General features: G+C 45.6%; 1 protein-coding gene across 3 annotated transcripts; it reads left to right on the top strand.

Moving 5' to 3' along the window:
- Positions 1-35,919: 35,919 nt before the first annotated feature.
- On the top strand, positions 35,920-63,650 carry EMP1 (epithelial membrane protein 1). Of its 3 annotated transcripts, XR_004351787.1 has the most exons (6): positions 35,920-36,078; positions 50,745-50,857; positions 52,822-52,921; positions 53,036-53,176; positions 53,861-54,594; positions 63,640-63,650. XR_004351787.1 is itself a non-coding variant. In XM_032645816.1 (5 exons), the coding sequence occupies exons 2-5, from the start codon at positions 50,780-50,782 to the stop codon at positions 54,025-54,027; spliced, it is 486 nt and encodes a 161-aa protein (XP_032501707.1). In that variant the 5' UTR covers positions 35,920-36,078; positions 50,745-50,779; the 3' UTR covers positions 54,028-56,125. The 3 variants fall into 3 exon arrangements, 2 of the variants coding, with proteins under 2 accessions (XP_032501707.1, XP_032501708.1); XM_032645816.1 differs by lacking the exon at positions 63,640-63,650 and having other exon boundaries at positions 53,861-56,125; XM_032645817.1 differs by lacking the exons at positions 35,920-36,078; positions 63,640-63,650 and having other exon boundaries at positions 49,370-50,857; positions 53,861-56,125.
- Positions 63,651-71,552: the final 7,902 nt, after the last annotated feature.

Genomic DNA, 71,552 nt, shown 5'->3' with positions numbered 1-71,552 from the left:
AAAGACTTTGTACAATTCATTTTCCAGATTCTGTTGATTTTATGGAAGAGATTTTTTTTCCATTAAGTTTTCCAATTGTTTATTCCTTACAGACATCTTTTGACTTTTTAGCAGCTTTACTGAGACGTAATTCATGTATCATACAATTCCTCCACTTAAAGTATACAATTTAATGTTTTTTAGACTATTCAAAGATACGGGCAACCATCACAGCAGTCAATTTTAGAAGGTTTTCATGACCTTAGCAAGAAGCCCAGCAACTTTTAGCTAGCCTTCTACTTTTCCATCCCTCCTCCACCCTCCCACAGGGGGGTTTGGACATGTCTTCAGGATGAAACAAACATCCATCTAAGAGAATGAAGGAAATTAATAAGGGAAAGAGAATAAATAGAATAGCAGAGGCCCTGAGAACAAATGTCCATATTAGGAGGCAGTAAAAGGAAGAGGAGTTGACTAGGGAGACATGGGATCCGGCAGAGAAACAGAGATGAAGGTCGTTCAGAGGAGCCATGGGGCAAATGAATCCCACTGAGTGGAACATCAACATTGCAGAGGAAGACCGAGGCCTGAAAATCAGTCACTGACCTTTAGACAACTCCTTGGCGACCTTTGGGAGAAAAGCTTCTAGGGGCATGAGGTGCAGCAAAATTTCAGGAAAAGAAGACACTGCTCCTAAAGGTCACTGATTCAAGAAGTGTGGCAATGGAAGGAAAATAAGAATAGGATTGAAAATAATGGAGGAAGCATCGAGGAACATTTCTCAAGTTATTAGAAGCCTGAATACGCTCAGAGGCAGAGGGGAAAAAGTCTGTGGAAAGGAGACATTGAAGGTGGGGTCTGCTATGCTCATTGAGTGACGAAATGAGCATTGTGACGAAACAGGTGTTGTGGTTAACTTGTATAAAAGAGGATGCTCTTTAAAAATTTTTAATTTAATTTTTATTTTATATTGGAGTATAGTTGACTTACAATGTTGTGTTAGTTTCAGGTGTACAGCAAAGTGATTCAGTTATACATGCATCTATACCTTTTCAGATTCTTTTTCCATATAGGTTATTACAGAGTACTGAGTAGAGTTCCCTGTGCTGTACAGTAGGTCCTTGTTGGTTGTTTTATATATAGTAGTGTGTGTATGTTAATCCCAAACTCCTAATTTATCCCTCCCCCACCTTTCCCCTTTGGTAAAAAAAGGCTGCTCTGAACCCCCATCATGGTCATGGGTAAATCTATACCATTGCTTCCAAGTTAAAAAAAAAAAAAAAAAGCGATGCTCCTTTTCTTGAAGGAACAAAGTCTTTGGAGATGAAGAAGGGCGGTGAGACATTCATGTTAGTTAGGTAGGAGACTTTTCTGTCAAGACTGCTGAAGACGGTGGAGTGGGAGGGAGAAACTCACTGCTTGAAGGACATGAAGTAAGAGGGAAGAGGCGTCCACATCCCTGATATTCTCCACTTGCACAAGCTCAGGCTGGGAAAAAAAGTGAGCTGTTGCCTTAGAGCAAGCTGCCTGTCTGCCAGGCCAGCAGTGACACAGCCTCTTTAAAATACTCCAGAAGCCGTGAGAACCACACACACACACACACACACACACACAGCAGCTTCAGGGGCAGACAGGAGAGCAGCCCCACTGCATTCTGGGTTCCAGCCACCCTGTGTCCCTGCCACGTCCCCTCTGAGGACGGTGGGAAGCAGCTCCTTCCTGGGTACACAGGTGGGAGAGACCACATTCCCAATCTCCAGGCCAGCCTCTGGCCCAGCCCAGCTAGGCTGTGAACTCTACTCACGTGACCAGGCTGCGGACAGCTTGGAGGCAGTGATGATAATCCCTTACACTCCCTCTCATAACCATTTCAAAAGGGCTTTCCCAAAATATGATGTCATCGCATTGTCACGGCACCTGGCATTGCTGTTGCCAGTTTAAAACGCCAATCATGAAATGTCTTGAGTGAGGCCATGCAGCTGATACTAGTATCTAGGCCTTTTGATTTGAAAACCCCGGCTCTTTCAACCACCCTCATTGTCTACAGCCAGCTGATCCACTTGAGTGCTGAGGCGGTGGGTTCTGGGAATTGGGAGGCAAGAATGAAAAAAAAAAGGTGAATGACAAGACTGATGACACGAAACCTGCCACCCAGCCTGAGCTTTGCTGAGGGTGGCCCCTCCCTCTGTGCTCAGGAAGTCATTCCCATTTCTGCTGGAAGGAAACAATGGTGTCTATATATTTTAAATCTCCTGGAATTGAAAGACTCAGTGATTTCTTAGAAGCAGTAGGGCAGGCAACGTAGGTGTGTGTGTCTGGTGATGGTGGTGGTGTTTGGGACACGGACAGGTGAAGGGTACAGTGTTACTTGAAACACAAGGGCCAGATGTGTGACCTGGGCGAATTCCTCCATCTCTCCTGGGTTGGGCTTCTTTTCCTGGAAAACGAGATTGGGCTAGATGATTCCTAAGGTCTGACTAAACCTAAATTGTCCCCGAGTCCATCATTCGTAGCAAAACAGAAATCATAGAGCAGGAGAAAATGTTCTTCAGGTGGACTTCCTGTTCAAGGCCTTTTCTGATTTCCCCCAGGAGCAGTGAAATCATGAACGAGTCTGTGAAACAATATCATTTTCTTGGAGGTGGTTTGTGCCCTTTACAAAATGAACAAACTAACCAATCAATTAACCAACTAACTACACGACTAAATCAACTGACTGACCAACACACACCTGAACAGGTAGGAATGGAAACATCCTCTCCTGTGAAAAACAGTGAATGACGCTGCAGCGGGGAGTGGTGCTGAGCTCTCCCCAGCAATCCCGGGTCTGCGGGGTCCAGCAGACCCCAAATGTGAACGACAGGAAAGGACGTGACTGACTAGACTGGTCTTGCAGCCAGGCCAGTGTGCCTTGGGATGAAGTATTTCCAAGGATGGTTTTTCTCTGAAGCTCCGATGGCTGGATGGCAGCCCCGGGGTGTTTCCTGACATGAACCTGTAAGTGTCTGGTACTCCCTGGCTCGCAGGGCACCGGCTACTTTGGTTTCATGTGGCCCTGCCAGCCGTGGAGAGGCACCGTGTGTACTTTCAGTCACGTGAGCCGGTGACTCAGGCCCTTTCTAGTTCATGCTTGTTGGAGTTTGGGAACCAGGGAGGAAGGGTGAAAAGCTCCCGCACCAGCTCTCTGGGAGGGTCTGGGCTTGAGTAATAGTTTATTACGTGGCTCACCCTGAACCCTTTTTATGCCAGTGTAATAAAGTTATCTTATAGTTTCAGAATTGCCATTTTCAGATGAGGTTGCCAGAGCTCATGTATCCTAGCTCCTGTCGCCAAACGGAGTAAGCCAAAATCATCCGAGGGGGAAAAAAAAGTCTACATTTCACCACTTCCTTTAATGAAATGGTTTGGTATTTAACCACCTCATCACCAGAAATATCTCTGTGCTCTTGACCTAAATTCACCCTGCCACGTTTCAGCGTGATTCCAGTTACTCAGGGAGACAGACTGGAAAATTCATTTCACAGCAGTAGGAGGTGTCTAAGTAACCTTAAGGGAAGGTGCTTAGTCCAACTTTATTTTCTCTTCCCTGCCGATCTATAGCCCCCTTTCAAACTAGATTTCAAAGTTTGACCCCCTTTCCGAATCTTTCGCTGCTGAACCCCTCTCATCCAGAGAGACCAGAACACACAAGCTTGGGGTTTATTTTTTCATGCACTTGTGCTTGTTGACAAGCTCTTTTGCAAATATTCTGAATCTATTTCAGGTCACAGTGCTCTGTATTTGCAAGTAGGATGGATTCTCTTTAATGCAACTCTGGTGCTGTGAAAAATGCCTGGGCTTGGAGTCAGAAGTCCTGGACTTGTCACTCACCAGCTGTTATTTGAGGCACATTCCTCAGCCTCAGAGAGGTTCCGTTTACTCGTCTGGAAAACAGAGAAAATGGGGCTTCAACTGCTGGGGTCATTGTGAAGATAAATCAAGGAAAATGTATGCAAGTGCTGAGGATAACGGCTCACATTTAACGGGTGACCCGCAGGCAGTAATTCACATTTTTTTAAGGGCAGCGCCTATAACTTCTGTTTCTATAGTTTTCCTTGTTAAGGGCTCAGGGTGCTGCTTTGCCCACTGGAGAAGCTTCATGAGGACTGCTGACTGGCCAGCTTATTTGGTAGCTGAGGACACACAATCGGAAAAGGATTTAGGGTCATTTTGTGGTCTGAAGTCTGGTGAAGTCCCAGATTGAGGGTGCCCACACCAGGTGGGTTGCAGGAGATGGAACGATGGGGCAGTACGTGTCTGCCGGGAAACCAGGTGAGGCAAGAGCCATAGAATAGGAATCTAGGGGAAACATAACTGAGGATTTGCTCTGAAAGAGAAGTCTGATGCAGGCATATGGGCAAGAAACGGTCCCATAAACAACTCTGTCTCTTGTAACTTCTCCAGCTCTTAGAGTTCACCTTCGTGCTGCCTTTCTGTATTACTGCGTCACTTCAGCAAGTCCGTTCTGATCCTTATCTGTGAGAGGTGGGGCTTCTGTATCCTGGTGCTCAGGTTGATTGCCTAGGAAGTTGCAGAAGTAATTGCTGCGAAAACAACTTATTTTCCCCAGAAAACACAGGATCTGTCCTCCATCTAGTTCCTTAGGGTTTCTTCTGCACCAGGGTCCGAGACCCCATGATATGGCTGCAGCGAGGCTGCGGGGGACAAATGGGGACACTGCTCTGATGTGACTCCAGGTGAAGTGGGCAGGGTTCCTCAGGGGTTGAGCAACCCATTCCACAAATGTTCTAAGGAAGGAAATGAGATTTGGGTGGGAAATCCAAAGCCTGGAGATTCCTGAGGCCTGGGGAGGGGTTTGTTTGTAGAGGGTGAGGCCAGCTGAATGGATGGGGGGAGGGAGACTGTTGGAAGGTCAAGGCAAGGGTAGGTCACGTCCATTGCACAGCTCACCTATTTGGTCAAAGCAAATGAAGAAGTCAGGTGGCAGCTACTCATTTATTTTTCTACCACAAGTCCCTTGACCCATGATTCCTATTCCTCAGGTGCAGAGTTGAACACATTCCTCAGTTCATTAACAGGCTGTGCAAGGTCACAGTCTGGTTTTACCTTGGTTGCCTTTCCCTTTTATCCCTGATTATCATTCCTATTTCTCTTCTGCCCCCTCCCTCATTTCCCACTCCCCCCAGCTGCCAATCACTGACTCACATAGGACAGTCTCTAATGATAGGACAAGTACCCTTGGACCTGTGTTCCTACAACTTCTGCAAAAGCCTCCCCGGGCACATACCCAGCATGGGGGATTGCTGGGCATAAGGTATATGAATACTTCATCCTCACTAAATAATACTCAGTTGCTTTCCAGAATGGTTGTGCCTGTTTAATGCTGCTCCCGAAATGCACAGACAAGTCTATTTCCCTGAGTCTTCTCCATCACTTGGTATTACCCAGCTTTCTAATCTTTGTATATCGTGTAAGTGTATAAAGTAGTATATTGATGTTTAAAAGTTTGCGTTTTGCTGATTTCTAGGCCTTCCTAGAAATGCATATCTCATCTCATCCTTGGCATCCATTCTCTAAGTTGTGTATTGCAAGTTTTGCTCATTTTTCTTTTGGGTTTCTTATCTTTTTCACGTTGATTTGCAAGAGTTTCTTGTATGTGTTAGATATATAATTATCTATGTATGTAGATACTATAATTTGTGATGTTCTTATTCAGTTTTGGAATCAAGGTTATATATATTATTAGCCTCATAAAATGATTGACGTTTTAACTTCTGTAACGGTTATTTATCTATGCAAGTTTTAAATTTATTCTTTGCCAACTTGTCTCTTTATTTTAGTTTTTAAGGGCTATTTGTTTATTTTTAAATTTTTAATTAGTTTTTAGTTGTCATGTAAAATGCCATTGATTAAATTGTATTTTTTCACATTCTTCTTTTTAAACAATTTTTTAATTGAAATATAGTTGATTTACAATGTTGTGCTAGTTTCAGGTATATAGCAAAGTGATTCAGTTATACATATACATGTATATCTATTCGTTTTTAGATTCTTTTACATTATAGGTTATTACAAGACACTGAGTATAGTTCTCTATGGTATACAGTAGGTCCTTGTTGTTTATCTATTTTATATATAGTAGAGAGTCTATTTTAATCCCAAAGTCCTAATTTATCCCTCCCCCCCTTTTCCCCTTTGGTAACCATAAGTTTGTTTTCTATGTCTGTGAGTCCCTTTCTGTTTTGTAAATAAGTTCATTTGTATCATTTCTTGTTTTTTTTTAGATTCCACATACAATTTAGCACTTTTTAAATTCACTATAATGTATGTAGGTATGGATCCCCCTGCTTATCTATGTTTTATAAAAACACTCCGTAAGTTTTTTTCAATTCTATTTCTCTGCTCCATATCTTAACTTTCATTTTCTTTGCTTCTTTTTTTTTAGAAAAAAATAAAAATTTATATGGTGTTTATTTGTTTATTCTTAATTAACATAAGTCTCATAGTGTCCTCTTGTATTAATTCTCTTCTTAGTGGAGTACTTCTTCCAAGAGAATATTAAGAGAAGTTTTATGTATGCCTGATATATCATTAATTTAGTCCCAAATTTTAAGCAGTTTAATTGGTGTTAAAATTCTAGGTTGAAGGTTCTTGTCTTTCAATGCTGAAAACGTTATTTTCTTGGCCAGCATTTATTATAGATATTAAGAATTCCCATTTCTTTTCAGGGGATCTATACCTTCTCTCTGGAAGCTTTTAGAATTGTCATTTTTGTTTTTGGTTTCCTGGAACATATTTATTTTCTTTACTTTCTGAGCCCCATGACATGACAGCAAAGGAATAAAAACTGGTATAAACTTCCAATAATGTAGAGAACATGGAAAGAGTCTTCAGAAGATAGGCAATTATGTGATGTGTGGATTATAAGAAGTAGGACGGTCACCAAATGGAACCTGGGTCCACTCATCCAATGTGCAGCAAAGCCAATCCGCTGACACAGGGCTGTGGCGAAGGAAAGTGTAGCATTTATTACAGGGCACCAAGCAAGGAGATAGCTCCTCCTTAAGGGATATATTGATACATAACAATCTGATACAAATCTTTGAGTTCTTCTATAGGAACTAAGGTCCTCACCCAGGTAACTTCAGGCTGAGCACAAGATTCCTGGAGCACTGCCTTGTTACCTCACCACTAACCAATCAGAAGAAAGTCATGCACCCCACAGCCCTCACCCCAAATTTTGCTTTTAAAAACTCTCCTCTGAAAACCAGCAGGGAGTTTGGGTCTTTTGAGCATGACCTGCCTGTTCTCCCTGCTTGGCCTTTGGAATAAACCTTTCTCTGCTCCAAACTGTGACGTTTGCATTTGTTTGGCCTTACTGTGAGTAGGGCACATGAACTTGGGTTCAACACAGTTCCGTTCTTGTCTAAAGAAATCAAACAACCTGTTTTTAGTGTGGGCAGTAATGCCACATCTGGGATCCATTTCTATTCACCCTGAAATGGAGCCCAATAGTCAACAGTGGCACAATGAGTTCACAGTCAGCTTTAATAATCCCACCAGTGACTATGTACTTGAGGGAATTGTGATACATGAAAAAGAAACGTCATGGAATAGAGAAATAATCTCATAGGGATACAAGAGATAATTCAGGGTAAATAAGGAGCTTGAGAGAAACTAATTTGTATCCCCAGAGACATTTATGAAGACACCATGTCAATTAAACAAGAAGAAGAGGCTATGAAAAGGCTAATTAAAAAGCTGGAAGATAAAATAGAGAAAATTAAAAGACAAAGAGTATAAAATGATCAACAACAACAATAAAAACATTTAGAATAACCCAGGGGCTCAACATCCAGCTGACAGGAGATTTAAAAAAAAAAAAAAGTGAGAAGGAATTACGAAAAAATATTACAAGAAAATTTCCCAGAGTGTAAGGATACAAAAGTTAAGAAAGAAGTGTTCACCTACTCTCCACCATAATGAATAAAAGACAGCAAATGCAACATTTAAGAATTCAGAACACTAATATTAAAAGAGAGATCTTAAATCTTTCCAGAGAGAGAGAGAGGAATGAAGAAAAAATAATGATAACCCACAAATAAATGGGCACCAATGTCTTGAAAAAGCAACTCTAGATGATAGACTGTAATGAAATACTTCAAATTATGATAGAAAACTACTTTTCACTAGACTTCTATGTCCAGCAAAAAATTGTGAATTTTGAAGGCAGAAGAAGAGACATTTTCAGACAGTGAAGTGTTGAAAAAGCTTCATTCCACACATCTTTTGAAGGAAGTCCTTTGAGGACACACTCCCACAAAAAAATGAGGGACTAAAGCAAGCCAGGAGGAGACATAGGATTCTGGAAGCAGTACGTGCAACCCTGGACAGGAGTGATGAGAAATGCATAATGACAGTTTTGCTGCAGGTCTAAGGAGAGATCAGTACAGATTTTATAGCTGAAGGAAACATGAATGTGTATCTTCTGCCATTTACAAAGACATCATAACCACAGAAAGTTAAGTCAGCTGAAGTTAGTGATCTGGACCCAGTTAGACTAACTTCAGAGCCTGAACTCTTAATTTTTATCTTACATTGTTTCTTCTTGTAACTTAAAGTGATTTATGGTTTCCATCAGGAAGATAAAAATTTCAGTATGTTTCATGTGTGCTCAACATGCATTTATTAGAGTCAGAATGCAAAAAAAAAAAAAAAAAGCGATGCAAAATTGCTAAATTAAGAAATAATTTTCTAGGGCTTCCCCGGTGGCACAGTGGTTGAGAATCTGCCTGCCAATGCAGGGGACACGGGTTCGAGCCCTGGTCTGGGAAGATCCCACATGCCGCGGTGCAACTAGGCCCGTGAGCCACAACTACTGAGCTTGCACGTCTGGAGCCTGTGCTCCGCAGCAAGAGAGGCCACGACAGTAAGAGGCCCGTGCACCGCGATGAAGAGTGGCCCCCGCTTGCCGCAACTAGAGAAAGCCCTCGCACAGAAACGAAGACCCACACAGCCAAAAATAAATAAATATTTAAAAAAAAAGAAATAACTTTCTAGAAAGAGCTCCTAGAGAAATGAATGTACCATGAGGAGATACAATTTTAAAAAGAGCGAAAGGGGTTTAAATTGAGGGAGAGGTCATGGGCAGGGGGAAGAGGGGGGCAAGAGATCTTTCTTTACATTTTAAGTCTTCTGCACCTGAAGAAATTAAATTGCATGCCCGTATTCCTTTGCAAATTTAAAATTTTATTTCTGTGTATTTTAAAAAGGGTAAATAGGGCCTCTTTGGACGATAAGCCAAATGAGGAATTACGGCAACACGCAAAGGCGTGGAAGAGCAAAACGTTCATGGCTTTGGGGACAATGGTATATGGTTTAAGTGACTGGACTGGAGGGTCGTTGGGGGCTGGTAGGAGAAGATGGAGATGACTCTGGAAAAGTAGACCAGGGTAAGGCAGTGGAAAGCATCGAATGCCCATGCTAAGTAGATTGGAATTTCCTTTGTTGGCAACGGAATGTTGAAAAGTTTTAAGAAGCATGATTCCATCTGGGTTCTAGGGGGCTCATACTTATTGCAATGTGAAGCGGGCTCTGAGTGTGGGAAGGCAGGAAGCCGGAGGACCAGAGCAGGGATGGTTATAACCATCCACGACTTAACGGGTCTGAACTAAGGCTTTCAACCTGGGAGGAAACTGAAGCTCCATACCTGTGACTGGAATCAAAAATCCTCCTGCCACTCTAGCTGCCGCCCTGGCCTGCAGTCTGCCATCCAGCACCCTCTCTCTGGCTTGGTAGCCCCCGCCCAGCAATGCGCTGATGGGCGGCGTGTTGGGGGGCAGTGGGTGGGCCTCGTGGAATTGCAGCCCCTCCTCGCCTGGGAGCTGCTAGAAGCCTACGCCTGGACGGCATCTCAGTGCAGCTTTTTAGACCTTCCTAGAAACTATTTTATGGCCCCCTTTTAAGCCGTGGTTTAGTTTTTAGGATGGGACTTCTACCAGCTTCTCCCCACACCCCCCATACCCTTTAATGGTTTCCTTGGTTTTTACAAGCAGTTTTTCAGTTTTTTCCTCCTGCCTTGCTAACTCATCTAAGAAGTAGGATTTTTTTCCCCTTTTTCTTTTATTATTAATATCTTTAAAATAATAAAATGGAAAGAATGAGTGTTTGTAAACTTCTGGTCTCCTGCTTTCTACGTTCACACTCAGGGTGCCCTCCCTCTGAGGCTAATTAACATTCCACATGCTGGGTGTGGGTGTCTGTGTGACTAGAAGCCCTCAGATGGCTTCAGCCCTGTCTCTCCAGGTACCGTGATTCCCTCCCTGCCCTCTTATCAACCCACATCCCTGCTTTTCTCCTGCCCTCTCGTTGCCAGGCAATGTAGCTCAGGGGCAATAGAGTCTGGATGGAAGTGCCCAGCTGAAGGAGCTCTGGTGTTTCTCCTTGTGGCAGCCTGGCTGGGAGTTGGACAACTTGCTGAAGGTCAAAGGCAGCCATCCATAGCTGTGGCATTCTCTCCACTGGATGTGAACCTGACTCAGGAGGGGAAGTATTCGAAGGCAGGGAGTGGGGTAAAGTAGTTGGTTTTCCCTTCACATTCAAGAGGCCACATGGCTCCTCCCTTCCGGGCCGGAGCGGATCCAAGTCAAGCTGAACAGGTCTTTGTGCATTTCAGGAATGTGGAGTTCATTTCCCTTCAGACCTCACCTGCCACTGACTCTGCCTGACACTGCAAAAGTGACAGATTCATTTGTGAGCAGAGGTTGAATTTGAGGGTTAGGGATCCGCCTCCATAGTACCACGTCACTCAGAATACGATCTGGAGACTGCCAGCATAGGCATCACCTGGGAGCGTGTTAGGAATGCAGACCTCAGCCGAGCCCCAGACGTGTGAACCAGAATCAGCATTTTGTCCGAATGGCTGGGTTATTTGAACACACGTCAAGTTTGAGACTCTGATCAGATACTCTACTGTCAATTTGGTTAGAATGAGGGTACGTGGCTCACAGCGGGACTCGAGTTCCAGAGAATTCTACCTTTTCCTGCTCAGCAGAGCGTCACAGAGCCATAGCCTTGGGGTACTCCATGGATTTACAGAGAATGGGGTGTGCAAATGCACAGACCATCTCTCCTGATGGGAGCCCTCCCTTTCTCCCTCCACCATGATCTTACCCAGGTTCCCATGGCAACGCACTCTCAGATTCATGATCCCAACTCGTCCTCACAGAATCCTGGGAGTTAACAAAGCGGGGTTATTAATCCCATGTGAAACAAGGACCCCCAATTTTATCTATGAGGAAGTGACTATCTTGTTCAAGGTCACAGAGCTACGAACTGGACTTACTCTTGTGATTCCCACCTTCCTTCTGCATGTGACCTAGACTAGATTTCCAGCCCTTTTCAACACAAAGCTCAGAAAAGTAATTATGGAGGAAAAAAAGCAGTCAGAAGCTTTTTTGACTGCTTTTTTATGACCATGTCATAAATTCTACCACGTAGGGCTGAACCTGAAGACTTCTTCCTGAGACTCTGCAAATGATTCCAGTAGTTCAGAGGCCCTTTGAACAAGAGGTTACATGGATTGAGTTTCAAAGAAAAGAATGTCGAAAGAAATCTCCCAGATGAGGATGGCCTCCAGATGTGAACATGGCTCTTCCAGATGTGTGGGAGAGTGGGGCGGGGGAGTGAGAGGCCTCACATGTCTGCAAGATGAAATGGAAAAACTGCTCGCAGCCACGGGGGCAAGGAGGACAAGCGGAAGAGGAATGAGACGGGAGGAACAGAACCCAAGTTCAATTCTTCAGTGCGGGGGCCAGACGAACTCGAAGCACTCATTCCCAGGCGGGCTGACATTTAAAATCTGTGGTCCACGGGGAAGCCACACCTCAGACTGTGCTGCTGAAGAGAAAACTGAGAAGGGATTGTGCCTGCAGGCCTCTGAACAGATCTGATCCAGCCCCATCAAGGAGTTTCCCAGGCGCGGCTGCAGGGCAGCCCGGGCGCCTGGAGTCTTACTCAGGGCAGCAGGGAACCGAGGCTGGAATGCGGAAGAAGGAGCCGGAAACTGCCCAGTCCTTCCTTCCTTCAGCTTCTGAATCAGCAGCTCATTCCCTCGGGCCTCACCTGGTTTGTTCTTTCACCAGGGCTGGGAAGTCCCGTGTTTCTCAGGTGAGTAAATCTGCATAGAAAACGGAGGCCTTGTGGCCAAGTCATCGTGGTTGGTCACATCTCTGAAAGTCAGAGCTATTGTCCAACTCCTGGCTGCAGGGAATAAAACACCTTTATTTGCCTCAGCCAACATCTTCCCTGTCTCCGGGAAGACCTGCCAAACCCTTGCTCCTGGTGTACGTGTCTCTCCACTTCCCCACTTTCCCAAGCCTTCCTTTCCTTCCATGTAAAGACCGTCCCCGAGCCCCTGTGTCTATATCACTCTGGACATGTGATTTGCATTCCCTTTTACCTGTCCAGTAATTTTTAGCAACAAAAATAACTCACTCTGCTCTGGCCCCACTGGTGAAGTCCACATTTTTATTTCTCTCTAAGTGTTCACAGAATCTGAAGAATACATTCCAACAAAATGAGTACATGTAAGTTGTTTATTATTATTATGATTTGGCCGCTCTGTGTAGATTGGGCCCTTCACAGTGAAAGCGCGGAGTCCTAACCCCTGCACCACCGGAGAATTCCCTGTTAATTTATATTATTAAAACATGTGTCACAAGAGGGAAGAGGTATGGGAACGTATGTATATGTATAACTGATTCACTTTGTTATAAAGCAGAAACTAACACACCATTGTAAAGCAATTATACGCCAATAAAGATGTTAAAAAACAAAACAAAACAGACAAAAAAAAGCCATGTGCACATGTAACAATGCCTACATACTGATCACACACACACACACAGAAGCACAGTCTCTGGCCAATATGCTAAGAACCCAATACTCAGTTGAAAACGTTAATTAACATATACACACTACTATATGTAAAATGTTTAGATAATCAACAAGGACCTACTGTATAGCACAGGGAACTCTACTCAATATTACTATAATGACCTATATGGGAAAAGAATCTCAAGAAGAATGGATACATGTATATGTATAACTGAATCCCTTTGCTGTACACCTGAAACTAACATAACATTGTAAATCAACCATACTCCAATATAAAATAAAAATTATGTTAAAAAATAATAAAATATTCAAAGAGATAAAAGAAAAAGTTAATTAGCCATCTTCTATTTCCCCATGAGAGACCTAATCTTCCCCTGTGATCTGAAGTCTAACACATTTTTCAAAGCCCACACCAGTCAGGGGGTAGATTATGCAATTAGAAGGTACTGAGATCATTGAGGAGTGAAGTCAGGATCAGTGCACCCTGGGTACAGAGATATGTCATTACTCTGGGAATCAAGTACCAGGAAGTATAGTACTATATGTGAGAATAGGCTCCCACCAATGACTGCCATCTGCCTGCCTTTTGTCTGTAGAAAAACTTTAGTCAAAGAATAAATTTAATCAGAGGAGTGAGAAAATGCAGAAAGAAAAGAAAACAGTCAAGCAAGACAAAATAATAATACTTTAGCCATTAAACAACATCAAGAACCTTTAGTTCTTCCTCAAGGAGTATAGATAACATTCTGAGCCATGTCCTTTGAGCTGTTTTGCAGATACTGAAACCCCCACCAGGTGGAAGAAGTTAACTGTGTGCTGCATGTAGACCCCAGACGGGTTGGAACCAGAAGATTGAGGATGCTGAGCCCCATTTACGCCACCACCAACCAATCAGAAGAATGTCCACAGACTGATCACACACTGCACAAACCCCCTCCCTCACCCTGCCTTTATAAACCTTTCTCTGAGAGCCTTTGGGGAGTTTGGCTCTTTTAAGCACTAGCTGTCTGGACTCCTTGCTTGGTGCCTGCAATAAACGCTACACTTTCTCTCACCACAACCCAGGGTCAGTAGATTGGCTTTACTGTGCGTGTGCAGGTGGACCCAAGTTTGGTTTGGTAACAATACCATTATCATGATCACCATCATCATCACTACTGGCTAATTGTGAATTCTTTATTTCCTTTGTTTTAATCTAATTGGAGTTGAATTCTCAAGCTATTCTTTGTTTTACGTTTGAGTCTAAGCATATTTTGATATTCCAATTAGTATCTGATTCAGTTTTGTAAAATTGACTCTGTCCTGGCTCACTGGAATGTAGATCTTTAAATTTTTTATACTTAAACCCACTTAGAATTGGCTTCAGGCTTAGGAACATAAGTAAGTTAGTCTAAGTTCAGTATGTGGTTCAGAAAATGTCTATACTTCATTCTGGCTTTTAGCTGCAAACTTGGTGTATTTCATGCTTCAGAATCGGATAGGTTTTTATTTGGCATTTTTGGTGGCAAAGGCTATTTTTTTCTTGTAATTGGTTGTATTCCCTGTTATTTTTAAAAGATTCCAGAGAGCCTGGTGTCACAAGTAGCCTACCTTGCCCCCAAATGCTAGGCCTTTAATCATTGCATTCTGCACAAGCTTCTGGATTATAAAGATTCTCCACCTTCTATTTCTAGGCTTTTCCAAGAGTCATACACCTGCTCAGGAGCGATGGCATTTTGGTTCACTCGCTTCTCTGGTTTTAGCAGCTCTGTCCAGAAAGAAGGGAAATGCCCTTTCTTCTATCAGAACTCCCGTCCCTGCTGGAGAGAGGATCCCAGCCTAGGACTCCTCAGCAGTGACAAAGGCTCAAAAGCCCAGCCCTTGTCCTTGGATTCCACCTGTGTAATTTCATTTGGAACGTACCTTTCTGTTGACTTGATCTCTGCCTTTCTTTTCATCTGTCTGTTATGCTTAATTCTACCCTCATGCACGTGTTAATTCTAATCCTTTGGTGACCTAAGCTAGAGAAAATGCCTCAGGAATAAACTGTTCTCCATCTATGAGTTTTCTCCCTCCCATGCTGTGGCATCTACTCCTCTAACATTAATGCACTGGTGTTACCCAACGCAAGTTCACGTGCCTGATGCACAGTGAGGCCTAACAAACTGAAACGTCGGAGTTTGGAGCAGAGAAAGGTTTACTGCAGGACCATGCAAGAAGACCAGTGGCTCATGCCCCCCAAAACCCTGAACTCCCTGAAGGGTTTCAGCAAAGCATTATTAAAGGCCAGGTGAGGGAGGGGCGTGGTTGGTTGTTACAAACTTCTTGGTGTCAGAATCCTTTGTTCTTACAGCTGTCCGTGCAGGTCAGGTCACGATGTTCCTGTAAACCTCCAACAAGACAAATGTTATTCTCTGTTCTGCAACTTTGAATCTCTATGGAAAAGTGTTATCCCCTTAAAGGTCAGAGCCTTGAGAATGGGCTATCCTGTACATTTCAGGCTAAGGCAACATTCTTTTTTTTTTTTTTAATTTAATTTAATTTTTTTTTTGCGGTACGCGGGCCTCTCACTGTTGTGGCCTCTCCCGTTGCGGAGTACAGGCTCCGGACGCGCAGGCTCAACGGCCACGGCTCACGGGCCCAGCCGCTCCGCGGCATGTGGGATCTTCCCAGACCGGGGCACGAACCCGTGTCCCCTGCATCGGCAGGCGGACCCTCAACCACTGCGCCACCAGGGAAGCCCTAAGGCAACATTCTTAACTCTAAGCAAAAGCCATGGAATGCGCAGGTTAAAGTGAAAGAAACAGATCCTATTTGGAGTCAGATTTGTTCTCCCCTATTACATTGGGTTAAATCTATCATTTATTGTTACTAACAACCCAACCAGCTAGGTGGTGTTATCCCCATTTTACACATGAGGAAACTGAGGCTCAGAGAAGCTGAATGCCTTGCCCAAGACCCTGAAGCTGGAAATCAGATAAAACCTGGTCCATCTGACTCCAGAACCTCTAGAAGTTCTGTTCCAGGTTACCCTGTGAGGCCTTCTGTGATTTCAAGAAATTCTCAAATTCATTTTATTAATAAAAATAATAATGCCTATAGGTCTCATAGCAATAAAGTGAAAGGAAGGAGAAGAGCGATATAGACTGAAAAGTTGGAAATTACCTCCTCTACGCTGGAAAAAAGACTTCAGGTTACAAATTAGTTGTTCCATCAGAATGACTTTGGCTATAAGTGTGTGAACCCACCACTGCCCTTTCATTTGGTGGATGGATTTAAGTCTGTAGCTGAACCTGATGGAGGAGATTCCTTCCAGGTTCATGACCCTGCTCTTGGAGGTGCAGAATCTTGAGCTGGCAGGCCCTAAGTGATGGAGAAAAGAGCTGGAGGTTTCAAAGTGAGACGCCCAGGATCCAGGGCCGGAAGTTCATTTTGTCAAACAATCGGAAGTGCAGATATTCTTCCCAGAACTTGTAGCAAGATGGTGCTTTCTATTACAAGAAAATACAAGCCGCTTCCCCTCAAGGTTATTTTCTTGTGCATACCCGCTGGCACCTTTGACAACGACCTCTCTCGGCCTCGGAGGACAAGCCTGTGTAAGTCTAGAGAAGCGTGGATTTACACTCTTCTTCTGCCTGTTTTCACAGAGCACTCGAGGCAGTGCAAACAATACTGTGACCTGACAGTGCCATTTTTTCCAATGGTGACAGTTGACAGTTTGCTTGCTCCTGGAGCTCTGCAGTCAGTCCTGAGGGGGTCACACAGTCCTCCGATGGAAGCCCCAAAGCGGAAAGTCACCGTCTAACTCTGCAGTCTTATCGTGAGAAGCGGTATTTCTGGAGGATGCACGGGAAGCTTTTTTTATGGCATCAAGGAGACTGTTGAATCCAAAGAGACTAAAGAGGAAAGGGTTCATTTTCTCAGCCTTCAAAACCAGGTTTTCGGAAAGTGCCTTTTCATCCTTTATTAACTACAAATAAAGGAGAGAAGGCCATAAGCTTCCAAGATCCCCATTTTGGGCATTTTTGCCAGTAATGGGGGTGGTATTAGGAGAGAGAGACCGAAGTCTCTTGTTCTTCAGTTTATAAGTGAAGTTTGCTCAGGAAACAGGAACAAACACCTTGGAATCCTTATCATCACATATAAACTGCTTTACTGGTTGACTCTGCAGAGCGTATCATACTTAAAAACAAAATGATACCTCTGTGGGGGGTCTTTCATCACAGCATTTCTTGGCCTTGTCATCTTACTCTAATTTGCAGAGATAAGAAGAAAAACCAAGAGAGGTCACAGTTGAAGAAAAAGCCATCGGCAGAACATGCCGAGAGCTCAACCTTCTTCATCCTGGCCTTTGCAGCCAAGCCCTGGGCTCTGCACTCGAGCCTCGTCCATACTCCTAACCCTGGATAAGTACCGTCACTGCAACGGGGCACGTGCAGTTAGCGGTATGCAGCGAGCCCGATTGCTGTTGAATTAGTTGCGAGTTCAAGATCAGCTAGGTTCTTTCATTATTAGCAGTCTTCCAACAACAGTACTGAGCACCTATATGCCACACACGGCATTGGACACCAGAGAGGAATAGGGTCTGTGACATTCCAACATTTAACTCGCACAGAAGAAATGGCAGGCGTGGTCTTGTACTTTTCTTTAGAGAGAAGGTCAGTAAATAAACATGAAGCCCGTACAGAATGACACGGAGTATGTTATCAAAATGGCAAAGAAAAGGGTATGAAAGGAGCACTAAAGGGAATGAATGGGTGTTGGTCTCCTGGCAGTGTAGCCAGGCCAAGGTTTGGAGGAAGGACGGACCCAAAGGATGGTTCTGAGAGAAGTGGAAGCCATATGGAAATGTTACCGTTAAGGCAAGGGGGTGGGAATCTCTGAGAAGGATCAAGGGCTGGATAAGAAAGCAGCACACTGGACCTATAGGGCCATATTGTGCTGAAACAGGTGATGATGGGGTTGAAGGAGGGGGTGGGCCTGGAAGAGTAAGGAACCATACACAGGTCCCGAGTCAGGTATGAAATGGTTTTTGAAGCTAGTTATTCTCACCAGCAACATGTGGTATCACTTAACATAAAACAAATCGAAACCAAGGAAATCCCTAAGAAGACAGCTCTAATAGTCTAGCAATGAGAAGCTTAAACGACGAAACGGTGTTGATGCCTTTGGAATGGAGAAAAAGATCTCAAAACAAGAAGTAAGGCAGAGGAACAGACAGTTAGCAGGACTCAGAAAAAAAAGAGGAAAAAAAAAAAAAGGCTATGGGATTGAAGGAATGATACTGAGTGTGTTTTGGTTGAATCTTTTTTTGAATGTTTTGAATTTTTGTGTTGGAAGAACACCCTTAGTTCAATATTCTTATTTTACAAACGAGGAAACCAAAGCCCAGTCAGGTCTGTAAAGAAGTTGTACCTACAGAATTCAAGTGGGCTAGTGAAGTTCAACTAGGCCCTTATTTTATTTAGAAAATAACAAATAATTTTAAGGTTCAGACACAGAAACTTCTTCAAAATGATTGGGAGATTAGAGGAAACAGAATACTAGGTTTGGACTCATGCATTCTGATTCTAGAAAGCTCTGACCCTTGGAAACCTTTGGTGGACGGACAGATACTTTGCACTGGGCTAATCTGGATGGAGAGATTCAGGTCATCAAAAAGCCATTGGGAAATGTAGTAGGCAGAGGACCGGGCGGGGGCAGAGGAGGATCCTGGAGCTACACCCTGCTCCTGGGGGCTCCAAGATCTGAGGACCTCAGGCTAGAGTGAGTGACTGGATCTTTTCCAGGGAGCCCCAGTCTGGTTGGGGTCACCTGGTTCCTATTCAGACTGACATCAGCTTCACGCCCTGTGATTCTCTGTGACCCTTAAGCCAGCATCACCTCTCCACACCATATTATATCAAAAACGAAAAAAAAATTAAGATCTTTCTCACGGACTAGGAATACATTTCATCTAGCTTCATTTAAAATACATTGTTAGACTGGTGTTCCACAAGTCTGCCAAATACTATAAATATGTATGAAGTCGCAGGGGCCTCCCACACCCATGAAGAGGCCAGTTTTCGGGTGGATAACAGACAGGGAGAATTTTAAGTACATCCTGTTCCACTAAAGCTTACTTTTTCCCCATTCTGCTCTCCCCCCTTCTTTTTCTCCCTCTTGTTCATCAACCTCCCTACCCCCGGCAACAGAAGAAATAATTGCTATGAGGGCTGAGCCTGGACAGAGCTGAAGATTTCTTCTTTCTCTTCCTTTAAAGCATTGCAAAACTTTAAAACTATGAGGGAATAACAGCCCTCCGTACACACCCAAACACACCTCTCCTCTGGCGAATAGGAAACTTATGCTTGGGCTTGGTCTTTGCAGCTACCTTCCCCTCAGGTTCATCCTGGCCATTCAACATGCTTAAAATAGTAACTACCCAAACCAGAAGAAGAGATGATTTCATTGTCTGCACACTGCCACCGGTGACCTGATTTGGGTGGTGGCGGATGGAGCTAGTCTTCTGACTCGGCACCTTGGGAATTCTCATAGGGTCAAGGCTGGTCCCTCCCACAGGATTTCAACACCCTGGTGCTCTCCCAGGGGCCAGCCTATCCCGGGAGGGCAGTGAATCAGGCAGAGATGGCTTGCCACGCATGTGCGCACACAGACACATAGCGGGCTAGATGGCCGTGGACATCCACCACCCTCCCTGGCACAGCCTGTGCACATGCAGACCTCCTGGCTTGTGAAGGCAAGGCTGGGGCAAAACCTCTCTGCCCTCTGAGCCAGTCCCTCCTGCTATTATCTGGGGAAAATGCACCCTACCCAGACCTGTCAGGTACAAGAATTTGTACAATTTGCTGAATTCTACTCTTGACATTAGGGAGCTGTCAGAGTGACAGGTACAGAAGGGACCCAATGGTCTTCCAAGGATGGGAGGAGAGAAAACTAGTTTGAGAAGGAACAAAGGATTGCTAGCAGTTAATCTTGGGGAATAAAGGAGAAATCATTTTTTACCATAAAACACCCCACCTCTACCCACTACCATGGGGATTAAACTCTTCCCAACAGAGGTAAATTCATAATGATGAAAAGACCCTCGTCTTATGCCCCCCCCTTTTACTTAATTTACTACTCAATTATCAGGCAAGTGGGTTTTAAAATAACTTCTGTGCGCCCGGCATCTCCCATAGTGTTGTGGGCATTTAGAAGATTTATAAGACCTATTTGCTCTCTTTGGGGACTTTATAGTTATTTAAAGAGAAAGAACTGGGACTTCCTTGGTGGTCCGGTGGTTAGGACTTTGCCTTCCAATGCAGGAGGTGAGGGTTCGATCTCTGGTCGGGGAGCTGAGATCACACACGCCTCAGGCCAAAAAACCAAAACATAAAACAGAAGCAATATTGTAACAAATTCGATAAAGAGTTTAAAAATGGTCCACATCGAAAAAAATCTTAAAAAAAAAAAAAAAAAGAAAAGAAAGAAATAGCTCAGCTGAAGTCAACTGGAAACAAAACATGCCAAGCATTCAACCTTGGCATTCCCTGGAGAATGTAGCTGTGAAAAAAAATCATAATAAGTGCCTGCCCTCAGGAGGCTTATGCTGTAATAAGGAGGCAGAAAATAACTAAGAGAAATAAGTAAGGATATATAGCATGCTGGATAGTGTAAGTGCTTAGGAGAAAAATAAAGCAGTGATGAAAGATAGGAAGTGCTGAAGAGAAATTGAAATTTTAGAGTAGTGACCAGAAAGTTTCTTATTGAGAAGATGACATTTGAGTAAAAACATCAAAGATGTAAGTACTGAAATCGCATCTTCCTGGCAGGTGAAGTACTTTAGCAGAAGGGCAGATCAGTGAGTAGTCAGAGGAAATTCATGCAGGGGGTGAGCCTCAATCTAAACCTTTGAAAGTCGAACAAGCTTTATCTAGTCAGAAGGAGGAAGGAGAGGACAAAATTGATATCATTATACTGAAATTCCGTGCACTGCAATAAATGATTTCTCTTATCTGTGTCTCGTATGTTACATACTTTAAAGAAAAACGATTATATTGCCTAATTATACCCTTTGGGTAGCTACTTCAGGATCTAGAAATTTACCAGGGATGCCTGGGGGGTGCCCATCATGGCGGGACTGGGAAGCAGTGAGGGTGAGGGGTGTCCCTTGCTCTAGCAGGTCCTTGCTGGGGAGGTGGCATGGGCAGAAGAGCACGGGTTTTGTCCTCAGCCAGAGGGACATGGGTTCAAGTCTTGCTTGGCAACTTCCTATTCCAGACACAATACTTCCTTCTCTGAGCCTGTTTCCTCATCTCTAAATTGGGAATACTAACTATTTTTCTAAAGAAACCCAGGGCTGTTATAATAGATATACATAAAGCACACGAGAAGGCATACCCATTATTATCATTATCATGAAATCGCATAGCTATGTGAAATAAAGCGATGGCCTCCCTGTGGTTGTTGTGGAATCTTGTCCTAAGTCTGAGGGATGCTAACAGCAGTCAAAGTCATATTTCACTGCGGAGCTCTCAGCATGGGGTGAGTGACTAAGTGGGGGACAAAGAGAGGTTAAGTGATGCACAGTTGTCACTAGACGCAGGGGGTGTGGTTGGATCAGACTGAACACTCTGACCTGGGCCCTCAGGGCAGAGAGCACTTTGAGGGCCTTGACACAGCTGCTGGGAAAGGGGAGTCAAGAAAAGGCAGGGAGAAGGTAGACGGGGCATCAGGCCAGGGGCTTGAGCTCCTGGAAGCCTTCCCACCAGCAGGTGCTGGGTCACCAGCATTGTAGATGCTGATTGCCTGTCAGTCCTTCCCCGGGAGGGTCCCTCGGGATGAGACCTGGTGAGAGCTGGCCTTGGCACTTCCGGCCTCGCCAGGCACTATTTTTTTTTTTTTTTAACTAAATTTATTTATTTATTTATTATTTCTTTTTGGCTGCATTGGGTCTTCATTGCTGCGCGCGGGCTTTCTCTAGTTGCGGCTAGCGGGGGCTGCTCTTCGTTGTGGTGCACGGGCTTCTCATTGCCGTGGCTTCTCTTGTTGCGGAGCATGGGCTCTAGGCATGCGGGCTTCAGTAGCTGTGGCACACAGGCTCAGTAGTTGTGGCTCGCGGGCTCCACAGCACAGACTCAGTAGTTATGGCGCACGGGCTTAGTTGCTCCGCGACATGTGGGATCTTCCCGGACCAGGGCTCAAACCCGTGTCCCCTGCATTTCTCCAGGCACTATTATTCCCTCTCTCTTACCGATCTTGACAGTTCATCTATGTGAGCATTCAAAAGGCATATGATAAAAACCTGATAAACTCAACTAGGACACTCTGCAAAGTTTCAGGTGCTTAAAACTGGCCTGGAAGAGGCCTGAGAGAAATGATAGAGAGTGAGTCAAGAAGGGTAGAGGGACTTCCCTGGCAGTCCAGTGGTTAAGACTTGGTGCTTCCACTGCAGGGGACACGGGTTTGATCCCTTGTCGGGGAACTAAGATCCCACATGCCACGTGGTGTGGCCAAAAAAAAAAAAAAAATAATGAAGAAGGGCAGAAGGCCCTGGGAATTTTAGTAAATAAAGCTTGGGGCTGAGAGAGCTGAGTGTTTCACAGCAAATGACAAGTCCATGGAGTGTGATAGAGGCTAACTCTCTGGGTGGTAGGAAGACTTCCCAGACTGGGCTTCCTGAGTGTTTAAGCTGCATTGCCAAAGAGCATGCCCACCACTGAGCCCCGGTCTCCCTTTCAGCGCAGGGGACAGGCATTTCTGCGGCTTTGTACGCCATCCCGCCCATGCACCAACTAGATTCTGTATCATCATGGTGCCCCGGACCTCTCTTGGCTTCCAACAGGTCTATCAGACAGCATTCAGCTGCTTGCTGGTTCATTGATCAACAAGGCCATTACTAGGATTGCTTAACCCTTAATTTCTTTTTAACATTTAGTGAGCACTTATTGTGTGCTAGGCATCGTGCTTTGCCACACCATCCTGTTTTATTCTCATAAGAACTTTATGAAGCATGTACTCTTATTATATTTGTTTTGCAGAGAAGGAAACTGAGCTTTAGAGAGGTGACACAATATGCATAGGCCTGACACGTAGTAGGGCCAACATTTAAACTCAGCCTCAGACGCCAACGTCTGTGTGCTTGAACACAGTGCTATGCAGCCTTACCATCCACCATCACTTAAGTTTCCACTTCTTTATGTCTGTAAAAGTGAGTTCCTAGAGACAGAGGATGACTGATTTTTTTTTTTTTTTTTTGAGAGGGCAGGGAGATTAACGTATTCATAGCACATTTTCAATCTTCCATTAACTTTTTTTTTTTTTTTTTTTTGTGGTACATGGGCCTCTCACTGTCGTGGCCTCTCCCGTTGCGGAGCACAGGCTCCGGACGCGCAGGCTCAGTGGCCATGGCTCACGGGCCCAGCCGCTCCGCGGCATGTGGGGTCTTCCCGGACCGGGGCACGAACCCGTGTTCCCTGCATCGGCAGGCGGACTCTCAACCACTGCGCCACCAGGGAAGCCCTTCCATTCACTTTTAAATATGTTTTGTTCAATAAAAATAATAGAGTACTTGGTGGGGGGGAGAGATAAATTCGGAGTTTGGGATTAACATATACACACTACTGTATATAAAATAGGTAAACAACAAAGACCTACTGTACAGCACAGGGAACTAAACTCAAAATTATGTAATAATCTATAATGGAAAAGAATCTGAAAAAGAATAGATCCATATATGTATAACTGAATCACTTTGCTGTACACCGACTATACTTAGACATGATTGATAATTAGTGAGGATTCAAACAAAAAGACCATCCTTGCCATCCAGGATCTTGGAAAGGAGGAAACAGACCAGTAAATGGATATTGTGTTTCCTTGTGATGAGTGTTAAGATAGGTGTGCTCATTGGAGCTCCCATGAGGGGCACCAAATCCTCACTGGGGAAAGGGGTGTTTTCCAGGGAAAGTTGAGTCTTGAAGACCAGGTCAGACAAAAAGGGTATTTCATCCAGGTGGGACATTGAAGGCTTGGAGGTGAGCTAGAACCATGTGGCTGGGATGTGAGGCTTGAGGTTTGAGGTATGACCAGGCATGACAGGCCTCGTATGCTGCATGAGTAGTGGGTTTGTATCCTAACAGCAATGGGGTACCGTTGTATGCCCTTCTGTAGAGGAGAGACATGGTGGTTCTGGAAAGTCACTCACAGAAGAGCCGAGAAGAATCAGGACAACACACCTTTCGTGGGGAGACAAGATAGGGAGTGATTGCAGAGACCCAGGTGAGTGACGGGGATCAGGGATGTGCAAGGCTTTGATTTGGGTAGAGGGCCTTGAACACTCAAGTCCTCTCCATCCCAAATCGGAAAACACATACTATGCCTTCCTTCTAGTGTTATTAACATCATCCTTAAATTCAAATTGGTATCTCTACCTTTCTTATATCAAATGCCCTTTGATCATCACCAATAGAGTTTACAGACATTACTGAGAGCCTCAGTGGCAGGTACTGTTCAAAGTTTCCATGTAGGTCATGTCATTTCATCTTCCTCTCAACCTTCTGGGATGGCTTTGATTCTCTTCATTTTAGAAGTGAAGAAACTGAGGCTCACGAAGATGAAGAACTTCTCAGGGTCCTCCAGAGTGACAAAGCTGACTTCAAACCAAGCCCAGTGTTCCTGGTGAAGTCCCATTGTGGATTTTTGGTATTTGTTTTGGGAGTTAATTCTTCCCTTTCCCACCCCCACCCACACTTTATGACTGTTGGTTAATAATCCAGGTCCTTTAAGAAATTCATTTTTGTACCCTCCAATTCTTGTCATTGAATAAGGGTACAGGTCGTGTCAGGCACTGGATGGAAGGATTCGTAATCTGCAAAATGTTTTCCCCTATGTTACCCTTATTAGATCCTCATCCACTCTAGTGAGGTGGGAAAGGCATTATCTCCAACTTACAGATGAGAATATCGAGGCTCAGAGAAGAAAAAGTCATACAACTAAGTGACATAGGTTGCTGTTAATGTTCTGAATATATCTTTTTTCCTTTTTTTTTTGTCTTTTATGGACTGCGTTTAGGTGGTGAGTGGCATCACGTGACAATCTTTTGGTATACAGAACTCTGGGGAAAAAAATTGGTCAACCCAACTCATTCAGGAAACACTGAGCACCTACAAGGTCCAGGCACTGGGTGCTTGAATATGCCCATCTTGTCCTTAGGGAGTGAGTGGTACCCAGAGGAGGTGGATACAGTACAGCCAAAGGTGAGACGGCGTGGCCCATGCCATCCTAGAGGTGTGTGCAGAGCCTCCTGGCTCATGGGCAGGGATTACTCACACTGCCTAGGGTGGGATAGATGGATGGGGAAGGCTTCACTGAGAAATTGACATTTGGACTGGCTATGGAGGTGAAGCAGCATTTCTTCAGGGCGAGAAGGGCTGGACAGCAGCAGCAGCACCACCACCACCACGGGTATCACTTGCTAAGCCCTTGCTATGAGCCAGGCCCTGGGTTAAGAGCTTTACAGGTATTATTTCTTTGCTCCTCCCAGTGACTCCACGAAGTGTCACCTGGTATTATCCTCATTTGAGGAAGTGAAGACTTAGAGAGGGTTTGCACTTAAGCAGCCTGACGCTAGCACATTCTCTCAATCACTGCAACACAGGGGCAGGGCGGGTGCTCAAGTTGAAGAACAGAGCTTGAGCGAAGCGTCAGAGATGAGAATGTGCTCAGCACCCTCGGGGGTTGGGGGCGGGTGCGAGGAGGGCCCGGGCCTGAAAGTTGGGCAGGGCCAGTGTATGCTGGGCCTCACACGCATGATCTTATCTTGCCAGCAAAGTTAGATCGCAGTCACGTGATCTGATTTGATCCGACGTGTATTCCACACAGGTAACTCTGATGGCAGGGCAGAGCAGGGGCCATTAACGTCCATGCCTTCAGGGGACCAGCCCCCTAAAACCAAGGGATCAGGCCCAGTGGGGAGGAGGGGATGTCCCCACTGAAGGTGGCAGGCTTCACACTTTCAGCTCTTCCCAGCTCACCTAGGCCTTTTATTGCCAGTCCCTGTGATTTTTAAAGAAACTTTGGAAAACCAGCATTTTATTAGACATTTCCTGGTTTTAAAAGGTAGGATGGGGCTTCCCTGGTGGCGCAGTGGTTGAGAGTCCGCCTGCCCATGCAGGGGACACGGGTTTGTGCCCCGGTCCGGGAAGATCCCACATGCCGTGGAGCGGCTGGGCCCGTGAGCCATGGCCGCTGAGCCTGCGCTCCGCAACGGGAGAGGCCACAACAGTGAGAGGCTCGCATACCGTGAAAAAAAAAAAAAAAAGGTAGGATGATTTTGAGAACATTTTCAGGGCCAAACAAATTATGTATGTGGGCTGTTAGTTTGCCACCTCTGGTGTGGACGGTGGCTTGGAATAGAGATCGTGTAGAGACAAGGAAACCAGTATCGAGAGGCCATGGTGATAGTCTAGACAGAAGAAGAGGCCTGAGCAAAGGCTGTGGCCCTGGCTGTGAAGAGGACGGGGCAGACCGGAAATACTTTAAAATGGGTCAAATAAAACCTGGTGACCTTGGACATGGAAGCTGGAAGGAGGAGTCCAGGTTGACTGGGAGGATGATGGAGCCATTAATTCATTTAATCTGGGGACAATTATATATTGAGAACCTGCTAGATGCAAGGTATTGTGTTGGGAGCTGAGATACAGCAACAAATAAGACACTGGACCACGGTGGGAGGAGCTGGGAATTTATCGAGGAGGCCTGCTGGAGGGTAGATGCCCCAGAGACGCGCACGTGTGAGAGAGATCAGGAGACTGTTTGCAATGTGTGGAGCTGGACCTTAACTTCAGCCTAATCCGTGATCCGATCCCCTCTCCATTGTTTTTAGCTCTGTGACAGTTAGAAGTCCAGACATACAACACATTCCTTTCTTGCTTCGTGTTTTCCCTTTGCCCTTTATTAAAATGGTCAGCACAAGTGGGTACATGGCTGAAAGTATCACAGATGCTGTGTGACCGCTGTTATCCGTGTCTTCCCTGGTTCCCTTCCCCTTAGCTGTTCATCTTAGGCATTGCAATATTTGTAAAAGGAGCCTGGGCTTGTTTTTTTTAGCTTACTCATTGCTGTTGTGGTGAATGGCCTGGTTTCTTTCAGGTGTTAGTGTTGTTGGTGGTGGATTATTTAAGGGGGCAATTCTCTGCGCTGTTGATGACTCTTCCTCCTTCCTGAGAGCACCCCACATTCTTTTTCAAATACAGGCGAGGTTTCGCGTCATTCATTCAGCACATAATTATTGGGCACCTACTGTGTTCCAGGAACTGTCCTAGGTGCCTAGGATGCATCCCCGAACAAAGAAGGACTCCTGCGCTTATGCAGACTTAACTTCCCTGCAGCCTAAATGATTTAGCTCTTGTTGATTTCTCTGTTGCTCCCTGGGGATGTGCACAGATGGATGGGCTCCTCCCAGCCCGGAGAATGTTCCCTCCAGCGCACTCTCAAGTGGGGCTGTGCTCTCCATCATCTAAGACTCTCCATTCCCAACTATGGATTATGCACAGCATGGCAGCTCCTTACCCAGGCAATTGGAGTGCCACTGTCCCCGAAAGAACCTTACGTGCTTTGCCCAAGTTCTAAATATCACGGTTACTGCCTCTTCTCTGACCATAACTTTGTTTTATAATCCCATAGAGGGCAACTCCCGTACATACTCTGAAAACAATTATGCTCTTTTGAGAAGACAATTTAACTGTGTCTTTAAATCCTCCCATAAATCAATCCACCACGTGTACCTTCTGTCATAAAGTCCTTATAACCTTTCATTGTTTGCCCCCAGTGAAGAGTTCTTTCTGGGGGAAAGTCTGCATATTGTCCAAAGAGTTCCTGGAACCCAAGCTTGAGCTGGGTTCATTGACGTGAATTTGGTAAAGCAGGATACTCAAGCAAAGGTCCCTGGGGAGGCTGGTTCCCACCAGATCACAGGGCATGCAAGCTAAGCCTGGGATCATCAAGATAAGCCTTGCAGGGGTCATTTGCGCTGAGGGAGTTCCTCACTCAGAGAACATGGATACAGGTATCTCTTGGAGTCATGGCTGCTCTGTGAGTGTCTAGAAACCTCTGATTTGGACAGCATCCAACTGGAGTAGCTCAAAACCATCTGGAAACTCTCCACCCTTCTTATATCATCCTGGATCTATAGCAGACCCTTTCTAGCTTCCACGAGCCACAAAAGGGTCAGCGACATAGACACACCCCTAAGAGACCTAAATGCTATTCCTTAATAGTTCTGTGGGCTTAGTTGAGCAATTAGGTCTCTCTGAACCTCAATTTTACCCTTCCAATCATGTGGGAAAAAAAAGATATTAAATGCAAGGAAGGTGTGTCTAGAAGGTGCTATGCAAATATTAAGTTTTTGCTTTTGTTGTTCTTATTTTTAGCAGGCCTCCTTCTGGAGTCCACAGTATTCTGGACTTGAGTTGCACCAGGGCTCTCCCTCCTGCAGGCCCAGGACAGCCCAACAGCCAGTGCCCAGCGAGCCGCCCCCTGCCCTGCCCGTCAGTCTGCCAGCACTGGGCTGAGGGGTCTCAGATCTTGCATTTTATTACTTCTGAGCTAAGGCTGGAAATTCCTTAGCAAGGGCTCCAGCAGCACGGACTGGTCTGTCTCCCTGCCCCCAGTTTGCTGAGGGCACCCCATGGCACCAGGAGACAAGGAGCTAGAAGCTGATCAGAGATAGATCACTGGCTCACCTCCTGCAGCCCCTTGGAGTGCTGTGTGGGCTCTAGCCTGTGCAACTGACAAGGATCACACCCTGAGATGTGGGACGGAGGCCCAAAAGGGGCGAAATGATGCCATGAGCCTGGAATTCTGGGAAATGGGTATCCTCCAGCTGAGAACATGAATGGGGTAGTCCACGGAGATTTAGCCAGAACCACAGAATCTTTTAAATCTCAAATTCCTGGCAACCACCCAGCACTGTATCTTTAGGGTTGGGCAGTCTCATTTGGCTCCATTTTCTTAGATGAAAGATCAGGAGGACAGCAATATGAACTGTCCATCTTGTGTATGAGATAACAAGAGAAGGTAGAGGCCAGAGAGAGCTGGCTGGCTTCCATTTGTACGTGCTTTGCATGAGCTTTAGAGTTGGGAAAGTGGCCATAAAATGTTAAGCCTAGAAGGCACCCTCCCAGTCGTGAGGAATAGGATCCAGAGGGCTTAAGGCAGTTTTCTAAGATTGCACATCTTTTTTTTTTTTTGCGGTACGTGAGCTTCTCACTGTTGTGGCCTCTCCTGTTGCGGAGCACAGGCTCCGGACGCGCAGGCTCAGCGGCCATGGCTCACGGGCCCAGCCGCTCCGCGGCATGTGGGATCTTTCCGGACCGGGGCACGAACCCACGTCCCCTGCATCGGCAGGCGGACTCTCAACCACTGCGCCACCAGGGAAGCCCTAAGATTGCACATCTTTGAGGGATGAAATCAGTACTACATGCCAGTCCAGTGAATGGGGGACAGAATATTTAATAAGATGGCAAATATGTCATTCCATGTAGAGATATGCTATGTACAAAGAGTTTCACCACAGTACTGTTTATAGTGACAAAAAATCAAAGCAACGTAGATATCCATTATCCATTAATAGGGAATCATTTAAATACTTTGATAGGTGCACATGATGGGATACTTTGTAGCTGTTACAAATAATGATGTGTCGCCTTGTAAATTAACTATAGTTCAATTAAAAAAATAATGATGTGGATCTACATTTATTGACATGGGGAGCTGTGGGGCTTAGCTAGAGGGATTGTGTGACAATAGCAGGTGTCAATGTACCATGTACCTCATCCTGGGTAACATTTTATATATGTACGTGTATACACAGCTGTGAAGGAGTGTTTACATTAATATCTCAGAGGTGAGGTTTTGGACGATTTTTAACTTTCTTATTTACATTTTCACGCACTGTTGGAATTGTGTTCAAAAATCATGTTTTTTATAATCAGAAAACCAAACGGTAAATGACATCCTCCTTTCTGTCTGGATCCCGTGTGCAGTTTCAGAGGACTGCAAGATGCTGGGAGTGAATTTCCCCACATCCAGCTGGTTTAGAGTTGCTTGCCCTTCAAAAATCAGCAAGTGCTTCCCAGCACACAATCCAGAAAGAAGCACATTAGGGACGACCTGAAGCCTTGGATCTTCAAAGGGAGGTTGTTACTACAGGGGGTAGATTAAGATGTTCCCAGAACATTGAGATAAATCTCCATTTAAGAGTAAAAATTAGGAAGAATGGAATGGTTGGTTTGAGCCTCTGTGGTTGTGACCACCCGAAAAAGAGTCACCAATGGGTGGCAAAGGAGATGTAGTGTCCCCCAGCTGTAATTAAGATGCTGGGGTGTAGTCACAGGCAAGCATGGCTAAAGTGAATTTATTTATTTATTTAACAGCGTGAAAAAATTTTAAACTTATTTAATTAATTAATTCTTGGCTATGTTGGGTCTTTGTTGCTGCACGCGGGCTTTCTCTAGTTGCGACGAGCGGGGGCTACTCTTCGTTGCAGTGCCCAGGCTTCTCATTGCGGTGGCTTTTCTTTTTGCAGACCACAGGCTCTAGGCACGTGGGCTTCAGTAGTTGTGGCACGCTGGCTCAGTAGTTGTGGCTCGTGGAATCTAGAGCGCAGACTCAGTAGTTGTGGCACACAGGCTTAGTTGCTCCGTGGCATGTGGGATCTTCCCGGACCAGGGCTGGAACCCCTGTCCCCTGCATTGGCAGGGGGATTCTCAACCACTGCACCGCCAGGGAAGTCCTAAAGTGAATTTATAAGTAGAAAGATGAAACGGAATAAATTGCATTGGATAGCCCTGGAATTTGCCTGAAGTGTAGCTGAAACCAAAGGAGGATGATGAGTATGGGGTCTGGAAAAGGAGCTTTGTGTGTTCGTCAGCGTTTAACCCAGTCCTGCTAGGGAAGAATGGCTGTGAATCCTATGACCACAAGCTCTGCCAGGTTCCAGAGCCTTGAGACACCGCTCTACATACCACCCACAAAGAGTCAGGTGGATCTGGCGTCCATGTGTTTGGAGGGGGCAAATCACCTGTGTGTATGTGTGCCTATGTGAGAGTCGTGAGGATTTGAAAGAGGTCTGTTCAGTCCTGCAAGACTTAATGGTTAAAAATAGTCAACCAATTATCCTAAAATTTAACCAGGAAGAATTTCCAATGAGGCTGAATGTTTGAGTCGCTCTACTTAGTGTTTGTTGGTTTTCACCAAGAAACAGTGTGTCTCTGAAAGTGTTATAACTTGCTCTCAAAGCTCACTTCGAGAGGGTTCCTATGTCTTGTGGGCTCTGCTGACCACACGGCCCCAGTAGGAAACACATTCTAAGACCCCCCCCGGCTGAATGTCCAGCTTTGTGCCCCCTTCCCTGACAATGTTCCTCAGGTAAATTTAAAGATATGTCTTAAGCACTTTTCTCACAGCTGTGGGGGCTTAGTGAGCAGGGTGCTCTGAGCAGCCCCTGAGTTCAAGGCGAAAATCTTGAAGGAGGATGTGAGATTGATTCCCTTACTTGGGGAACACAGGGTATGTAGTTAGCATCCATCCACTGGGCTTGCTGCCTTCTAGGCAAAGGGAGGGATAGTCAGCCTTTAATTCCTTATAAATATTTAGCCCTTTACTTGAAATGGTCCATTAAGCAGCAGGAATAATGTATTCATGAGAGGTCAAGTGGAGAAGGTGACATACCTTTAATATCTACCTTCCAGAACGGACTACAGCTGAAATTAGTTGGAAAAAGGCAGTATCTTTTCACTTTTTTATTTTGGTCACAGCTGCTTATTTGTTTCTTTGTTATTCTTCTCTGGTTATGAATCTGTAACCAAGCAGACATGGATCTGGAGGTCTGTTCTTTTAGCCATTCTGACCATCCTTACACATACAACCGCCTGAAGAATTGGTCACAGCGATGAGTAGCAGCCTGGTAACTGTCCAAGGTGGCAGGGTTGGCTCACTTCTCCCTCCAAGTTCAGATGTCATTGTCAATGCAGCCCTCCCTCTTCTGTAATACATGCATCATACTGCTTTGCTAATGAGACTTTCCACTCAGATGGGAAATAGCCAACAGCCCGTATCCTTGGAGGCTCTTGGAGTTTCATCAGTTTTTTCTTTCAAAAGCAGTTTCGGGGCAAGCTCACTCAGAGACAAGAAAGAGGAAGATGTAGGGGGGACTTAGAGACTTCTCATTTTATGGAATTATATGAAAGTATCTCACTGAGGAATTTAAGAAAGTAAACAATAAAAGCGGGAAAGAAACAGCCTGTGGGAGAAATAGACAGGAGCACAGCAGAAAGAAGGAAAGAGGGAGGAAGGTGACATTTTTGGTAAATCCTCAAGTTTCAAACTAGTTTTCATTTGACTTTGGAAGATACTATGTAACTTTCGTTTCAATCTATTTACCTTTCAAGCAGCGTTTTCTAAAATTACCACTGACATCCCCTGCACATATACTAGCTTTGGGGAACATGCTTGACATTCTTTTTAGCTAACTGAGCAAAATCAAGTTCAGGTTATTATTAGTTTTCTTTTCTGGGGGCGAGAGGGGGCCAGATCTACCTTAGATGATCTCTCCTTGTATCTTGTCCTGAAGAGCCCTGGATTTACACATCCATCTAAAGTGTTTACGCCACTTCAGACTCAAAAATCTGCCCCAAATGGCATTGTGCCACAAGTGGATGTCTATTGCTTCAGAAGGAGGGGGCTTATTCCTGTGTGTGGATGCAATGCTGTGGCACTGGGCAAGAGGGGACATTCCTTTCTAGGGCCTCAATGAGGTCAAATGAAATTTTGCCCAGTTCTTTACCCATGTGGAAAATGAATGTGTCTAATCCAAGTAGGGGAAATGGGAGCAGAGAGGAGAAAGGTAGATTACCCTGAATGGTTTGAAAAGACTGTGTGTTGCAGACAGAGTGACATTCTCCAGTCCCACGTGGTTTTAGATCCCTGAACACTTTACCATCTGCAGTCTCAGAACCACCGGGCTCACGGCCAGGAAAAGAATCTGGCTTAATATTTTAATCACATCCAGAGGCAGAGGCAGCTGGAGCTTCAGCTAGAACAGATCCAATTTCCTGCCCAGACCTGATAACGTTATAAAGAGAGCTCAGTGGCATTTCAAGGGTTAATTGCGAGCCTGTAGAAATCCTGGACTGGCATTTATCTTTCAAAAATACAGTAGGTCCCCTGTATCCGAAGGCTCTGCATCCATGGAGTTGACCAACCGCAGATTGAAAATCTTCAGAAAAATTAAAAATTCCAGAAAGTTCCAAAAAGCAAAACTTGAATTTGCTGTGCACTGGCATCTATTATGTAGCATTTACTGTTGTTGACTTAGCATTTACGTTGCAGTAGGTATTACAAGTAATCTAAAGATGATTTAAAGTATATGGAAAGATGCGCATAGACATGCAAATACTATGCCATTTTATATAAGGGACTTGGGCATCCCTGGATTTTGGTATCCTTGGTGTCCTGGAACCACTCCCCCAAGTGGATACCAGGGGACGATTGTATTTACACAACTGCTGTGTGTGTGTGTGTGTGTGTGTGTGTGTGTGTGTGTGTGAAGAGATCAAAGCATTTAACATTTTCTCTCCAAACCCTAAACATCTCCAGAAGTTTAAAGGAATGTGAGATTCACTAGGCCCACCTGGAAGGCTATGACATGGACTCACTTTAAGTTTGAACTGCAGGAGGGCAGATTACTCACTGACCCCCTTGCCAGGTGGTGGGAGGGGAAAAGTAGAACCGTTCTCTGAGTTCTGTCTTCAGAACCCCTTTCTCAATCCACTGCCTCTCCCTTTCAGACCCAGTGTGGGAATCCAAGAATCCAGGAGGACCAAATGACTCCTCTGCTCAAGTACCATAATGGAAGTTTCTGCTTTTTTCCTCTGTTCATCTTGAGAGGGAAGCGGGAGAAAGATTGCCTCCCCTCAAGGGGAAGCCCCAGGTTTCTCTTTAAAAAAATGCAACCAGACCACATACTCCTCAGCATCCCTGGACTCTAGCCCTGGATCCAGCCCCCCTGCACATGCTGCTGGGGGAAGGGAGAGTTTGAAACTTGCAGAAGGCCTTGGAGGTGAAAGGCAAGCCAACAAAGGATGGGGGAAGGCCCGGGGGTGGGATGGGCTGGCAGACTGCATGCAGCTCAGGTAGGCTGTGCCTTCATTCTGCCCTTACAGCCGTGAGGGTTCCCAGGTCTCTCCACCAGACACCCTGACTCTCGAGGCTTAGGCTGCTCAGAGATCACGGGACTCTTAACCCACTGCTGGGAGGGGCTTTTCTCAAACAGACATTTTTATTATCAAATGAGTGATGGAGTATGCATGTGTGTGTGTGTGTGCTGTTTCCCCATTATTCATTTCAGATAATATTCCCTCCTATCCATTAAAAAATGTTTTTTCCTAAAAATCAAAGTAATGTAGGTTCATGGCAGAAGATTTGGAAAATATAGAAATGTGACCCAGAAGAAACAAAAATTCACCTGTAATTTTACCAACTAGTTTTATAAACATTTTGTTGAATAGTCATCCGTCCCTTCTCTATTCTTTTTCTTTTTTTTTTTTTTTTTTTTTTGCGGTACTTGGGCCTCTCACTGTTGCGGCCTCTCCCGTTGCGGAGCACAGGCTCCGGACGCGCAGGCTCAGCGGCCATGGCTCACGAGCCCAGCCGCTCCGCGGCATGTGGGATCTTCCCGGACCGGGGCACGAACCCGTGTCCCCTGCATCGGCAGGCGGACTCTCAACCACTGCGCCACCAGGGAAGCCCTCTAGTCTTTTATGGAATATAAATTCCAGGAGGACAGGGATCTTGCTCACATCCGTGACCCCATGCTCTGAACAGTGCCTAGTGCACGGCTACGTGCAAATGCATTGGTTGGATGGATCAATAAATAACTCTAGGAGAATAATATGACTTGAAATAAGTTGTCATGATACAGCAGTGAACAGCAGAAATAGAGTTGCTTGGATGTGGCTGACTTGGAACGCAGCTGTTCCTGCTAATTTGCTGTTCTCCTTGGGTCAGTTACTTCACCTCTTTGGGCCTGGGTTCCTTCTTCGGTAAAATACTCATTCTAGTTAATATTTACCAAGTGCTTACTATGCACCAAGTGTTGTTATACGCTCCCTATGTGTATTTCTCACCATAATGTACTGTCTACCCCACTTGTGCCTGAGAAAATGGAGGCATGCAGTCACATAGCTAAGTGGTGAGCAGCTGGACTCTGGACTCCAGCGGACTCCTGGCCTTGGGATGACATGACTTCTAGGGCCACTCCCGACTCCACTGCTGAGTGAGAGAGGAGTGAGGCAGAGCGGTGGCTGGGATGATCATGCCCGAGGAGCTCAACTGTGGAGCAAGGTCCAGGGGGTTATTACCTGGAGGTCAGAGAGCAAAGTTCTTAACTAGACGACTTCCTCCCAGCTGTGAACCTGAGGAGTCTGGCTGGGCGTTCACGGAGCATAATTAAAGGGCCATCCAGCCAGCTCTCCACCACTGAGAGGCCGGGTTCTGAGGGCTCCTGGTGTGTTCCCTTCTTCATCCGCAGCCACCCCCAGGATGGTGCCCAGGGCCAGGCAGGGAAGTAAATCAGAAGTATATCTGATCATCCCCGACCATGAGCAGCCTCGGACGCATTTGGTGGGGGAGGAAGAATGGGAGTCTCATGGGATGATTAGCTAGGATGTCAGTGGGCAGGGCACTGTCCCCCTCCCTGCCCCCCCAGATGAAAGTGTGGGCAGATAACCTGTGTTTTGCTTGTATCCATGGTAACCAAGTCTCCTTTTTGAAGAGGAGGAATGGGCTTCGGTAAACAGATCTATTTGTGTGACTCCTGTTACTCATTTGAAGCAATGTCACTCCTTTTTCCACTGTGGTCTGTGTGTCTGAGTCACAGGGAGCCTAAACTGGCTCTTCTGAATTGATGGCTCCCTCCCAGCCTCTCTTGACGGACTGCCAGCTTAGCAGGGCGTAGCTTACCAACACATTTTTTTTTTTTTTAAGCCAGACTGATTCATAGAAACTCCTTTAAAGCACAGTGAAAAGAAACCGCCCATCACACACCCCAGCACACCAGCGCAGGCAACTTATAACCTCGGGAGGCCAGCCCTCCCCTCACTGTGGTCACAAACCTCGAGAAGAGCGGACGCCTGCCACCAGCTCCTGTCACTCTGGGCACCTCGGTCGCTGGACCCTCAGGTAGGACAGCTCCCGACACTGTGCGGAAGCCCAGCGAACTTTCCTTCCTTCCCACTGCTCTCCTCCTTCTGACCTCACTGGAGCTCTGCTTTTTCTTTTTTCCTTTGCTATTTTTCCATGACCCTTTGAAATGAACCCTACGAAATTTTGGCTAAAAGTGGGCCACCGAGACAACTTTTTCCTTAAGGTTCAGTAAAATCTAGTTTGACGGGGGCCCTGGGGGGTCGGGGCCATCGGGGGGGGCGGGGCTGGGCTGTAATTAGGTCTTGCAGGAACTGGGTTCTTGTTCTGAAAGCGTGATGGGAGCAGGGACTTTGGAACAGGGTATTCCAAAGTTTGGTACTAGCTTCCTAGGATACCACTAGCGTATCCTTCATGGGTTTTCTTTATGGAGGAACCACGACGTACCTTTGAAATGACAGTGTGCTTGCCCGACGCTGTCAATTCCTGTTTTGATGCGAAGTGCTTCAGGACTTGAACTGTTTCTCTGTGTGCTGGTCTTTTGGGGTGATGGTGGATAGAGATCTGCATTTCAGTTTATTTTTGTGGCTACTTTTACTGCTGTCCTTCGGTTTGTTCATTCACTTTTATTTAAGTGTAAATATTTTTTCTTTCCATGGGATAGGAGGAGGGGGTTGGTTTGTTTAAAGAAAACCGTTAGAGGGAGAGAGAGAGAGAGAGAGGAAACGCTTTCTTTCAAGTGGAGTTTGAAATAAAACGCAGGATGGGTGCCTTTGGTGAAGTTGGGAGCCTGACGTGGATTCCAGAGCTCTCTCTCTGGCCAGATATGGAGGATGGGGAGAAGCAGGAGGGAAACTGGGTTTGGAGGGGAGGGGAGGGCAGGGCAGGGGAACTTCATCTGTCCCTGTAAAAAAATCGCTTTGTGCTTTCACTTCAAAAACCACCAAATTTTCGTGCTGAGTTGAAAATATGGCATATCAGAAATGTTAAAATCATTTTTTATTTTAGGTGGATGTGGGATTTTTTTTCTGCGGGGAAGGCAGTGATTGTTTTGGAACATTTATCGTCTCACTCTTTCCAAAACATGGCTGTACAAATGCAAACACTCGTGCTAATCATGAAAGGGATCTGGAAAAGGAAGACGAGTGATTTCTATTCGCTTTTTTTTTTTTTTTAAGGTTAGCATTTTGGTGGAGGTGTGGCCCATTTCAATATAGATACTGATGTATTTTTTTCCCCCAGGTAAACAAGGTGAGGAGAATGACAGGATTCAGCTTGTCTGATGAAATTAGGCTTTTTCTTTGGAAATGTAGTTCGTACGAAGAGAAGATTCAAAAGTAATCAGCCTACGCACCCGGTACAGGCAAGGCGCTTGGTAAAATTGCCCTCAAGGGGGTGATTAAGATAGTGCAAGGGCAACTTTTCAAGATGCAGGGAACTCCCGCCTTTGCTTGAAATGTTGATTATTTCCCAGTTTATATGGACGTGGATTAGGGAAGCCATTATTAAGTTGATGGTAGTGGTATCCTAGGAAGCTAGTTCAAATCTTTTAGTCTGTGCAGGTTAAAACTAATAAGCTAGATTTAACTGGTCAGCAAATAGACAACACTGACAATTCTGGGGGCGTAAACCGTCATCGTGAAAGTCATTATTTGTGCGGCCTCTCACTTTACGCTGGAGTTTTATAAATGAGCAAGTGTGCTGCGTGTTATTGCCTGGGGTTTGACGGCAATTTAAAGAATGCGGTTCTGATTCCCACCTTCCCCTCTTCCTCCAAGAAATAGTGAGAGAGTTCCGTGGCTGAGGGAATTTTTGTGGAGTTCAGCTGTGAATCTTTGACAAGACTGAACCGGGAGGGTTGTTTTTCCTCCTGCCCTCAGAGGTGGATCACATTCCACCCCAGACTCTGAGGACTGGGGTGGGCGTGGAGCACTGTCTGGAGGACCGCAGGATGTCCGGTCTGGCGTCCTGGTCCAAGGACCCTCTGGATTTTACATTGTTTGAGGGTAGGACACTGTCTTGGGAGTTGGCAGAAGGCCATCGAGGACCAACCCAGGGCAGATCACATCCCAGAGCAGATGCTGGCCCCCTCCCAGGAGTACAGGACAGCCTCTAGGAGAGGAAAGACATCCCCTCCACAGACCGCAGAAAAGACTGTGGCCTTCTCTACTCTTCCTGCTTCTCTCCTCGGCCAGACTTGGCCCATCCAGTTCCCAGGGACATCCAGACTCTGGGGGACCTAGAGAAGGAGCTCCATAGAGGCCACCTGGGGCATGCAGACCCTCTTGGTTTGGACTCGGTGGCTCTGGGGGTTCCAGCTGGTACCAGACCCCCTGGGACCAGAGGAGAGAAAGCAGTCAGAGACCTAGAAGGCTTAGAGGTGAAGCAAAATGGCTTATCTGTAGACTCCTCAGAGCCTGACAGGGAATAGACCCGAAAAATGGCCTCAGAAAAAGGCACAAGGCAAATATAGTTACATTTCATCCTTGATTTTGTGCCCTGAGTTTGGAAGGGATCTTGGAGGTCAACCCATTCATTCTCTACCATATGCAGAAATCTTATTTTCACACCACCTTGGATGGATGGGAATTTTACATTTCCCTAAAATTGCCATAGAAGAGGCTTGGTACCTCAGAAGGTACTGCCGTGCTCTCCCACCTTTGCTGGATAGCTCTAATTACTAGAGTTTCTTAGATCCAGCAAAACTGGCTTCTCTATAACTCCTATACTTTGTTCCTAGCTCTCCGGTGCTGAAAATACCCATTCTATTTTCATTGTTGTTGATCCATCCAATGCTCCTTATCCTCTAAACACTTGACCCTTATTCAATATTTAATGGATAAAACTTGATGCATCTGTATTCTTATTATTACGACCTAAGATTCAGAAAGAGCAGGAGCGCTTTCGAAGCTTTGAAACCGTGGGCAGTCATCCATACGCAAGTGATCTGATTCTGAGGTCCTTAATTTTCTAAACACATGCATATGGTTCCTTCTTGAACCGACCACATGTATACACATAGCTGCCTAGCACAAAGGCTCAGAGCCATTTGGGACTCTCAGATATACATACTCAGAGGGACACACCCAATTACTACCACGAGGTCATGGTTAAATCAATCCAGTGCCAGAAACACAGGCTTCTGACTTGGCCTTCTGGGGCTGGTCCCTTAACTTGGTCCATAGTTCACGCAGCCCACACCTTTCCACTGTTAACCTCCTGTCCTAGTAAGTACAGGAACAGGCTGCCAATCAACATCACCTCGATCTAATTGCTGGTGGGCAGTCTGGACGTCAATCCCTTGAAAAGAGCTCCTAATCCTTAACTAACGTAGAACTGGAATTTTCTGACCGTAAATGTCCCTTTTCCAATACTTTTTCCAGTTCTGCCCAGATGACCCTGGATTTCTATTCAGTAATCAAGGGAGCCCAAATACGCTTCCAGTTAGGAGTTTGCTTGAATTCCCAAAACCCCACTCCCCAAACATGCATGCCTCCAGACCACTCTTTGTAACACTTCAGTTACGAGTCATTTCTCTCAATTTAATTGGGATCCGCTGATACTGAAGCACAAGGGTAAAAGTAGAAGCCCTTGGGATTGCTGTGTCTCTCTCTCCCTTTTTAACAAAACATTTGGGTCAACCTTTCCTTCCCTGCTGTGGAAACGGCATTTCTCTGGAGCTAAAATGGACTCCTCTATTCTCGGGGCCGTTGGCCTTACACAGATCTGGCAGCTTTCATATTTCCCGAGCCTGGTTCATGAATTCTCTTTTCCAGTGGGGTAATTAAAATTGAGAACCCGCTGGGCTTGGGTTGAAATCGGTGGCATGAATCCTGGGGTAGGTGCAGGAAGGCTGAATAGGAGGCCCGAGGGGCCGTCGTCTTGTCCCGACTCTGCTGTGTGATGTGGGCAGGACACTTGTCTTCTCGATGGAGGGAACTGAGCTTGGTGGTCTCCACGGCCCCTTGTGGCTCTGAGACCCTACTGTTCTAAGATCCTACCATTCTTGTCGTGAGGAATCCCTCGGCTCACGCTAACAGCAAGCTTAATCCGTAAACACTGGTAGGAAAGTGAAATGAAGCCACGTGTTGCATGGGAACAGGCATCTCACGGAGGACGGAGGACCCAGGCGGTCTCCCTCGCTTCGTACGCTCAGAGATCCCTTAGGGACCGGGTCCGCGGGTTTCACCGTCGGGTAGCAGTGAGCATTCACCCAGGTCTCGGAAGAAAGGTAAGAGGTTTGATTTGTGAAACCCGAGGAGCACCCGCTCAGATAAGCAGGGCCAGGCTAGCCAAGCCTTGTGGGGATATTGACAACAGCAAGGGACCTGCCGGGAGCCAGACCAGGCTCGGGGAGATGTGACAAGCTGGTCTTGTTGGGAAAGGAGCCCCACCTTCTTGTCAGGGAGGGTGCGGCCGCAAAGGTGTGCATGAGAGCTGATGGAGAGCGGACGTTGACGAGGAAAGGGGAGGTGCCAGGAGGAAGGGGGCGGGGAGCAAGGGGACCGCGCGCGGGTTTCCTTAGGCCTGTGTGTCGGGGGAGGAGGGGGGCAGATGGAAAGGCCTAGAAGAGGGAGAAAGGGAAAGAGGAAGCCAGGGAGAAGGAACAAGGCAGAAGTTTGAAGATGCTGCACTCTTGACTCACTCCCTCAATGCCTCGAGACAGTCCTTAGGGCCAAGTATTCCTTCTTTGTCTCCCCCGCCCCCCAACCCCCCCACCCCCGCTGTGAATAATCTTCTGTTGCTCATGGACGCAACGTTTGAGTTTCCATCGAATATCTGTGCCAACAGGGCGGGGATCTTCCCCGGGGACGTTTCTTCCCTTTTCAGAAGGGTCATATCAGGGCTGACAGCAGAACGGAGTCCTGGGTACTTTGATGTCTTCTTTGAAATAATCAAAGACCCTGCCTAGGAGGCTAGGTGCGGGGAGCTGGGGAGAGGTTTCCGCTCCTGAAACCAGGAGTCGGACCAGCCAGGTGGGTCCACACTTATTTCAGAGAAAGGGTTGTGAAGCTGAGACCTCGTGCTTCCCTTTGCCCGCCATGCTTCGCTGGGGAGGGGGGCTTGTGCTGTAGGTGGGAGCCAGGATGGAAGGTTTGAAGCTCGTCTGAGGTAGGCAGTGGCAGAGGGGCAAGGAGGGGCGGAGTCGGGTTTGGCCGGGGCAGGCTCAGCTGGTGGCCCCTCTCAGCAACCTAATGGAAAGAAGCAGCGTCCTTCCAAAGGCCCTTCGTTTCTTCCAATGGCGCTCTTTTAAGGGGTTTTGCTGACCCTCTGATTAACTAGGAGGCGGTGGGAGGAACAGAGTGAAGGGGAAGATCCGGTGGAAGTTCTAGAACTTCTGCCCCGACATAGGAGAGAAAAGCTCGTGCTGCAGTGGAGAAGGCCTGACCTGGAAGATGCCAGGGGGTGGGCTTCATCCTGACGCTGCCTTCACTCTGGAGACCAGCTTTTCCTCGTCTGTCGAGGAACTGGACTGAATAACCTCAGCCCTGCTAAGCCACTAAAGAGCCAGTTGCCCTTAGAAAAAGCAACAAAGCCCGCAGCCCACCCCAGGCACTGCGGCGGCCCTGGCTGCACCTGCATCCGTCTGGTCCTGCCACCTCCCGGGCTGTGGCCCCGCTGATGCAAGCCTGTTACTGCCACCTACTGTCAGACCGCCCCCCCTGCCAAGGGCCCCTGGGGCCGGGCCACACCTTGATTTTCTTCCCAAACCCTAGTTATTATCTTGGCAACCTCTCCCTCGGAGACATTCTGGCCGCCAGAACACTCCTCTTTTGTTAGGAGCAGAAGACAACGAAGCTTCCTTCCTCGCCCAGGGGACGTTGCCCGATGGCCTGACCAGCTGTGGGCCGGGGCCGGGGACACGGGCTGGGCCCGGCCTCGCTGCCCAGGTCTGGCCGGAGCCTTGGCAGATGTCCCCCAGATCTAGCCACTCCCCGACACAAAAGAGGACCAGGGGAAACCAGAGAGAGAGGTTATTCTCTTTGGGGACATTTGGAAAGACAAGCTTCATGTTGCTTGTTTGCTTCTAGCAGAGTTGCTGGCCCTCAATTTCTGCCCGAGAAGCTTCAAGCCCATTTCGCTGGGCCGAGCTTCTCATTTTCCATAAAGGAACACAAAGAATAACCAACAACTGTACAGCCTTTGCTCTGTGTCAGGCAGGAACCCTTCAGGCCTCGCACGAAGGCTACGAGGTCTGCAGATCACAGTTAAAACGGGCTGGAGTTTCAACGTGCTTGACATAGCTTACAATTTTATATGTCAACTATACCTCATTAACACTGAATTTTTTTTTTTTTTTTAAAGTGGTGCAGTCAGGAGTTGAACCTGGAATCTGTGCTCTTTTTGCTGTGCAATGCTATGTCTCTCTAGGAGCTACTGTCCAGAGAGGGTATGTTATTTTCCCAAAGTTAGCAGTTAGTCAGAGGCAGAATTCTTATGAGAATCTGGTTTTCAAATAGGTGCTCTTTTTTCTTTCTTTCTCTTTTTGTTCCCCTTCAACAGCATCCTCCTACCCCCACCCCCAGTTCCTCATCCCTAACTACGGGAGAATCGTGCTAGTCGACAGCAGCGCCGGAAAAACATCACCTTTTCTATAATAACCCCCGTTCGTGAGAGCCCACATTTGGGACGTGCAGTCCCCTTACCCCCAGGACCATGAAAAAATAGTTGTTTTCTTTGGCGCATGTAGATTCCTGCTACTTGACTGCTCATGTTTCTCCTGGTCATAAAAACTGCCCTGTGCACTTGAAAACAGACCCTGGAACGATGTGTATATAGTGAGGTACAGCTTGAAATTCTTTCCTTCCACACCAGACATCAGACATGCAGAAGCAGGAGGAAATAGCCCTTCAGGATTCTTCTTCTCCACATGTTTCCCACGGAGAAATTAATGCCCCCCTCTCCCACCCCTACATAAAAACAATATTTAGAATGGAAAAGTACACTTGACATAAAACAACAAGAACAATGGTCAGAAAAGCTCATCCAAGGTCTCATCCACTCAGCCCTGCCTTTAATCCCAGCCTTTTCCTCCTCCGGATACATCCTCTACGGCTGCTCCCCAAAGAGAGTATTTCCTTTTCTGCTGGACATTCACTTTGCCAACCCAAATGATCCTCAGTGGGAAAGAAACATATCAAAATAAACCAACAAAAGCAAAATGATCCTGATGTGTAGAGGACAGAAAGGCATTCGTGCTACCACCCTGTACAGTGTCCCCAGGAGAAGCACAGCCACAGTTTGGGGTATGCCACGAAGGAAGATGGGCAGATGTGGGCTGACTCATGGAGATCGTATGACCAGGAGTGGCTTTGCCTTTCATCTGGAGAAAGCACTGTGTCTTGGTCTGAGAAAGCATTCTTCAAAGTCTGCAGGTACCCAGAAAGAGATGGGGATTTCACTGACGGCACCAATCAATGAAAAGACGGAGTGTGTCCAGCAGTTGGGTCATCTCAGGACAGTGTTATGACTTAGTGAAATTTGGGGATCTCAGGTGATGTCCTCTGGCTAATTCTCTGATAACCTGGAAGTTCTGCTGGAAAAGCGACCACTTTAAAAAAATGCTAACAAGGAAGCCTTAGACAAAGGGCAGAAGTAAGATCAAGGCAGTCATTGTCAAGAGCAGCCTCTGATGTGTTGTCAGGACCTTTCTAATGGAAGGGGGTCTTGGTAAGTAGTGAGCTCCCCGTGACTGGAGGAGTTTAAGCATGATTTAGGTAGTTCCTTGGTGTAGATTTATAGATGAGTTTCATGCATTGGGGAGGAATTTTAAAGCCCCCTTTCAGTCAGAGATTCTGTAATTTAAAGAGGTAGATAAGGAAGTTAAATACACAAAACAGTATTTAGAAGTTTAAGATATTTTCTTTGCATTTACTTGTTTCTTCTTGAATAAAAGGGAACAAACACACATATAACCTTGAATATTCAAATGTCAAAGCTACTCGGAGGACTTCCCTGGTGGCGCAGTGGTTAATAATCCACCTGCCAATGCAGGGGACACAGGTTCGAGCCCTGGTCCGGGAAGATCCCACATGCCGCGGAGCAACTAAAGCCGTGCACCACAACTACTGAGCCTGCTTTCTAGAGCCCGCGAGCTACAACTACTGAGCCCTCATGCCACAACTACTGAAGCCCGAGCGCCTAGAGCCTGTGCTCCGCAACAAGAGAAGCCACTGCAATGAGAAGCCCGCGCACCATGACGAAGAGTAGCCCCTGCTCGCCACAACTAGAGGAACCCTGCACACAGCAACGAAGACCCAATGCAGCCAAAAAATAAATAAGAATAAAAAAAAAAATACTCAGGAAATATTCACAGAGTTTGCCTATAGTAAGATGTTCAATACATAGTTACAGTAATATATAAATAATTTCTAAAACTAATACAGGACTAAAGTTCACCTATATAAAAAAGGGGGAAACATTTTCTCTGGAGAATTCTGTTGTTTTTTTATGAAGACTTCAGTTACTTTGACACTGATTGTTTTTCCACAGAAAAGAAAATATTGCCTTCCTTGATTCATCTATTTTCTCGCTGAACAGATACTTTGTACCTGTCATAGACAAGCTTCTCCTTTCAGGAACTTAGAATCTTATGGGTGGGGGAGTGAAACATTTCCACAAATAATTCTGTTACTAGGCGGGTTGCCACCAGTGATTTTAATAACAGGAGGAAAATGACTACTTCTGTTTGGGTTTAAAATTCCTCGGGTTCCTAGGGCCAGCGTGAGGTGTTTGGATCCTTTTTCCTGATTGGTGGTGGGGTGGTGGTGTGTTTGGAAGATTTGAGAAGATGAGTGACTTGGTCGGATAACCCAGTGACACAGAGCATATACTTAAGAGGGAGGAGTTCAGAGAGAGGATCGCGGGAGAGAGGCTGATGGTCCTGAGCTGGACAATGACAGTGGGAGTGGAAAGTACGGATGCACGGGAGATAAATACTGGAGGAAAAATGCATGACCTGACTGTGTTATTTTCAGCAATGAAACTGGGATGATGAGGACACAGGAGGGGGAAGGGGAAGCTGGGACAAAGTGAGAGAGTGGCATGGACATGTATACAGTACGAAATGTAAAATAGATAGCTAGTGGGAAGCAGTCACATAGCACAGGGGGATCAGCTCCGTGCTTTGTGACCACCTAGAGGGGTGGGATAGGGAGGGTGGGAGGGAGACGCAAGAGGCAGGAGATATGGGGATGTATGTATATGTATAGTTGATTCACTTTGTTATAAAGCAGAAATTAACACACCATTGTAAAGCAATTATACTCCAATAAAGATGTTAAAAAGCAAACAAACTGGGATGAGAGGAAGGAGTGATGGGGAGGGACTTTGGCATCTGGTCATTATTGCTCCATTATTGCACCCCAGAAATGCCTGGGCTGTCTTCAGCTGCCAGGGAAATGACTAAACTGTCTTTGGCTAGCCAGCGTGATCCACAGGCTTCTCAGAAAGCTATCCTGTACCATCTGGGAGAGGATGCCTCCACTCTGCCTTTGTCTGTGAGACTCTCACATACTCCAAGTGAATCACAGACATTTGAGCTCTGTGGGACCCCCCCCCCCACTGCTCACACAACCCCCAGATCCCTGTTTCTGATTATGTGACACCTCCAGTCTCTGGCGAGTTCTTCAGTGACTCAAGCTGAGGATTTCCATCACTTCCTTTGCTGGAGAAGTAGGTTTGGGGGGCTCTATTCTGTTGCATTGCTCCCAATTATTGTTCCTTAGACCACCCTCAAGCGTTGCTTCCCCTAGACTCTGGTCGCTGCTCAGTAAACTCACAGACTCCGGGGCAGAAAGAAAGTGATCTGACCCCTAGCTTAGCAATCACGGAGCCAAATTACTAACATCTCAATTGTCTGTTTAGAAGTCAATGATTCTCAGTCTCTGCAGTATGAGTTACCCATCAGAAAAGGAAAGGTGTCCACAGAGGCCTGATTAATTTCTCCTAGTCAGAACGCCCTAAAAGTGTCAGGCTACCTGAAAAAGACAAAGAGAAAGGCAGTCTCAGGGATATGTTCCTTTGATTCTTTCTTTTTTTGGGGGGGGGGGTTGGGTATAAGAGGGAGGCAAGAAACCAATAAAGATTTAAGTGGACGGAGCCAACTAGAGAGGGCGGTTATCTTTCTCCCTAATATGAGTTAGTGATTTACAGCTCCAATCACCAGCAACCGTGATCTTCAGGCTGATTTTCACTGACTGTAATAAATGTCCTATTAGCAAAGAACTTCATCCAGATCTAGAATGGTCAGTGGCTGTGAGGCTTGTATCGGGGACAGGAGTGTAAAGAGACCACCGCCCTAGTGTGGTCTGGGCGATGCGGGGAGAACAGGGGAAGCGTGGTCAGAAACAAAGATGGCGGTGGTGGAAAAGGAACCGGCGGGCCTGTCCGTTAGGGCAGAAAGAACAGGAAAGGAATAAAGAGAGCCTGTGTGTGGCTCTAAGTCGCTAACCTCCGTTTCTCTTAATGATCACTTCTCTCTAGAGTCAGCATTCATGCCTCCCCTACTTTTCTCAGTTTCCCACCCAGCCCCACGGAGCCCTGACCACCCCTGTCCCCAAGCTTGTTGGGTAAATGAGGGTAAAGGGGGCGATCCTACTCTGCTTCCAGTGGTGGGAAGAGAAATGTGTTCCTGGCACCCCACATAGAACAGTCAGTGGACATCCTATCCCTTGAGAATGCAGTGGATTCACTAGCTCTGGTGGCCTGGGTCCAACTCTAAGAACCACAGATCATGTTGTTAGGGAAGTCCCAGCAACCACGGGACAAGCTTTGGGTCGTTCCCGAGCACCGATGCTCTGTTGGGAGGAAGATGTGGGGCCCAGCTCTTTAGAACCTCCATGCCGTTATCCTCTACTGCCTGGTTTGAGCTGCCCGGCTATGACTAGGGGTCTGCTTTCCGTTGGTGTGTGCTATCTATAGCATTTTGGAGAGGTGGGAGAGGGAACTCAGTTATTGTTTTAGTGAAACATACTGCCACGAGAGAAAGTTGTAGCAGCCAATACTTCCGAAGATATAAATGCTCAGAAATGGTCTCTTTTTGGCGCTTTTATCTGAAGCAAGTTACACACGAGGCCAGGGAATGAGGCTCTCAGAAATCTTCCCTGCCTGTGAAGGGTGGGTGGACCCCATGGGAGCATGGGGTCTTCTTTGATTTCTACCCAAACTGCTCTACTACTTGATAGGTCCCCACTCATCTGCTGCGGGGCCTGTAGTATAGGGACCAAGTACCTAGGGATGATGCAGACCAGGCATTTAAGAGACAGTTCATTCTGTTTCCAAATGTGTTGGGGAGAGCCATTGAAATTAAAGGAAGCCCCTCTAAGCTGACAATGGATGATACTAATAAAAACCTGACAAATTTGGGGCAATGAAAAATGGAGAGGTTACTATATGTGCTATGCAGTAGCTCCAGCTAAGCAGCTCCTACTTCCGGCTGGACACAGTAGCCAAAAGTGGAGAGAATTGTGTGTTCCGTGCACTACAAACACTTGCTAATCCAAGACATTTTGCTCCTTTCTTTGGTGAAAAGATGTGGCATGATTACAGAAATCTAAATACCCTGAAAGAGAGTCGCTTCCTTGCTCGATTCCGCCACTCACTCATGCCTGCACCCCGCAGGGGAATAATGGTCAGGGGGGACTGTGGGTTAGATCGGAAGTGAGAGCCATTGGCCAGGAACTCGCACGCCCGGGGGTGCAGTGGACCAGCCACGGTGAAGGTGCAGGGTAATTGGAAGGCAATTATGTTCAAGTCATCAAAATGGACAGTGTGAGCCAGGGAGAAAGGAATCAGACTCAACTTTGGAGGGTTACAGACCAATCCAAGGAGACGGATAACACTGCTGGATCCCCAACAGCATGTAAGGGAGGACACTCAGAACATTTTCCTGGACCTCATTTAAGAGGCATCACTTGGTGTGTTATATTCTGTCTTTGGTCCCTCAACCCCTATTAGGAGGAGGGTGTTTGTAAATTAGAAGCAAAGGAATAAAAAAGTCATTTGTAGAGCCCAAGGAGGATTAAACATAACTTGTTATATAATATTTTTAAAAATAAATTTATTTATTTTAATTTTTGGCTGCATTGGGTCTTCGTTGCTGCGCACGGGCTTCCTCTAGTTGTGGCGAGCTGGGGCTACTCTTCGTTGCTGTGTGTGGGCTTCTCATTGCGGTGGCTTCTCTTGTTGCGGAGCATGGGCTCTGGGCACATGGGCTTCAGTATTTGTGGCACAAGGGCTCAGTAGTTGTGGCCCACGGCCTCTAGAGCGCAGGCTCAGTAGTTGTGGTGCACGGGCTTAGTTGCTCTGCGGCATGTGGGATCTTCCCGGACCAGGGATCGAACATGCACCCCCTGCACTGGCGGATGGATTCTTAACCACTGTGCCAGCAGGGAAACCCACGTTATATAATATTTTAATTCCCTGCATTCAGAGAATTAATTCATGCCTGTTCCTTTCTCCATGAGGGGTGAGCTCAGGATCTAGTGATGGTGTGAATCTTGGGGGTGCCGGGAGGATGGGTAGCACAGGGCTGAGAAGAGTGAGGATTCTCCTCCTCATCTCTAAGGGGGTGTTCCTAGTGGTCCTCCCACGCAAGGGGCAAGGATTAGGCATAAAGACAATTTCTAAGAGGACCTAAATGATTTTATACACACTGCCTTGTGAACTGGATAGCAGATATCCTATTACTGGCACTTAGCATGGGGCAGCCTGGTGACGGATGGACTGGGCTGGTTTGGTGCCAGCTACTCAGTTTCATATAATAATAATAATAATAATGGTAATACTAATAATCACAGCGAAAAGCGACCCCATTAGTATCTGCCATGTGCCAGGCGCTGTGCTGGAAGTTCTCCATATATGATCCAATGTAACCCTCACATTTCCCTGTATGATTAGCATTGCAACCCTCACTTTACATAGGAGGAAACTGAGACTGGAAGGTCAAACAACTTTATACGATTCTAACTCAACCCCGGTCTAATACAAAAACCTCTTTTCACTGTGCATTAGAGTCAAGCGGAGAGTTGAGGAAGTGTGCAAGGACCTGAGAAAAGCAAAAATGCATTTGAATGTGTGGGGAGGTTATTAATAGCAGGTACGAAAGCTCCAAGCTCTCCCCTGAAGCCGCAGGATAAACTTCATCATTTTGGTTGTTCACGGTTCCATTGGACACATTTCTGCAAAAAGAATCTAGGTGGCAGGAGGTGCTCGGATGGGGAAGGAGGGCGCGGGGTGGGGGTTGGAATGGGTCGGGTGGGCAGTGGGGGCCAGCGTCTGCCTCTCATTCCTAGGCTGTCAAGAGCAAGGCCCCCGGGTTCCGTAGGTCATTCTAGTTTGAGTGCCTGATGAGGAAAGGGAGAGGAGATCAAAAACATCAGAAGTGTTGGAATGATTGTATCCATGCTTTCCAGTAAATACCCGGTCCAATGTGAAAGGGGCTCAAGCACACTCAAAGCTTCAATTAAATGAGGTGGAGGGAGAGAGCGAAAAGTGGGACACAGTTACTGGATGTGCACCGCCAACTCCTCCCTGAGGGGGGGACAGCCACACATCCACCCCGCCTAGGGTGTGATAACCTGAGTCCTTTCCTTCTGAAGTTCCCGAGCCGGCACCGCCTCTGAACCGTCTTGGGCGTGAGTGACAAAACACTCCTGTAGCTGACATTATCAGAATAGCTGCCCTCTCATGCATCCTTCACACTTTCTTTATTTTCTAGGTTTGGATGACCCATGGGCTCCTGTCTTTCTATTCTGCTGAGATTACGGCTGAACGCTTTTGTTTACCCATTCACTTTCTTAATCTCCGAGTTCCCCATCCCCCACCCACCGTGTGATGGATGCATTTGCCCATCTGCTCTACTGAGTCCTGAAGGATTGGCATTTGGGTAAATGTCAAGCGCAAGTCAAAGGCACATTTGGTCTCTGAAGCTGCATCCAGACCCCAGAACTGTCATATTGAATCATAGGAAATATAACCCTATGCCCCCAGGTCAATAGCAGGGTCCCTACCATGACACAGCCCAAACGCTCCGGTGCAGTAGTACCAGTCCAAATGTTCCGTTGGTAGATGACCAGACCATTAAACTGTAATTAGTAGTTATAATTACTGAATATCCAACAGCATTATTATAATAGAAGTTTGTGGCTCTCACGTTTTATATCTCATCTGGGATCAAGTTAGTAGCCCATTCAGTCTCTGGGCATTGAGTAATAGCTGCTGGTCTGAGGAAAAATTCGATTAAAATCGCTGGGTGAGCAGTTTGATAGAAGCGTGGACACTTCCCTAGTGGAAAATAGAAATTTATATGACATTGTTGCATAGAGACCTGGAAATTACAGCTGTGAAAGCCCTTTTAAAAACCAAAGTCCTACTTTTGGCCTCTAAAACACAAACAAAATAAAATGATAACAGCTACCATAAAATTTTCTTGTTTTGAAACAGGCTGTATCAGAAGGATGAGTATATAAATACCTGAGAGGCAGAATTCTGTTTCTGTTTAAGTCTATTTAAATAGACGAACAGGTACTTGTGGGAACTGGGCTAACTAGTTGTTTGCAGGAATTTATGATGAAATCTTGATGGTTTTTACTGCAGCTCTTCCTGATTTTAGCAGCTAGCCCACCCAGGCGGGAAAGTTGAATTACTGTGTTGAATCTGACAGTAACCTGCCCTTTCCCTTTCTTGTTCTCCTTTCTTTTCAGAACTCTCTTCACTCCCAAGCCATCAAAAAGCCAAGATGTTGGTGTTACTGGCCAGTATCTTTGTGGTCCACATCGCCACCGTCATCATGTTATTTGTTTCCACCATTGCCAATGTGAGTTGTGTTCTTCTGTTTATTCATTCATTTGGAAGTTATTTGCATATTTACATAAAGTGCTACAAAGGACGTTTAAGCCATAATTCCTGCCCTTTGTGAATTTACAGTTTAGTCATGGAAAAAAATAAACAGATACTTGCACTTCAGACAACTAAGTAACAAGTGTCTACGTGAGTGATCCCGCCAGTCTGGAGAACACAGCGAGGCTTCTCAGTGTAGGTGAAGCTTGGAGGACGGGTAAATGGGTGGGGTTTCTCTCTGCTAAAGGTGCAGAGTGAAAGGAGCATGGGACGCCTTCGAGGTGTGCGGGTCAAGGAGCCCAGCAGGGAGGGACAGGCTTTGTTCAGGGCATAATGAGGACACCTGCGTGGCAGGGCAGAACTTCCCTTCCTTCTGGGGACCTTGATTAGAAGGAGAAATGGGAGTGAGATCATAAGACACTTTGGTGGCCCGACCGCCAGATTCAAGATCTGGGCAGAGAGTAGCATGTGAGAGTGGAATTTTGCAAGATTAACCTGATTCCCCTGAATTAACTCAAACAAAACAACCTAAAAATACGGAGGTAGCAACAGGCTCTTCTCTCTGAACCTTGGGCTACTCTGACCTCTAGCGGTAGTTTGCCGGGTCCATTGTGCTTTTCTCAGAAAAAAACAAGACAGCTCCTTGGACCCAAAAACCAAGGCCATCCATCACTAAACAGACAAAAATGGTTCCAGAAGCTGTTCAGGTCCCTGTTACAGTTGAAGGATAAAGGGGTTTTCAAGTTCAGAGTTTTGCCAACATCGGTGGGTATAATTATAGGCAAGGCTAATTGAAGCATCACTGTGATAATCTAGAACGCTCACCCACGTGGCCTCCCCCAGACTCTAATTTAGCCGTTCTGTACGCTGCCCTTCAAGTCTCTCAGGATAACAGGTCCGATAAACACCTTCAAACTGTATTAGTGGATGCTGAGTGCTGAATATCTGAATTATCGGCTTCTGATACGGGGCCGGACACAGAGCTGTTTATTAAATCAAGAGCAGGCAGGCGATTTGGCATCCTGGCCCTGCTTTTCCAATGACTCTCATTTTAACAGACACTCTGTGAAGACAGGGCTGGGTGTTTGTTTTCCATCCCAGAAGGATAAGTGTTTTGCTGGCACTGTGGTGAGCCTCGGGGAACACATTTTCGTCATTCTTCTACTATCAGCTGCCGCCACAGGAAGGCTGTGGCTAGACTATGTTATTATGGAATTACTTTGCATGTTGTGACGATCAAGGTTTATCTTTCTGTTTAGATGAAAGTGGCTTATTGATCACTCAGCTATTTTCTCCGTTGCCCTTTTTGTTTCTTACTTTTTTCCAGTTGAACATTTTTCCTTAACTTTTTTCCCCTCTAGCCAGGCCCTTCCATGAAACAATCTTGGTAGGGTGTATGAATTGTGCCTCCTTAAAACCAATTTCCTCACGCAGGGTTTCCATTTCTTAGAGCCTTAGAATTTTAAATCGCGATGGTTGAATTACTCCTTTTCTTTTCTTTCTTGAAGTGATGAGGGATGTGAGGCCCAGAGAATGAGGTGACTTTTCCTTGGTCACACGTTCTTCTCTCTCTTTTTTCTCGGGACCTTTGTGACTTCAGTTTTAGTGAGACCTTATTTCCACCAAGAGATGGAAATAAACCATGTTTATGGCTAAATATGGAGTCTTGGTTAAGATTTGGTCCTGACACAAGTGATCTGTTGTTTCCTTTTCTTTCAAAGTAGGGGGTTAATTTTTAAACAACTTTTTATTTCTTTTTAAAATTTATTTCAAAAAATTTTTACTGGAGTCTAGTTGATTTACAATGTTGTGTTAGTTTCTGCTGTACAGCAAAGTGAATCAGTAATACATATACATATATCCACTCTTTTTTAGATTCTTTTTCCATATAGGTCATTACAGAGTACTGAGAAGAGTTCCTTTATTTCTTTTTGATTTCAGGTCTGGACGGTTTCAGATTTTGGAGGAATATCAGTAGGTCTTTGGAAAAACTGTACTGCCGCCAACGACTGCAGCCACAGCCTGTCATACAGCAATGAAGGTGCGTACAAAGATATTGTACTCAGTGCTGACGGTTCGTGCGCTCAGGGAAATGGCCAGTCCCTCGGGGACTGGGTAGCCTAACACCCTCACTCCCCCCACCCTGTGTCCACAGATGCCCTCAAGGCAGTGCAGGCCTTCATGATTCTGTCCATCATTTTCTCCGTCATCTCCCTCGTGGTCTTCGTGTTCCAGCTGTTCACCATGGAGAAAGGCAACCGCTTCTTCCTCTCAGGGGCCACCATGCTGGTGTGCTGTGAGTATCAGCTTACCCAGAAAAAGCTTTTCCCGTAGATCTTACCATGGGTGCTCCCAGCAGCTTGAACAGCTGAGCACGTGGGGCAGTGAAACCGCCTTGTACAATTTGTGCTTTCTGGGAGAACCCCTGATAGCTGCTTGGAATAAGAACCCTCGTAGGCTTCATTGTTTAAACCTGGGCTCCCGGGCAGCTACCAAGTGGCTGGAGTCCGTCCATCAGTAGCACTTGTATACAAGACCCTTGAAGGGGGCAGGGATGTGGGATTCCTTAGAAAGATGAAACCACTGCCTGAATGCCTGCGATGATCGCCGTTCCCGCTCTTCTGTCGTCTTCCCCCACACACGCAGTTTGGTGGAAGGCGTATTCTTCTGCATCCCTCAGGCAGCCTGCCCTTGTGTGCTGGGGTCCAGATGGGAAGGCTGAGGGGTGGACCCGAGATGCTGTGTTTCATCCACACAAACCAGTGCAGATGTGAGAACTCGAGCACCTCTGATTTGCCAACACAGCCATCAAGCTTGGTTTGGGGCAAATCGACAGAACTACCGTTGGGGGTCCAATTTCAGATTTCATTTTCCCATCGCCCATGAGGGAAATAGGCTCTTCCTAAAATTATAAAATCTTTTTCTTGGTTTTCATGTTAAGAAATCAAACCAACAGCTAATCGTTGTTTTTCGCCTGCAGGGCTGTGCATCTTGGTGGGGGCCTCCATCTACACTTATCACTATGCCAATAACTCTACAGGCCAGTACCCGGAGAGTCACCACGGTTATTCCTTCATCCTGACCTGGATCTGCTTCTGCTTCAGCTTCATCATCGGCATTCTCTATCTGGTCCTGAGAAAGAAATAAGGCTGAACACGTTATCGGGGCTCTGGGGGGTGGGGGTGGGGAGGAGGGAGTCCTTGAATCTGGGAGAGAAATGGACGTTGCTAAGCGGGAAAAACCAAGAGAGGGAATTGGGGGGAGGGGAAGGCAGGGGGGAGGGGCTGAAACCCAAACATGACTGTGGGGGTCCCGTACTGTCCAGCCCCTGCCCCGGGAGAAAGCCGTGGGCTGGGATGGATGCTCCCTGGATGCAGGCCAGAGGGCCTCCCTCCAGCCTCCAGCTGTTATCAGTTACATACACTGCCTGGGGTCCCAGCAGCTGCCACATTGCTGGCTCTACTTCCGAGGGGGAATTCAGTCTTCAGACCTACTGCACCTAGTTAATATAGCGGTACAAGTTCCGGCAAGGGCAGATGCTATTCTTGTGCGGAATACGCCGGGCTTGGAAGCCATCCTGCCCTTCTGACCCAAAGCAAAACAGTACCATCTGAAGGGCCCTGAGGGAGGACTTTGGCCAGCGAGCCATTATCTCTCGTTGGAACAGATATTTAGCTCTGTGGTATTTGTGACAAAATGGGAGGAAGAGAGATAGTGATTAAGGCTAAGTTGGTGTGTTAGCTAAACTGAGAGAGAGAACTTTTCACAGTGGAAGGCCTGGGGCGTGGTCAGAACCCAGACTAGACCTCACACAGCTGTCCCTCGTGGAGACCTCTTGCTACAGACTTTGCTTGGCCTCTCCTTTAAAGCCAAGGCAGCTCTCTGGAGTTTCTGCAAAGCCACCAACGACCAATTCAGTGGTGGAAGCACCACACAAATTATGGGAAAAAGGAACAATCTTATAGCAGGGTTATGTTAGAGTTATGTTATTAGGAACCTCTCTCCATGCAATCAATGTCTGTTTTAAGTATGTAACGTGAGAGAGAAGGACAAAGACCCGTGCAACACAATCTGTTACTCTCCCTCTAAATTATACACTTTTGAGGAAGTTTTATCTAATTAGCCACATTGGGGATCAGGGCTCCTAGGCTCAGAGACAGACAGCTCTAGCTTTGACATGAGCTGGTGGGGTTGCCTTTCAGAGGTCCTGCCTATCCCACAACACAGGTGAGGCAAGGCAGTTCTGGAAGCTTCTTAAAATACACACAAACCAAAACCAAACAACAAATCCTTGGATGAAAGGTGCTATATTATTGTCAAGTATTAAGCATACTAGATTTCAGTCACAATAAGAACAGAGTGTCTGTGCTTCCAGGAAAATAAGAAAATTTCCGTGAGAGAAATAAAAATATAGGTGATGGGCAGATATTTTCTTTAAGGAAAAAAAAAAACCCTAAAGACTCTTGTGGTACCCAGTCCGGTGGTAATTGAGCTTGTCTGCTGCCCCAAGAGTGTTTCTATATAGGACTTAGAAGTATGGTATTAGTGTGGTGTTCCTGGTTAAGCAGGCATCGCTCTGGCCTGGCGCAGCTATTTTAAGCCATCTCAGATTCTGGCTAAAGGGTATTTTTTTGGTGGAAGACATTTCCTTTACCAATCTGAGAATATCTACCCTAGGGAGAATCTGAGACATCTTGCCTACTTTTCATCTTCTAGCTCCCTCTTCATCCTGTTTCTTACATGCGTTTCCTTTTGGGGAGCTATTATGCCACAGTTGCTGATATTTATGTAAAAGGACTATTACTAAGTATATTTCTCTATGTTCATTCTGGTTAGGGGAATGTTGAGAGCTGGCCACCAAATTATCTGGGCTGTGGGGTAAATTGGTTGGCAAGCAAAAACTGTGGGATAGTGAACTTTTAAATTATGATTTAATGATCACATGATTTTAGAAGGCTGTCTTGAGTGCAGAAGCAGATTTACATATCAGATACAGCCAAAAGAGATACTAGCATTGTGTTAAAAAGTCAAACTGTGACTGGAGTGAACCATGTATTCCCTTGTCTTTTACTTTGTTTCTGTGCCATTTATGTCTCATGTAATTTGCATTACGTTGGTGGGTTGTTCTAGTACTGTATTTGGCTTCTTCTTTAATAGATTGGTATTTCATATACTATAATTGTAAATATTTTGATACAAATGTTTATAACTCGAGGCATATAAAAACAGATTATGATTCCCTTTACCGTGTGAATGTTTTCTTTCAAAAAATGTAGGAAAAATATGGATGATAATGACATTTATTCCTAATTAAGTTGTCCATCAGTTCGATTTGGACAAGTTGGCATTTATCAGAGACATTAAGCTACTTTCTGGAACTGAAAGTATAGTTTTATCTTGCTTTAATTAAACCCCTTAAGCAAAAAATGGAACTTTATAAGCTAATACATTAGAGAGAGGTTATTATCTTGAATCAGAATGGGTTATGACATTAACAAATGAGATGCTTGTACATTTTCTTTGAAGTAGCGAACTCCTGTAACGTGTCTTGAACATATAAAGCAATTCACGATGGTATGCGTCACATACATTTTCAGGAGCCCATTCATTGCATTACCTGGGGCGTAATCTGTATGGACTCTATGAGAGAAGGAAAGATTGGCGGCTTTCTGGGTGCAGTAAGGACCAGAATGAAGAGTGGAAAGCAGGGTTGGTGCTGTGTACCCCAGCATCATGTCAACGCCAATACGATAAGAGTGGTTTTAATGTGGAGTAGGCCATCTTTCACTCCCCTGTGGTCTTGGATGAAATAACTACACACAGAGTAATGCACAAAAAAAAAGACACAATGGAACCCGAAAATAAGACTTCAACATATTTTAAGTTAAATTAATCAAATGGCATTGATAGCCTCTTAGAGACCTATATGAGTCACTTCCAAAAGTAATCTTCTTAAGCTGGTTGTTTGGGACTCAGAGCATATTTTCCATAGAGACAACTTACAACGATCTTACTTATCATATGGGCTAAAAAGACTTTTGTAAGTCTAGCCTGGAAAAGAAGTTTCATAATGATTTGATTATTATTGTTGTTTTCTATGGGAAATGAGTTAGTTAAATTCTGGAGCCTGGAACCCTCTGTTGCCCCTCCAGGCCCTTCATGGTAAGAGGAGTATATCTGATGCAGGGGGAGATGGACATATGGCTGCCTGGGAAGCACTCTTCCCCGGTCATGTCAGAGTTTGCCATTGAATATAGGAGAACATGGCATTTAGCATGACTCTGGCTATAAATATACATATATAATTTTGTAAACTGGGTGTTCTTAAGCTAGGACTGCTTGTTCCATTCTCTGATCTCATGGTTTAGAATCAATCTTAATTTTCCCACTTTTATTAGCATATCAATAGCTTAAACCCAGTTTACCTAGGAACTTTAGGATGATTCTAACTCCTTAGTATAATAATTGACAAGCTTTTGAAAATGATGAAACCTTACTATTTTGGTTTGATTTCACAACTTTTCCTTCCTCACGTAAAATAATGACAAAGGGCACATATATCTATAATTTTTAAGGTGAATCAAGTGGTCGACAGCGGTGGGGCTGGGGGCTGGGAGAAATGGGTGAACTCTTTGGGTTTTTTTTTTTTTTAGCTTAAATAAATTGCATTTTTAAAAAATGTATTAAAAAGTTATACTTTTCAATTGGTGATTCTGATGCCTGACATGATACAAGTTGATTGAAATAGAAAAAAAAAGTAAAGCTGTTTTGAGTATTTGGGTACAATTTTGCCATAGCTCTTGAGGTAACTAGGCATTGCAAAATCAGGTTTTGAGAATTATAGTACTGGATTTATGAGTGACATAGATTATACTCATGAATCTGACGCTTGGTCACCTTATTTTAAAAAAGTTAAAATCATCCTGGCCGTAATATTTAAACCCAGATTTGTTTCCATAAACCAAGTTACCACACTCACTTCAACATGGCATACTTGAACTGACTCTACTAATTTCTTTCTCCAGAGTAATTCAAATTCTTTACCTCTCATTGTGTTTAATGCTTGTCAGAGCTCCTGGAAGGACAGGTAAAAGACCGATGCAGACAACTTTTTTTTTTTTTTTTTTTTTTGCTGTGCGCGGGCCTCTCACTGTTGTGGCCTCTCCGGTTGTGGAGCACAGGCTCCGGACGCACAAGCCCAGCGGCCATGGCTCACGGGCCCAGCCGCTCCGCGGCATGTGGGATCCTCCCGGACCGGGGCACGAACCCGTGTCCCCTGCATCGGCAGGCGGACTCTCAACCACTGCGCCACCAGGGAAGCCCCAGACAACTTTTAATTGTTCAGTTTAACTTCATTTCAGCCACTCATTCCCATGGCCTTTCCTTGGACGTTCCCATTCCCACCCACATTTTTTGAATTCCATGCTGTTAGTTCCTTAAGGATACTTTTTGGTACACCCCTTTTGTATCTCCAACCTCTCTCTCCCTCTACCGGAAGTGTTCTCTTGTGGGTAACTTATGTTTAAGTTTATCCTGTCTTAAGCAAAACAAAACAAAACAAAACACTCCCTTCTACCCTAATACTTTACCTCTTGCTGTCTCTTCACTCTCATGTTTATTGAAGGTGTGTCTTGTTATCTATGTCTCCACCAGGCCTCACCTTGACACCTGTGGGCCCCAAGTAAGAGCACAAATGGAGGTCTGCACACCGCGTCTAAATATTTAAAAGTTACATATCAAGTTAATGAGCTGCTAAATAAAGTGTGTTCTACTGTTCTACCTCGATAAATATACCTAGACGGTCAGGATCAAATTTAGAATTCTCTGAGTGCTTGGGGTTCTGGGGTAGAACATGGTTTTGCAGGGGAAAGTTGGTACCGGGTTTCTGGCTCACAGCCTGCTTCCCTTACCCTTCACTTCGGGCTCCATCCTCAGGAACCTTGAGTATATGACTGTGGAGATCCCAGCCCCACACATGCAAAACCAATCCTCGCCCCTTCCGCATCCTGCAAATGGCCACCCCTCAGCCATTTCTTGGTCCAAGAGTGTGCACACCTATGACATGGTCTGACCTCTGTATGGACTAGACTTGAGAGAAAGCCCTGGGGAAGGAAGCCTAGAAATGCGCTTGGGGATGTTTGGGCAGGGAATTTGGGGTCCTGAATAATCAGAATATAATCTGGAAGGAGCATGTGGGCTCCAGTGGGTATGCTCCTTTGGCTCCAAGCCCAAGGACTTCTTGTCCGTGTAGGGGTGTGGCTGGAGGACAAGCAGAGCAGAGCCATAAAGCACAGGCCTGGGAAAGGCCCTTTCACCTGGTCTTAGGGCAATTTTTTTTTTTTTTTTTTGGCGGTACGCGGACCTCTCACTGTTGTGGCCTCTCCCGTTGCGGAGCACGGGCTCCGGACGTGCAGGCTCAGCGGCCGTGGCTCACGGGCCCAGCCTCTCCGTGGCATGTGGGATCTTCCCGGACCGGGACACGAACCCGTGTCCCCTGCCTCGACAGGCGGACTCTCAACCACTGCGCCACCAGGGAAGCCCAGGGCACGGTTTTACAGCCTGACTCCTTACTGGCTCTTTCTCAAGCAGATTTGCTTCTGCCCTCACCATTCCAAAACGATCGCTTTCCTAAGGGTCAACGGTCACTTTAGATTCCCTAGTCCAGTGAATATTCTCTTTTGTTTGTTTGTTTGGTTTTCCTTGACCCCTCTGTTCATTTTATCTCTGTATTCTGCCTGAGAGACTTCATTAAAATTCTTACAATTAATCACCATCCATCTTTTAATGATTCCAAAATCTGCATCTTGGCTCAGACCAGTTTTCTGGATCCAGTCTCATAAGAACCACAAATTCCACAGAACCCAGTACTTTCCTCCCCCTTTTGTATCCCTGGTCTCAGGAAATAACCACCCATCACTTAGATGCAGTTAGACGCTAGAAACCCAAGTGTCATTCACAATTCCACCTTCTCCTTAATTCTTTATATCTAATTAGTAACTGTATCTTCTTGATTTTAAATCCTAAATATTTCTAGACTCTTTCCCTTTCTTCCTAACTCCTTTGCTATGATATTAGTTTAGACCTTTAATAGCATTTATTTAAAGTAGCTGAAAAGTCTCTTAAGAGTTCACAGCTCTAACTCATTCTCCGCTCTGTTGCAAAGATGATTGCATTGCAAATACCATCATGCCCTTCCTCTGCCTTTTTTTTTTCTTCCTCTGCTGTTAATCCTTCATTGGCGCCTTCATGTTGTTCATGATAAAATTCAGAGTGCTAAACCTGTCCATCTCCACCTTTCCTCCCCATACCATTCTATCCTCGAGCTAAAATGTACTACTTATTCCATGCTTTGGGAAGTGTTTCCCCATGCTATTCCTTTTCCCCTCCTTTCTTTGGTATTTGGCTCTCCCTTTCTGACACCTCAAGACTCAGCCATTTCTCATCTTTGGAAGGGTGGCCAGACTACCCCAGGCCCTACTGGGATGTGCTTTGTCAGTGTTTACATAACACCTTGGGCATAGTCATCAGAATGTTTTTTACAAACTATTTTAATTGTGGGTTTAACTGCATGGCTTCCTCACTAGAGCACTGTGAGGGCAGGGAACCCGTTGTTCATTTATTACGTCCGCATTTAGCATTCTGCCTGGCAATTAGAAGATGTTTAATATAATTGTGTGGTGCCCGGGAAGGTGCTGGGGGATAGCATGATGAGGGACAGACCCTGTCTGCCATGGTGGTTTAAGGAGAACTGGACAGGTGGTTCCAATGCAGGTACAAGCATGATTGATGCTGAGAAGGAAGAGGGGAAAGATGCCCTTAGATGGGTGTTTAAAAACCTTTTTGAGGTCCTTAAATTTGATAAAAGCTATCTCTGCAAAAACATACATATGTTTTTTCCCCATAAAATTTAGGACACTCACAAATTGCCCTGGAGCCATTCATGGATTTCCTAAGTAACGCATCCCTTGGACCTGGATTAGAGTGACCCCTGTCTTAGAGGAATCTGCTCTGGCCCTCACCCAGCTGTGCTCCGTGGGCTCATTCCTTTGAGGAGCATCTGAGATGAACTTGAAGGGTGGGTAAAGTTTTGGAAGCTGTACCCATAGGAGGAAGAGGGAAGGCAGTTCAGAAGGATGGGCTGATAAAGCATGGAGCCGGGAGAGCTAGCTGGAGCAAGCGAGCTCTTTGGAAATGTAGAGTAAGTTCTCTGCTGCAGAAGGTGCTGACTCTCAGAGTTAGGATTTTTTTTTTTTTTTGCGGTACGCGGGCCTCTCACTGCTGTGGCCTCTCCCGTTGCGGAGCACAGGCTCCGGACGCACAGGCTCAGCGGCCATGGCTCACGGGCCCAGCCGCTCCGCGGCATGTGGGATCTTCCCGGACCGGGGCACGAACCAGCGTCCCCCGCATCGGCAGGCGGACTCTCAACCACTGCGCCACCAGGGAAGCCCCAGAGTTAGGAATTTTAAACTGATTTGGTGGGATCATGGGAAGTCCTTCAATGGTTTTCTTGGGGGGGCATGACATAATTGGAGCATGCTCTGAGAGGATGACTTTGGTAGATTATTGAGTGGGTTCTAGGGGAAGAGAAAGAAGATTGGAGAATGTGGGAAGCTGACGCAGTGGTTGAGGAAAGAAGTATAATTGAAGAAACTGGACAAAGTGGATGGGGATGGAAGAGATGAAGGCAAGAGACATGACTTAGATGCCCCATGACTTAGCAGGAATTCAAGGAGAAGCCGATAAAGATTATTTTGGTGTTACGAGACTGGACGTTGGGAAACTGGCCATGCTGTTAATGAAACAGGAAAGCTGGAGGAAGAATTAATGTGAGGAGGAAGAATTAATATGAGGGGGAAGATGATAAGCTCAGATCTGGACTCGCAAAGTATGAGGAACCAGCTGGACATTGAGGAAGCTCTCCCCTTCAGGTCTAAAGAGGTTCTAGGAAAATCTTAAAGGGTTCCATTCTAGAGTGGTCCTGGAGGTCTCTGAAGCACCCCAGAATCTAAATCCCGAGGAGGCTGCGTATTTCCCATGTTTAAACTCTAGATAGTTAAGTTTTTCTGGGCACATCCATCATTCTGGGTCGACTCTCTTGGGACCGACCCTTCTTATATCTGTTTTAATGCAGCTGGTTTAAATTGTTTTAAATTTTACTTTTAAATGGTTTTTATGGCCAAATTTAGCTTCCTCAAATTAGCATCATATTTTCTGTTTATGTTAATTCCAACCAGGATCTTGTAGCCCCATGGAGAACAAGGCAATTGGAGGGGTGGCCATGGAGGGCTGACAAGAGCACAGGGCATAGATCCAGGGCACCCTTGGAGTTTTAATTTGGTATCCCACGAAAATTCTTTTTTTTTTTTTAAAATTTTTTTTTTTGATGTGGACGATTTTTAGAGTCTTTATTGAATTTGTTACAATATTGTTTCTGTTTTGGTTTTTTGGCCGCGAGGCATGTGGGATCTTAGCTCCCTGACTAGGGATCGAACCCTCACCCCCTGCATTGAAAGGCAAAGTCTTAACCACTGGACCACCAGGGAAGTCCCCCCACGAAAATTCTTGTTAAAATATCTTATTTGCTTAAATTTGCTTTTCAAAAATGTTGCCTTTTACAAACTTTCCCTTTGGAACATGTTTAATTAACATCTCCTTTTGTTTTAAAAATGTTTGTCTTTTTTCCTTTTTAAAGACATCTTTTATTTTGGTCCAAACTCTGTTACCCTTAAAATGGAGACTTCTTTGGGGCAAACTACTTTGATGCTTAAGCCTCTGAACATCGATCTCACCAATGAGAGAATGATGCCTGGACACAGGTAACAGGGACGTGGCAAGGACATGAGTCAGATGATGTTATGAACAAGCCCATGCAATACTAGGAAGTATGAAGAAATATGCAGATGAGGGCAATAGTTTCTCTATATTCTGAAATAGTCAGATTATAGTCTGAATTGGGGACTTGAATTATAGTCTGAATTAAAGCACTTGTCACCACTGTTCAAAGGGATGTGAAGAGCTTGGGGTGACTGTAGGAACATGCAACAAAAATGATTAAAGTATTGGAAAATAGCTCCCAGGATGAAAGATGAAAATGTTTTTTGGTGTTTCTGGATGAGAAGACTGAGGTGGGATCTGATTCTGAAAGGTATTTATAAGGGATAGGTTCATGGAAAGATAGAACTAGAATGTATGATGGAGGAAGGTTGGGAGCAAACTTAAGAGAAGAAAAAAATGCTCTATCCTGTTTAATTTAGGCCAGAGTCAACATTTTGCCCTGTCCTGTACTCTTGGTAGACATTACCAATTAATCACAACACCCTTTTCTACAGAGATTGGGCCAGTCCTCAAAAGTCTTCCATTTGGAATTCCAGGGAGCCTCTATCAGTCCTTTGGAATTTTTATTTAAGAAGAAACACATTTGCAACTCTAAGTTTAGACATTTAACTTTCTGAAGGCTTGAGGTTTTACCCGATGATTTCTCCAAGCTCTTTCCAGGACCATGATTCTGCCAAGTCTTTTGGTTAAACGAATTTCATGAGGATTGGACTTCATTTATAGATAAGAATGGATCATGGCCCTTTCAGCAAACTGGGACATCTTTGGAACACTTTTAGTTAAGGAATTGTGGGGTTTGCTACTATTTTAGCATATAGAGTTTAGTTGTCCTCTCAAAAAAAGCTCTTCAGAGTCAGCCTAGAAAGTCTCATAATGCTGACAAGCTGGAGCAAAAAGAAATATACAGATGGAGCCAGTTACAAGGGAAGAGCGTCTCTAGGACCTTCTCTTTAAAAATGGTCCAGGAGGGCTTCCCTGGTGGCGCAGTGGTTGAGAGTCCGCCTGCCGATGCAGGGGACGCGGGTTCGTGCCCCGGTCCGGGAAGATCCCACATGCCGCGGAGCGGCTGGGCCCGTGAACCATGGCCGCTGAGCCTGCGCGTCCGGAGTCTGTGCTCTGGAACAGGAGAGCCCACAGCAGTGAGAGGCCCGCGTACCGCAAAAAAAAAAAAAAAAGGTCCAGGAGAAGAAAACTGGCTCTAGGTTGACCCTGAATGCTGATTGGCTGGGGAAGGCGTCATGATGCGCTGATAAAGCTAATTGAAATCTCTGCTTTTTCTGTAGCTCTTTATGTGTTGTTATGAAAAAACCCTGATGAACAGTGGTTTTCTGACATAGAGTCTCTGCGAGGTAAACGGTGATAAATGGCAGATCAGGAAGCTGAAGGGCAGAAATCAATACTTGCTGTTACTCTGTAGTAAATTATAAGAAGCTTTGGACGAGAGGGACAGATGTTGTTTTTCAAATCACACTGTTTGAACTTTAGTTGTTTACACACTTCCTCTCTCCCTGCGGGTCCAAGTTTCTATCTTTGCCATATATACCCTAAACATATGGGGCTATACATCAGGACAATTTAAAAAGTGGCAGGTACTTCAACTTGTTAATATCTGAATTTTCTTCTCTATCATCTACTTTCTCTAGCTCTTCTAATGGTGACTAGCATCATTTATTTTGTTGAAGGAAAGCCTTTGGATCACAAAATGGATTAAACTAAGATAAAAAGAACTAATTGTGCTTTAAAAAAAAACCAAAACCTTAAGAATTTCCTATGCTGAGCTTCAAGGGCATCTTCCTTAGTGCCATTTGGCTCAGAAACATACATTCTGGAGTCACTAAATTTGAAATACAAAAATAAGAGGGATTTTTAAAAAAGCCATTTCTTCCAATGAGGTCAGCACAATTTTCACCATATTTTAGACAAATTCTCCGTGTTCGTCTGAGTCAGATACATACATATACTAACTTGAAGTTTCAACTCTGAAAAATAATAAAGAAAAAATTCTTCAAAGATATTTTTGCTGTTTTCTGGGCAGTTGCTGTCCTTTAGTGTTTATTGATTTTCCTATCTTTTCCTTATTTATATTCCTTGCACCTCCCACCCCCCTTTTAAAGAATGGAGTAGCTTCTCGAAATTTGAGCTAACGAGGCAGCTATTAGGAAATTTGCTGTTTTATAGATCCTGATCAGGCCAGTCACCAGGAGAAATGTATGAGACGTCATTGGAGGAGACTTCTCGCCGCCCGTCACACAGGTGTATGGTGATGCTTTCATTGCTGCTTACCTGAAGTAGCCACCACGTACCTCCTAGAACAGTCAGAGTCAAGACTGCGGAGAGAACATACCCAGCCCTGTGCTCCTGTCATGCAGGGACACTGCAACTACAGAGGGGGTGCTGGTTCCTCTTGCCTCCCCTATCCTGTCTGCCTACGAACTGCAGGCTCACCTGACTGATCTAAAGACAGAGCCCAGAAGGGTGGGTAGCCTCCTGCCACTTGATAATGATTATTTAGAAAGAGAAAGAGAGAAAAGGATTTTAAAAAGCAACCAGGAGGACCTGACAGATCTCAGGGCTGTGAGGCAGAGAAATGATGTTTTGAGGGGCTCTGACTCAGGGCCAGATCATAAAAACTGAGACATGATCTAATTAACATCAAGTATCCCTCCCTTGACTGTATGTACGTGGAGCGTATGTTCTATAACTTTTCATCCATTGTTTGCCTGGAGCCCACCACATTGCCTGGCTCGTGTAGTAGACGCCGAATAAACATTTATCGAACAGATTAAACAAGGGGAGGAATGAAAGAATTTTAACTTAAAATGGAGGAGCAATAGATTTTCATTGAAGCATCAGGGATGTAGGATATACTTGCAGGGAATTTCTTGGCAAGGAATATTGTTGAAGTCTGTCATGGGTCATTGAGTAAGTTTCACGTAATCTAAGGGGATGCATGGTCACACGTCAACAGTACTGGAATGATTTCAGTGGACTGCCTGGAGGAGGGCACAGAGTAGCTACTCAGAGCCTCTCATCCTTCTCTTGCTGTTGATGGTTCTGATTCTCAGGAAGCTTTCCCTCTTCTCTGCTCCCCTGTGTCTATTTCCCAGATGATTCAAATTTCCTTATAATCACCGCAGTACAGGAGCCATGGGTCCTGCAGCGTTTTTGACAGTATGGTCTTGGCAGTCATTTTCAGAGCAAAGATGATACCTTCTCAATTACATCAGAGGTGTCATGGGCCAAGACGGCTGAAGGAGTAAAACGTAAGGGGCCAATGATCCCTCTGCTAAAAAATATAGTGCATGATTACTGGTGCTAGCTAGCAAGTGTTAAGAAACAGAAGTCAGAAGCTACTCCCACCCATCTTGTCTTGCATTAGCATCTGTTGACTTATATTGTGCATTCTGTAAAAATTCCATATAGCAGAGAAATCAAGAGTAAAAAGGTCATGTGAAGGCAGAGAATGAGTTGGAGAAGACGTGGAATAAAAGGACCCACAATAAGAAGACAGTTTGTAAAGATAGAAGCCATGATTTCTGATTTTGTTTTTCGGCCAGAAGATAAATAAGCCCAAAGGATGCTGTATCAGTCTTGGGTCAATCAGGCACATTTTACAGTAAGGAAAAGGATGCATTTCCGTTTTCTTGGTCCCTCTTCTCTTCTTCCGTCTTCGGGCTACCTGTGAGGTATGAAGTTGCCAGCTGCTTCCTGACGGACCCTGGGACCAAGAGTCAACCCTTAAGGAATGCATGACCAGCATATCCTTATCCTAATGAGCGGCTGGTTCCCTGTCTGTTATTTCACACTTTGACACTAGATGTCAGGGAAAGACTTAACATTGTAATTTGCAGGTCTCACACCGCTTCAGCGAAGGGAAGGCTGCCTGCAGAGAGAAACCAGGTGTTGAAAACTGGCAAACTTCCAACTGTGAGCCGCTGAGGACACCAGGGTTCTTATGTCAAAACATCACTACCCTGCTAATGCTCTATTAGACGTACTCTAGATACAGCTGAATCTAGTTTATAGAAAGGGTTAGATCAAGGTCATTTCAGAGAAATAGATTTTTTTTGGGGGGGGAAGAGAATCAATTTAATCTTTCAACTTTATTATAAAAGATATTCAATTTTACTTAGAAAAAAAGGCAGTAGACATAACATGGTCATGTTCCTATAATCCTTTTTATTAATGAGTTAGGAAACAGCCAAACCAATTAAAAATTACATGAAAGTCTCATAAGATCATTCCAATACTCTGTGGTAGTTCCTTTCATTTTGTAAAACTGGCATTTGGTTTTAAATGACATTAAGTAAAAATGTGGTTTTACTGCAGAATAACTAAATCTTGGCCTGCTCTAGTTATATTGCAAGATTCCCAAGGCCCTCAGCCCCTTAGCAAGGCTTCCTGATGTAAAAAAAAAAAATGTGCTTTTTCATTACTATGGATGCCACATTCAAAAAATTGTTTTCTTTCTTTCTTCCGTGTTTTTTGACCTGAAAGAAGGCAACGTGAGCAAACTGGAGTCAAGCAGGACAGTGATAAAGGACAAAGCCAGAAAAGGGGACACGGTTTTCCTCACTATGTACGTTTCCCCTCCCCCCTCCCAATTCCAAAGGGTCACCGTGTTCTCAACCACCATTTGGAAATAGCTAGTCATCTACCCGCCCAAGGTTAAAAATAGCACTCCCACAGCCGGAGGAGGGTCCACCCAGATGTGGTGTAGCAGCCCTGCCTTCAGAACGACGTTCTAGGAGTCAGTCCTCTTGGTGATTCTGGAAGTCGTTATATCATCATCAAAAATAGCATTATTACTATCACAGTATTAAATGCGGGTGTATCCTGCATTTATTTGTGAGCTGGATGCTGTATATTCCTGTACAGCAATCTCAGCAACCCCATCCACTTGGAACTTTCAGATAAAAAATTGAGGGGGACAAAAAATAGAGACAGTTTCGCAGTGTAACTCAGATTAGAGAATTACTCAGACAGGATTAAAAATATGGAGGGCTGTCAGTATTATTGATTTATTGATGGATGTGTTGACTGATTTATTGATTTATTTATAACACACACTCATATAGCACATACTATATGCCAGGCATCAATGTCAATCCATTTCAACCTTAAAACAACCCTGCTAAGTAGGTACCGCTATGAGTTTCGTGTTTCAGGTAAGTAAACGGAGGCAGACAGGTTAAGTAACTTGCCCAAGTATTGGCAGGTAGGGCTGCGGTCCTGGGGGGGTGGGGAGGGAGGGCTTTCATTTACCTTTTCTTCTACTCAAGCTGAGGTCCCATTGGACCAGCTATGCTTTTTCTCTTCCACTCAGAAATGGAGCTTTATGTAGTTTAATGGCCAGATGCCAGGTCACGAGGGCCCTCCAAGAGCCCAGTGGAGACTCCCCAGAGTGACGAGTCCTCCCACAAACAGCCTGGGTCAACTTGCCAGCCGTGTGAGTGAGCTGTTCTAGAAGTGGATTCCCAGCCCCAGTCTCACCTGTTAGCAGCCCTGGCTAAGACCTGGATCACAACCTCATAAAAGACCTTGAGCCAGCACCACCCAGCCAGGCCACTTCCAGATTCCTGACCCTCAGAAGCTATGAAATCATTAGTATTTATTGCCATTTTAGGCCACTAGGTTTGGGATAGTTTGTTACACAGCAATAGGCAACGAATACACTTTCCCTCACCTATTCTTTCTCCAGTAGGTCCAACGGGACTCTTGTCCCCACTTCTCACAGAACATTCTACTCCCGATGTAAGTTTAGTGGAGGAAGTTTGCCCTGAGAACCAGCCTCTTGTGGACCATTGTGATAGAGCAACGCACCCCGACAGGTGGAAGTGTCTTGGCTTCTTCACGTGGTCAGCCAGTCTTCACTGGCATTCAGCTGTGCACTAGGCGTTAGTGGATGTGAGCTCTCACGTGTCTCTTTGCAGGTGTTAGTACTCTAACAGTGGATACGGATGATGAAAAGCCTTTACGGTGTGGTGAGTGTCTGTGTCAGGGTGGAGGCAAGTGATAGTTTGAAGGAGACCCCTACCAAGACCCCTACTAAGTCACTTTTAGGGAGATGATTCCTGATACTGTTAATTAGTAAGGATGTCTATGTGTACATAGGGTGGGGTATAAAAGGAATTGCCTGGAGGTTTGAAAACCCTATAAAACTGAAAGCTGTCAACCATTCTGGGGTGAGTACTGTCTATGTTCCTACATAGACTTTTTTTTTTTTTTGCCAGCTTGGAGTTTGAAGATAGTAAAGACCTAGGTGTTGGCCCAGAATGTCCAGCTTACCACCGTTTAACTGCCTGTGTTTATGGGACAACTGGACATGTTAGATTTGGTGGACCTGAGTCCCCAAGGAGATCCCACCAACACAGCAAACATGCTTAGTGAAAAGAGGCCAGTAATTGAAGTCACACAGACCTGGGTAATATCCCTTTAGACCTGGACAACCAGGGCCCCTGTCCTGGGTCCTGAAAGTCTAGAGGGCTCTGTTCTGGGGGGAGTCCAAGGGGCCAAGGGGACATTCTTGCCTAGAGCTCAGGCCCCTCCTAGACCACACTTTGGATATGAGGGACCTAGGATTTCCTGCCCAAAGAGACCTCAGCATCCTTCTGGGGCTCCATCACCAGGTTTACCTTCCCAAGGGTGGACACCTGTATTCCTTGCTTGAGAGGTGAGCACGGGATGGCTGTTTGGGGGTGGAGGGAGGGCAGAGCTTACACGTGAGGGGTAGGGTGTCCACACACACGTGTGGGAAGGCACTTGTGGTGCAGGATGGAGCAGAATGGAAGAGAAATTTGGGAAACCTGGGGCTTCCCTTTAAACTCTTGTCCTGAGCCCTGCAAATGTTAAGTATCGGCCTGGACCCTTCCTACAAGGTTAAATAAAATTCAAATTCCTTGTAATAGCTATAGGGCCTTTTGGAATTGGGCCACCACCCACATCTCCAGTTCAGCTCTTACCAATCCACCCTTCTTCATCGCACCCAGCCTACTCAGGCCTTTCTGTACCAGGAGAACGTCAAGGTTATTCCCTCCATGGGGACTTTTGCCCTGGTTGTTCTCCCTGCCTGGAATCCTCTTTTCCTGGAAGGTCTTCACTTGAATGTTTCATTCCCATCATTTAGATTTCAACTCAACTGCTCAGAGAGGCTTTCATTTATCAACCCGTTTAGAGAGGTCCTTCCTGTTATACTCAATCATCCCACCAGGCTATGATCTTGATAGCACTTCTCACTATCTGAATCTCTTCATTCATTTGTTTGTTCACTTGCTTTCTGACACCTCCTCCCTGTCGCGTCCCATATGCTTCATGAGAGCAGGGGTTGTCTTGTTCACTCAGTAAATCCCAAGTGCTTTGAAGAGTGCTTGGCATAGAGTAGATGCTCAATTAGTATCTCAGTGAATGAAATTTTCAGACGGTTTTGTTGGCTATAAAATGAGACTATGCATAGTCATCATGTAGCAGTCAGGTATAGATTAGAAAGAGCAGAAAAGCATTAGCAACAGTCCCTGGTATTAGGAACTCAGTAGATGTGATTTTCCATTATCTCTTGCCCATATTACAAATTCATCTCAAGTTTCCTAAAATGATAAGCATTCCATGCCTCTAGTTCTGAGTTTCCTCCAGATTACCCTACTCGCCTTCACCCCTTCCCACCTGTGTTCTGCTCCAGTTCTTGGCGTCTACACCCCTCCTGGGCCTGCTTCTTTTCTGGACCAGAAAAGTTGTCAGTGTAAGTGTGCCCCCTGGTGGCCATTTCAGAAATCACCCTCATTGATTTCCTTTCCACATTGTCCTCCTTCAAGAAGACAGTTACTTTCTTGAAGTTCAGATTGTCACCCGCCATTACTCTGCTCAAAAGACACTCAATGACTCTCTAATGCATGAAGAACAAAGTCCCGTCTCCTTAGCCTGATTTCCCAGACACTTCAAGGTCTGGGTTCAACCTGCCTTTCCAGTGACGGTCTCCTACTCATCCCCTTTCTCCCTTTTACATGCTTATGTGTACGGCACCTTGACCTTTCCCCCAAACATGCCTCTACTTCATTAACTCCCACGCTGTTGGAAATGCTCTCCCCTCACGTTTACCTGCCAGGTTAATCCCACACTCCTCAAAGCCAGCTCAAATGCTGACTCCCGGGAGCTGACTCCCCTCTCTTGAAATCCACTGTGCCCTTAGCCCACTGCTCATATTTCCACCACCACGATTATATTATGTCTTAAAATTGGTATGGTTTTTTTACAGACTTGTCTTGGCCACTTTTCTAAGCTCCTCTAGTGCAGAGATGGTGTTTGCTTTGCGTATCACAGTGTCATGTGCGTGGTAGGTCAATCATACTTGCCGAATGGGTAGATGAGTAACGACACTCAGATCGGAATCCGTGTCATCTGGAGCCCAGCCAGGCTGCTCTAAGAAGTAAGAGGGCACATATGGTGATATTGGGACAGGATGTTTGAAGTCGGAAGTGCCTTGGGCAATCTGGGATTTAGAGTCACCCAGCACTGGAAGTCCAGTCCCCTCTAGGCTCCTGTGAGCCCTAGCCTCCTTAAGGGGATGATACACAAAATCATTTCTGAATCTCCTTCTCTCTATTGAGAGGATGAAGGTGAAGATCTGGGGATAATGTCTTCTGTAATCTGATGTGCCAAAATAAAAGGCAAATGTAAAAGTTGATATTATTAGAGTATCGATCACATGTGTATGGGAAATTGTATTCCTGCAACATTCTATCTTTCCCAAAATTTAACTGAGCTTTACATTTCTTTGCTTTGGATCCCAAGGTAGCTTTATATTACAAGAAGTTGAGATGGACAGGATTGACATTACGGTATAA

This window comes from Phocoena sinus, chromosome 10 (assembly GCF_008692025.1).
Source record: "Phocoena sinus isolate mPhoSin1 chromosome 10, mPhoSin1.pri, whole genome shotgun sequence".
NCBI lineage: Eukaryota > Metazoa > Chordata > Mammalia > Artiodactyla > Phocoenidae > Phocoena > Phocoena sinus.
The sequence above is the reverse complement of the archived record's forward strand: the minus strand, read 5'-3'. Positions and strand labels throughout refer to the sequence as shown.

Bases quoted from the DNA above. Each gene is read 5' to 3' on its own strand.
- EMP1 (XM_032645816.1), top strand. From the start codon at position 50,780: ATGTTGGTGTTACTGGCCAGTATCTTTGTGGTCCACATCGCCACCGTC. The intron at 50,858-52,821 runs GTGAGTTGTGTT...TTTTGATTTCAG, and splicing joins TTGTTTCCACCATTGCCAAT to GTCTGGACGGTTTCAGATTT. The intron at 53,177-53,860 runs GTGAGTATCAGC...TTTCGCCTGCAG, and splicing joins GGCCACCATGCTGGTGTGCT to GGCTGTGCATCTTGGTGGGG.